Source organism: Gracilinanus agilis, chromosome 6 (assembly GCF_016433145.1).
Source record: "Gracilinanus agilis isolate LMUSP501 chromosome 6, AgileGrace, whole genome shotgun sequence".
Lineage (NCBI taxonomy): Eukaryota > Metazoa > Chordata > Mammalia > Didelphimorphia > Didelphidae > Gracilinanus > Gracilinanus agilis.
The window spans coordinates 274,092,348-274,164,436 of record NC_058135.1 but is presented as its reverse complement, the minus strand read 5'-3'; the positions used below and the strand labels follow the sequence as shown (position 1 = coordinate 274,164,436).

Sequence of the window (72,089 nt, the reverse complement as noted above, 5' to 3'; positions counted from 1 at the left end):
AGGCAAATACTCTTTCTAACCTGCCATCACTAGCCTGGGCAGTCTCATAGCCTACTGGTCTGATCTGATCACAAATTACTGCTGATGAATGGGGGAGGATTTCTAACACATATGCTGACTGCTTTACAAATACTCTGTGCTAAGTCCTTAAAAATATTATCAAAATTTATCAAAATGTCCTTTATCCTGTGACAATAGCCTCTCTATTCTTACATTTTAAGATATTTTCCATAGGAGAGTCCCATATACTCCTACCCTTATTGGATTCATGTTTCTGCTGTCTTTAAAGCACATTATAAATATTGGCATGGAAAGATGATCAGGGAGAGATTGAGCTTTTAGTGCTTCTAAGTTGCCATCTTGGTTCTGCTCCCTCTTGCCTTCTATGTTAGAATTTATTCTAAATAGTTTTAAAGTAAAAGTGGGTTAAGACTAGTAGCAAGTGGTTACAGAGTTGGGTTAGGAGTTAGGAAGATCTGAGTTTCAGTTTAGCCTCATTCAGTTAATATTTGCAAGATGCTGGGAAATTTACTTTAGCTCTGTCTACGTCAATTCCTGTAATTGTAAAATGAAAATGATATCAGCACTATTCTCACACTCACAGAGTTGTCATGAAAATAAATTTTGATAATATTTTTAAGCACTTAGCACAGAGTATTTGTAAAGCAGTCAGCATATATCTTGGCATGGTAGGTGCTACATAAATGCTTATTGATATCCCTCACTTTTCCTTTTTAATATTCACATGGTAGCCTCTGTATTTTTTTTAATTCTGAGTTAAAATAAAACCTTTAACAGCCTTCCCTGATGCTAATTGATGCCATATCTCTACCAATTATCTCCATTGTATTCTCTATATATCATGTCTGTACAGTTATTTTTATGTTGATTCCCCATCAGACTCTGAGCTTCCTGTTGGAAGAGATTTATTTTTATTTTATCTATATATCCAGTACTTTACATAATTCTTGAAAAATAACACTTGTTTAACAAATTCTTATTGTCTTCTTTTTTTTATTTAATAATTTTTATTTTTTAGAAAGTTATCCATGATTACATGATTCATGTTCTTATTTTCCCCTTCACCCCCCCCAAGTTATTCCCCCCCAAAGCCAACACACATTTCCACTGGTTTTATAACATGTGTCATTGATTAAGACCGATTTCCAAATTGTTGATAGTTGCATTGGTGTGGTTGTTTCGAGTCTACATCCCCAATCATGTCCGCCTCAACCCATGTATTCAAGCAATTGTTTTTCTTCTATGTTTCTACTCCTATAATTCTTCCTCTGAATGTGGGTAGCATTCTTTTCCATAAATCCCTCAGAATTGTTCTGGGTCATTGCACTGCTGCTAGTATAGAAGTCCATTACATTCTATTTTACCACGGTTTATTGGTCTGTGTGTACAATGTTCTTCTGGCTCTGCTCCTTTCAGTCTGCATCAATTCCTGGAGGTCTTTCCAGTTCACATGGAATTCTTACAGTTTATTATTCCTTTGAGCACAATAGTATTCCATTACCAGCATATACCACAATTTGTTCAGCCATTCTCCAATTGAAGGGCATACCCTCATTTTACAGTTTTTTGCCACCATAAAAAGTGCAGCTATAAATATTTTTGAACAAGTCTTTTTCCCTATAATCTCTTTGGGGTACAAACCCAGCAATGGTATGGCTGGATCAAAGAGCAGGCAATCTTTTATAGTGTTATCAAGAAGCTAGTAATCTTTTAAACTTCAGGTTAAAGGGAGAGGATAAGAGGTAAGGTAGGTATTAGGAGGAGGAATGAAGGGGATGGCTGAATGTAGGAAAGGAATTAATGAGGTGGTATATTGGATAGTGAGGGAATAAGTGGGGTATTCAGGAGAGGTAGCTTAAAACAGGCTAGAGGCTAGAGACAGAGGATATTGGGGAAATAGGCTGGACCCTTCAAGCAGAGAAAGTATACCTATGGTGTAAAGGAGTTTGTTTAGGTTTGGTGTGGAGGATTTTCTCTTGTTAATTTCTAAAGTTCCTCAGAGAGGAGTCAAAAGGGCTCCTCCCTGCCAGTCAAACTGATGTCTGCAAGAAGTCTCGGATAGGTACTTCCTCCCAAGATGGATGCCTGCAGTTCCCCTCAAAAAATAAAATTATTCCTTCTCCTTTTAGTCCTTGCCTTAATCTCTGATGTAATGATTCACCAGAGACTTTGAGTAGGAAACAAGGGGATTTGTTAATCTCATGTTAATCAGAGGGAAAGAGGTTCAGGGTTTTCTAACTGCTGTTAGGGAGAGGGGTGGTGATGGGGGATGGGTCCCAGAGAGGTTTAGACTGAGAGAGCCTGCTCTCCCAATCAGGAAAATTTGATTGCCTCTTAATTAAAGTCTTTATCAAATCACTAAAACTAGGGATAACTTATTTGAGGATACTCTACTTGCCTATAGAAAATAAACCCACAATGTCCAATCACCAAGCCCTCCCTTCCACCCATGGCCCAAAGGAAATTCAAGGGAAGGGGAGGAATGTAGATGGAGAGATCAGGGAGAGGTCCAGAGAAATAAGATAGGTCTAAATTTCCCCAAGACAAAATAAGTACAGGCCAAGGTTGAAGCAATTAGGCCAAAGCCAAGCTGAAAGGCCTAAGCCAAAGCAAAAGCCTCCAACCACAGCTCTTTGAGTTTATCATACACTGTCTTGCTGACATCACTTATCCCAAGCGTATTCCACTGATCCTTCCTTCTGTCTCTTAACCAGTACCATATTGTTTTGATGACTGCTGCTTTATAGTATAGTGTAATATCTGGTACTGCTAGGCTACCTTCCTTCATGTGTGTGTGTGTATATATATATATATATATATACACACACACACATATATACATACGTACATATATCTTGACAATTCATCCTATACAATTTGTCCCTTTTCCCTCTAATTATACTTTTATCTACCCTGTTGGTAATAAAAATATTTAAGTTACCAATATCTTCTTTTCTTATAGGGATATAAGTCAATTGAGCTAATTGGGTCCCCTCCCTTGTTGTACTTCCCTTTCTCCCACCTCCCTTCTTATTCCTCTCTTATTTTTTCTTTAAAGCTACACCATACTCCCAACCAAGCCCTCTCCCTCCCTAGTATTGCTTCCCTCCCCACCAGTCCATTTTTTACCCTTCTACTTTTCTATAGGGCATGGATCAATTCTCTGCCCCAATGTATCTGATTGTTCTTCCCTCTTTAAGTTAATTTCAGTGCACTTAGGAATTAAGTATTTCCTTTCTCCAACCTCTTTACCCTGCGATTGTATTGTTCTTTTCCCGTTTGTCCCATGAACTTTTTTATGAAATATAAATTTACTCCATTTTGTCTGTTTTCTCTTTTCTCTTAATATTTCCTTTTATTAACCATCTCTTATATATGTGTATATATATTTTTTATGGATTTCCCAATGTCTATAGTTATAAAACTAAAAAAAAAAAAAACTAAACTAAAAAAAAAAAACAAATACCTGGGAACAGCTTTAAGCTAAGAGAAACAAAATTCTCCACATTTCCATAAAGGAAATTCTCTATTGGCCCTAAGTCCATATTGTCATGCTTAATGATGATTTATCTTTTTATTGATATTAAAGAATATTCTAGGCTCCCATTACTACACATTCATAAGCTATTAATCATATAAATGACTCCAGGTCCCAGAAAAAAATCTACTCTTGTTGGAGGTTTTGTTTAGGCCATGATAAAGATTTCTTTTTTTAATAGGGGATATATTTCTATAGATCTCTTTCTACTCATTGACATTATGATGTTTTTATAATCATCATTATGATTATAAGACATTATGATGTCCTTATAATCATAACTGAAGGGAAAGAATATTACCAACTACCAGTGATTAAGTACAAACAATATTCTTATGATTATAATTACAATTGATTTTAAAACCTTACTCTCAATCATAAAATCACTACTGTGTATTAGTTCCAAGTCAGAAAAATAGAAAAAGTAGTCAATAATGGTTAAGTAAATTGCCCAGAGTAATATAGCTAGGAAGTGCCTGGAGCCAGATTTGAACATAGGACCTCCAAAATCTAAGCATGGCTCTCAGTCCACTAAGATACATAGCTTCCTCCAATACAGATCAATTTTAACCATGTCAAACTAGATCTCAGAAGGAGAATGAAGAAATTGCCTAAGAGAAGTCAAATATTTGCTGGATATAATCCATGTGACTCCTCTTTTAAACATGACATTCATGAAAATGATAATGTTGGTTCCCGGTATCCTATCAGTCAATACTCATTTAAAATCATATATCTTAAGTTATCAAAGGAATGATTTATCTTCCTAGACTGCCAAAGAACATCATTACTTAAAAATAAGTGCATTTCAAGAACCCAGCTTTTGAAACAATAACTTGCTATTTGACCGAAACTACTCAGAAATTATCAAACGGTATGGGAAAAATTAGGTTTATATCAAAATTTCACACCCTATACCAAGATAAATTCCAAATGGGTAAATGATTTAAATATAAAAAGTGAAATCATTAATAAATTATGTGAACATAGAATGGTAAACCTGTCAGATCTATGGGAAAGGAAGGAATTTCAGACCAAGCAAGAGACAGAGAACATTACAAAATGTAAAATGAATAATTTTCATTATATTAAATTTTAAAAGTTTTGTATAAATACAACCAATGCAACTAAATTATAAGGGAAGCAACAAACTGGGGCAAATTTTTTATAAAAAAATTCTCTCATTAAGGTCTAATTTCACAAATATGTAAAGAACTAAGTCAGATGGACAAGAAAGCAAGCCAGTAACAAATTGACAAATGGTCAAGGGATATGAATAGACAGTTTTCTGATGAAGAAATCAAAACTATTAATAATCACATGAAATATTGTTCTAAATTCCTTCTAATTAGAGAAATACAAATTGAAATAACTGAGGTACCTTATACCTTATGCCTAGCAGATTGGCAAATAAGACAGTAAAGGAAAATAATTAATGTTAGAGGGGATGTGGAAAATTTGGGACACTAATCCATTGCTGGTGGAGTTGTACATTGATCCAACTATTCTGGAAGGCAATTTGGAGTTATGCCCTGTTAAAGGGATTTTATTAATCTCTCCCTCTGTCTCCTTAAGAGGCTAAAGAGTAGGATTTTTGATTAGATCAAAACTGACAGGAGCCAGTGAGCCAGAACTGAAGATTCCATTACCAGGGAGACCAGGACTGAGGAAGGGAAGTAGCCAGCCCTCTGAGAGGAAGTTAGAGGGGAGAGTTGGTAGTGAGAAGATAAAGGAAGCAGCCACTGACTATTGAAGGTCTTTTGCCTCTGAGATCTCTAGAGAGCAGGAGGTCTGTCTCTGAGGCAAGGATCTTCTGGCAGTTGGCTACTAAGAGTTGGGCTGCTATACAAAACTGATTGAAGGAGTGAGTGAGTGGTGCCTGTCTATTATTTTAGGGAGTTAGATAGTGTAAGAATATAAAAATGTAGATATTTTTACTAATATGAAAGTTCTAAAGTAATATTGTGGTCGTGGATTTAAAATATTATAGCTTAAGTCAAAATGACTTAGTAGCTTTATTTACAGAGGTGGAAAAATTGAAAGTGGAAAAATGTAAGAAGAGGGTAGAGAAATGTCTAGCCTGTCACCCTAAATGTTACTCAGTTGTCCAGCCCAGCCCTGGCAGGGCTCAGTAACTGTCAGCCAAAGGACCAGGCTTTCAATTTGCCTACCACTGCCCAAGGGAAGTGGCAGTAACTTTTGGAGGAGTGAGCTTACTCTAGTAAGTGACTTGTGAACTCTCTTGCTTAGTATTAAGTAGGGTTGCTTTGAGTTTTTGATTGATTAATTTTAAAGTTGCTGATTGATAGACAAATAAAGTTTGATTCACTCTTCAAAATCCCCTCTGTGATTCTTTGGGGGACTAGTCTCCCCAATGAATCACTTAACATAACACCTTATACCTCTAAAGATCTTCTAGCTACAGGTGCATAAAATATTGCACTTTTCTAAGCAGAAACTACAATAGATAAGAGGGAAATGAAAGAGAGACTTTACATTCAGGATAAATGTTTTCAATCCCCTTCAGTTCAATCAATTACATCCCCAAAGTTCTTTCTGGTTCTTCTAATGCTATGTAGGTTTCTTTGTGTTACTTTCTCCAAACAGTTCAATTCCTTGATTTGAGGAGTTAGCAAGCTTCTTTTCCTGAAATTTCTCTCAGAAAATTTTTTAAAACTTGGATTTTATGAAAATTATGCAGTAGTTAGTGAATACTTTATAGATAGAGCAGAGTAGAGTAGGCCTGGAATTGCAGGCAGAAAAAAAACTCTCCTTAGAAAACAAAAATAGTTTTAGGAAATTTTAGATAGTATTAGGAATTTTAGGAGTATTTATAGGGTATACGTTTAATAATATCTCCTCTTTTCTATCTTTCTATGTATACTTCTTTCATATATTAAACAAATTTCCTGTTAAACTGCTAACCTCATTTTGTTGAACTCCTTAATTTAAACCTTATAGCCCAAAGGACACTAAAAGATTGCATATCCTTTTATTGAACAATACCACTACTAGGTGTATACCCCAAAGAGATAATAATGAATATATTTGTGGAAAAATATTCATAGCCATGTTCTTTGTAGTGGCAAAAAATTGGAAAACGAGGGGGTATGCTTTGAATGGGGAACAGCTGAACAAATTGTGGTTTATGATAGTGATGGAATACTTTTGGGCTATAGGGAATGATAAACTCCTTGATTTCCATAAGGACTAGAAAGACCTCCATGAACTGATGCAGGGAGAAATGAATGATCAGAACTGGGAGAACATTGTAAACAAAAACGTAAACATTGTGCTATCATTAAATTTAATCGACTTTTCATCTAATAGCAATGCAACGATCTAGGACCAGCCTGAGGGACTTATGAGAAAGAATGCTATCTCTATCAAGGGATAGAACTGTGTGAGTAGAAACACAGAAGGAAAACATCGATTTATCACTTGTTTTCATGGATATAATAGTATGTGGGGTTTTGGTTTTTAAAAATATTATTACAAAAATGAATAATATGGAAATAGGTATTGAGTGACAATACTTGTATAACCCAGGGGAATTGCTTGTCAACTCTTGGAGGGGGAGTAAGATAAAGAGGGAAAGAACATGAATCATGCAACCATGGAAAAATATTTAAAAATAAATAAACAATTAAAATTTTTAAAAATGCATTTCCACATGATCCATATTTGAGGGTAAAACTCACTAACTGACAAAAAAGTGAGAAAAATATAAAATGGTTTGGTAGAAATTAGTTATACACCAACACCTTATTCTATGGGCCAAAATAAGGTGAAAATAGATAATTTATTTAGAGATAAATGGTGAAATCATGTCTTGATGAGCAGAAAATTAAAAAAAAATTACCTGTCAAATGCATGGATACTGGAAGAATTTATAACCAAACAAAAGATTGGAATGCTCTTTGAAGTAAAATGGATAATTTTGATTAAATGAAAATAAAATGCTTTTTATTTTTTTGCCAATGGAGCCAAAATAAAAAGGAAAGTTGAAAACTGGTTGTAGAAATTATATTTCTCTGATAAAATTCTAATTTCTCAAAGATAGAGGAAATGAAGTCAAATTTATAAGAAAAAAAGTAATGCACAAATGATAAATTGTCAAAGGATATCAAAAGCTAGTTTTCAGAAGAAGAAATCAAGGAAATTAATAGTCACATAAATAAATGCTATAAATCACTATTAGAGAAATGCAAATTTAGGTAATTCTGAAGGCATACTTTATACATCTAAGATTGATGAAAATGACAGAAATGGACAATGATAGAAATTAGAGGAGATTTAAAAAATAGAAACACTAATGTACTGTTAGTAGATTTGAGAAGAGATCTAACCATCATAGAAAAACATTTGTAACTATACCCAAAGGATTATAAAACTTCATATTGTTTCATCCAAGAATGGCACTAATAGGTTTTTATCTCAAAGAGATGAAAGAAAGGGGAAAATGATAAGTTCAAAAATATTTATGGTAGTTATTTTTGTGATGTCAAAGACCTGGGAATTTAGTGCATGAGCAATGCCCATGAATATCCATAACTTAATAAGATGTAGTATATTATGATGGAATGATTTATAGTATAAGAAAAAACAGGCAGAAAGGTTTCATAAAAAGACGGGGAATGCTTACATGAATTGGTATGAATTGAAGTGGGCTGAACCTGTATAACACTCAACACAGTAAGAACAACATTGTAATAATAATTATGAAATACTTGTTTACTTGATTCAAAACAATAATATCAGACCATTCCACTGGATGGTGATAAAAATGCCATCTTCCTCAAGAGTGAGATCAGCTGAACTTTGGGAAATGAGTGGCATATACATATAAAATATAAAATGATCCCTACGTTTAAGAAGCTGAGATAATCAAATGAGGTTTATAATAAAATATGAAATTAGAAAAAATACATAATATATAAAATCTTCTATAAATACTTAAGTTCTATATAATTTTAATTATTATTATCTTAAAACTGTATATATGCATTTAAATATATATATATGCATATATATATATATATATATGCAATGATGAGAGAGAGAGGGAGGGAGGGAGGAAGAGTATGAGAGAGAGAGAGAGAGAGAGAGAGAGAGAGAGAGAGAGAGAGAGAGTAGGACATACACAGTTGACAATGGTTGGGACCAGAACTGAGTTGAAGGAATATTTCAAGTTTAACATCCTTTAAGGAGTCACATGATATGCCCAATAATCCTAAAGTATTCCCTGCTTTACAAATTCATCTCTGTAACACAAATATTATCCTGGCAAAGGTCTACAATGATGAATTATGGAATATCCTCTAATAAAAAAGTTAAAAGGAAAGTAATAAAAATATAATGGAAAGGTACATGGTAGGCAGAACATGTTTGAAAAGTGAACTTCAACTGAGGAGTAATTAATTGGCAAAATTAAGTAAGTGTAAAACAGGAAAAAGATATGTGGAATATCCTTGTAGGAAAAAATAAAAGACAAAATTGTTATGCTACCCAAATATCTTGTACATAAGCTCAAGATTTTTAAAAGTACCAGAGAAATACCTCTATTTTATTGAATGGTTAATCCTCAAACCATTCACAAAAAGAATCACAATACACTCAAGGAATGAAAGCATGGTGTTTTGAAGATAAAACACAACTGCATAAGAATAACAAATTCAATGGGAAAATAAAATAATGATTTTGATAGAGCCATGGGCATACTGGATAGAAGTCACAGCTGGGGTCAAGAAGACATGAGTCTACCTGACCTTAGATGCTTATTAAATGTTTCATTTGCAATATTTTTTTGCCTAATTTTCCCCATCAGAAAAATTGGGATAAAAATAGCACTGATCCCAAAGGGTTGTTATGAGGATCAAATGAGATAATAGTTGTGAAATGCTTAGTATATAGCATTAAAAAAAGTGCTATACAAATGTTAGCTGTTATTATATTCATAGTCATTATCGTTATCATCTTATCAAGATCTTAGCTCTATGCACATATTATTGGCACAGAACAGATCAACAACAAAGGATAATAATTCCTGGTCTTTGGATATGTAGATTTTATAATCAATGAAGATCTTGTGAGAGTGCTGAAGAAACAGTGAAGCAAAACACAGCAGCTTTTAAATAAATGGCATTTATTAAATACCCACATAGAGTAGCACAAAGTTGTAAACTTCGTGCTCTTTTCCAGGGTCATGAAAGTCCAGTGGTAAAGTAAAAGTCAGAATGACTGGTGAAGGTCTTGGATAGAGTGGATGACCTTGGCATCTTTGAAATATCACCATGGTATAAGTAATCCACAGTGCAAGCTTAAGCACCTTATGGCCATTGGAGCAAATTGTTCTCATCCACCCCTTCATCTGGGGGAAGTCTTCACATACATAGGGGAGACATGGCATGTTCAGGAAGAACTCACGCCTCATTTGAGGGTCTGATTGACCCTTTTCAGGTCTGCTCTTCTACCTTTTATGTTTGATTTCCACCCAATTTCTTTTGTGGCTGCAAGAAAATTATACTATATCTATATCTATATCTATCTATCTATCTATCTATCTATCTATCTATCTATCTATCTATCTATATCTATNCTATATATCTATCTATATATCTATCTATATATATATCTATCTATATATATAGTAGCCATAGCCTGGTAAAATTGTCAAAAAAAATCCATTTTTATTCTTTTTGATGGCCTGAAATATACAACAGAAACTGAAGGGGGTAAGGAACAGTTGAAATAGAGATTTTAAGATTCTTGGAGGAAGTTTTAAATTGTATGAGATCAAATAAATAGTTGAGCACAATCACTGATATATAACTTTTATCCACAAAATGATTGAGTATAAATTTCTAGTAAATATTTTCACTTCAATACTCATAATATTAAAGCATCATGGGAGACAAAGCTTTCCAAATATAGAAACCTGGACAACAGGTTCAGCATTTTATGAAAATAGGACAACTTATGTAAACTTCTTTGTTGTCCTCAATTCTTTTGTTGCCATACTGAAGATGGGTTTATTGACATTATGGTGCTAGATTTAAATGTCAAAATATTTGTCTGTAACTCTTAAAAAATAATTATTTGACATAATTGTAACATAATCCATAGGATATAAAAATAAATTAAAACAAAAGTATACCCTTATGACATCTTGTTCCGTGACTATTTCTGTGACAACCCATTAGAAAAAATATTGCAATTCTGTTGCCATTATTAATAACAATAACAAAATTATAAAGGTTGGAAGAGTTTAAATAATTTATACATTAGCAGATGTTATTTAAGTCTAATTCATCTATATAATAGCACCGACATTTTATCCACTATGCTGTGGCATCTTACCTCATTTTTAAAAATGAAGATAAGAAATATGAAATCATTTTAATATTCTAATTGTTATTTTTATTATTATGTACAACAACTAGAGTATTTTATTTGATATTTTTATTATTATGTACAACAACTAGAGTATTTTATTTGATATCAGACCACATAAAGTTTTTCTGCATGTTTAGGATATTAATTATTTTCCCTAGTTACAATCTTTATGAAAAGCAAAATACCTCTAAGTTCCCAGATCTTACATCATATTATAAACCCTGAGATACAATTTTAGCATAATTAAGGTAAATATTATAATGAAGCTAGCTTTCTTTTGATGAGTACATGGAAATTTTTTTTCTCTTTCCTAGAATACCCATTGTTATGCCACCAATAAAGTACATGAAGTATCAAAAAAAAGTCAAGTAAAAGTCACAAAAGTATTTCAGTATGAATTCGGTTCATGAATTCTCTAACTGCAAGTGGATAGCATTTTGCATCAAATCATTACACTCTTAAAGGAATAGTTGCAAAAATAATGACCACAGAATCAGATATTTAATACTAATGGCAGGAAGCTTACTTTTTCTTTTCACATATTCACCAACCTCTTTCTTAGCCTCAAAAAAAATTCTAGTAATTTAACATTCTATCATTTTCTTTGTGAAACATCATCACTTGGTCAAAGCATTCATTGCCTTTCTGCTAGATATTTTGTTTCTGTTCCAAAGCTTCCTCATGGCATTTTTCATTTCTGTGTTTCTCAAGGTGTAGATTAAGGGGTTTAGCATAGGAGTGATGGCAGTATAAAAAACAGTTATAGATTTATCAATAGGGAAGGTACAGACAGGTCTAACATACATGCAAATACAAGGAACAAAGAATAAGACAACAACTATGATGTGAGAGATGCAAGTAGAAAGGGCTTTTCGTCGCCCTTCCAGGCTTTGAGTCTTCAATGACTGTAGAATAACCCCATATGAGATAAGCAATAGTAAAAAGATAATTGTGCATATTGCTCCCCCATTAGCAACCACTGAGAAGCCAATTATATAAGTATTTGTACAGGAAAGTTCCAATAAAGGGTACATGTCACATGCAAAATGATCAATTACATTGGGTCCACAGAATGGAAGTCTAAAAATAAAAAGGAGCTGAACTAAAGAATGCATGAATCCACCAATCCAGGACACCACCAAAAGCAGAATACATACACGCCATCTCATAATGATTAAGTAATGCAAGGGTTTACAGATAGCTACGTAGCGATCATAGGCCATAACCATGAGGAGGAAAACTTCAGCACCACCAAATAGATGTTCCAAGAAGAGCTGGACCATGCAGGCTTGGAAAGAAATGATTTTCTTTTCATAGAGCATGTCTAGAGTCATTTTAGGGACAATAATGCTAGAATAGACAGCATCCATGAAAGACAAGAAGGCAAGAAACAAATACATAGGAGAATTCAAGCTTTTACTTTCAGTAATTGTTATAATAATCAGAATGTTGCCCGCCATGGTTAAAACGTAGATAATTAAGAATATGACAAATAGTACTTTTTGCATTTGAGGATTCTGGGTAAGACCCAGGAGGACAAACTCAGTTACATTGTTCTTGTTTTCCATATGTTCTTGGTTTTTTTTGGGGGGAGTTGCTTTAGGGAGGGGTAAGTGGGAAAGCAAAGTGTTTATTCTTCCAGCATGAGACTTCTGATTAGGAGAGCCCTGAATTCTGTTTTGGCATCTGGCCGTTTCCCTTTTGGAGGACAATCTAATTTAACTTCATAAATATCAGTTTCGTAACCAAAATATTGATCATAGTAATGAAGTATTACCTCTTTCACAGATTTTGTAGGAGTGAAGGGAAAGATGAAATGATGGATCCTTTATTTGCAAATTTTAATCTAATCTATAAAAGCTGATTGTTTTTCTTTAATTGGAAGTCAGATTTTAACCTATAAAGATAAGAATGAAATAATATTTTTGTTGACCCTTTTTAATGCCATTTCATTTTTAATATATCTTCCCATATTTGACAGTATATGAAATATTCCTTACCTATAGTTTTTCTTCTGATTAATAAAAGGAAGAAAATTCATTCTTTTAGGTATTTCCTGTGATAAATTTGATTATAATCATTATAATATATTCAAATTTTGATCTTATTTTTTACCAATTTTTTTTTCATTTATACATTTGTCATTATTGAGGGAAATCATTTTCCTGGTGCTATTCGCTTTAGTTAAATTAATTAAAACATCTTCTAAAGATTTTCTAAATTCCACATATTTATATTTTCTAATATCACAAGCATGTGGTCATATTTAAGAATTCCCCCAAAGTAGACAGCTACATTGTTTCTACTTTTTGCTACTGGCAAAAAAAAACTTTAAAAAAAAACTTTAAAATTTTAGTGTATAAAAAGACCTACCATTTGATTCTTTTTGAGCAATGAATTTCCTCATTTCCAATCATATGAAAATGTTAGTTTGTTTTGGAAAAAAAAATGACTTTTAAAATTGAGGAAGCGGTACTCTTCTAAAATTTCCCAAACACTACCACTTTAACATTCTAATTTTTTTCTCATGAAAGATAAGATATTTATAGTTGAAAGGGAACTAACATAAAAATATAAGATCATGATTCAAGGTTCTCTGATTATTATTATCGATAATTTTTGAAAATAAAAATTTCAAATCTCTTCTCTATTTTAAAGCATAAATAAGTGCATGCCTTTTTATTAAAGGGACATAATATAGAAGTAATACATTTTAAGCACTATACAAACATTGTAAAATAATTATAACTGGTATGTTCTTATTATTGTTATTTCATTTTCATCAATTCCATATGGAGGGAAGGAGTGAAAGAGATTATGCATTTTTCCACTTTATATTTTGTCTGACTCTATTATTATTTCTCACTAGCCAAAACCACTACATTAAAGCATTATTCTGAAAACAATATCATGTTTCATGTTCTGAATATTTTCTGAAACCTAATCTCAATATTTTCCTACAAAAACTTTGCAAAAATGTCACTTCACAATGGATCCTTTTGTAAAGTATTCAATACATTTTACATCTTAAAGTCATCATCTGCATCATTGAATTTCTTCATTCACAGCTTTAATATCTTAAAGAGATTAAACTTCATCATATGAGAAGACTATCACCAGACCTTTTGGCTGGTGCTTCATTTCTGTACATTGAAAATTTAACTCTTTCTCACTTCTTACTGAATTAAAAGATAAATTATCCTTCAAGATAGTATCAACTTTATAATCTTTAGACAAAGACTAGTTTGGAATATATTTAGAATTGTGAATGCCTTTCATTAATAAATTATCTTTCCATACAACCAATTTTTCCAAGTCTTAGACTTTTTATGCTTTCCTTGGTGCTAAAAAAACAGCCGCTTAGGGCAATGAAAATACCATCCACCACTATGCACACCATTGTGACTACAGTGACAGAAAAATTCATAGTCATTTGTTTCATTTAAAAAGTCTGCATAGGTCTAGTTATTTCAAAATTTCCACCCCAAGTCCCTCATGTCAATATTTCTTCAAACAATTTCACTTACTTAGATTATAGAGTAGATTCCATGTAATTTCATGAACTTAGTGACAATCCATGCATTATTGTAGACAGATGAGTATTTTATCCATACTGAATAAAAACATCATCCATTTTTGAGTCATTCTAATACTGTGCTCTAAAAGTTCTTTCTCTTCTAATTAAGTCCTTTGAGGAATTTGCCCAGAAAAGAGGACAGTCCATTGAGTCCTTTAAGTCAATGTCTCTGGAGATGTCTCAGAGTCAATAACACTAATAGTAGAGTCAGTAAAAAAATAAATATCCAAAGGAGAAAACAGTAGAGATATTTTTATTATTTTTTATTTTTTTAATTTTAATTTTGAATATTTTCCCCTAGTTACATGTTTCATGTTCTTTCCCCCTCTTCCAAACCTCCTAACCCCCTCCCCTTAGCCAACACACAATTCCACTGGGTTTTATATGTATCATTGATCAAGACCTAATTCCATATTATTGATAGTTGGACTAGAGTTATCGCTTAGTGTCTATATCCCCAATAATATCCCCATCAGCCCATATGTTCAAGTAGTTGTTTTTCTTCTGTGTTTCTCCTCCCACAGTTCTTCCTCTGAATATGGTTAGTTTTTTTCCTCATAAGTCCCTCAGCATTGCTCTGGATCCTTGCATTGCTGCTAGTAGAGAAGTCCATTATATTTGATTGCACCACAGTGTATTAGGCTCTGTGTACAATGTTCTCTTGGATCTGCTCCTCTCACTAGTAGAGATATTGTTAAAGAGGGTTTATTATTCCCTGAAAAAGTTGGGACTATTAAGATGTTTTCAGTGATTTCTCTGAAGTCACACTAAATAACACGTTCAGATTCAGTATTTTGATCTCATGAATCACAACTTTCCTAAAGAATTTAAATACAAGAGAAAAAGTATATCATAAATATATGATCATGTTAAAATAACTATAATCTAAGGGGGAATAGAGGAAGATAAAAATAGAATTTTTAATAATATTTATTAACTTAAATTTTTTTATTTAATAATGTTTACTACTAGAAATAATTTTATCTTATGTTTAATATTTCACATATATTTTACAAGTCAAAAAATTTAATACATAAGGAAGAAACTATAGTTTAATGGATAATAAAATATGATTTTATTTCAATTAGATAGCATATAAAAAAGATATATGAGCCTATTTAGAAAAAAGGGGGCCCTGAACCTGGAATGACAGTTGAAGGAAGTGGAACAGAGTATGTGGATCTACAAATAAAATAACTTAAACATTCTTCTCCAAAGGCAGATTACATTGCATTGAGAAAAATAGCATGCATACATATATGTTGATATATTTTTTAATGTTGAAGAGTGTGGCTTTGTGTCATTTGCTTGATTCTGCCCAGTAGGGAATTAGAGGCAGAGAAGCAAGAACTATGTAGAAGTGAATTTGGTAAAACAATTATTTTGTGCTAACTGCTTTAAATTTGAACACACTTCCCCAGGGACTTAGGTACTATCAGATAGGAAATATATTCCTTTGCTGCTATAGCTCTTCAATAAATATCATACGACAAGAAATTATCCAAGAAACCTGTCCTGATATTCTTGAACAACAAGGCAAAATGTACATTGAAAGAATCCACAAATGACTCCCTACATTAAATCCCCAAATGACAACTCCCAGTAATATTATAGCCAAGTTCAAGAGCTCATAGGCCAAAGATAAAATACTGTAAGACTTCAAAAAAACAATTCAGATATCATGGAGCCCCAGTCAGGAATACACAGGATCAAGTAGCCTCCACACTAAATCATTACAAGGCTTGGAATATGATATTCAAGAAGGCAAGATAATTGGGCCTACAAACAATAATGACTTACCCATCAAAACTGACTAAATTCTTGTAAGGGAAAGTATGGGCCTTTAATAAAATAGAAGATTTCTAAGCATTCCTAAAGAAAAGACTTGAAATGAATGGAAAATTTGATGACCAAATAAAATGGTAAATAAGAAAGAAAAAAGTAAGAGTTTCAATAACTTCAAATTGATTATATTCCTGGATATATTGACTAGATAGCCATCAAAACTCACTATATACTTTCCAAGCATTCCTAAATAAAAGACCAGAATTGAGTGGAAAGTTCAATGTCCCAATACAAATTAAAGGGAATAATGAAAAGGTAAACAAAAAAGAGGAAACAAAAATTAAGGGTTTCAATAAGATCATACTGATTATATTCCCATATGGAAAAATGATATCTGTAACTCTTAAAAATTGTTTTCATTATCAGAGTAGAGAAAATAAATATACATAGGAAGTGGTTGTGGTACCAAGTTGTTTAGGATGACATGTAAAAAAATAGAGGAGAAAAAAGAGCATTGTACTAAGAGAAACACAAAGGAAGAGGTAAAATAGGATAAATTTTACCACATAAAGAAGTTCATGGTTGTTTAGAGAATACTATTATAAAAAGGAGAGAAAGAGAGTGGTGACAGGTAATGCTTAAACCTTACTCTCAGTGGAATCAGTTCTGAGAGAAAAGAACAGCCAGATTTATTGGGATATAGAATTCTCTCTTACTCTATAGAGAAGTAGAAAGGGAATAAGGAAAGGGGGGTGTCAGGAGGAGACTATTAAAAGGGAGGGAAAGTTGGGGGATGACAATTAAAAGACCCTAATGTGAAATATGAGGGGGATAAGAAGGAGATGTGGTAATGAAATAAGGAGACTGAGGTAACAGGTGAAACACAAGGGTACCAAACACAATCAGGACCACACCTACAAACCCGCAAGTGACAGGACTCACAAGATACATTGGAAAACTACACAAGGGATGTAGGAAATGGGCAATGACACTCAAGCTGCTAACTGACAGTTGACAGTTACTGGTACCCCACTCAAGGCAGGGAAACTCAGGGTGTGAAAGTTATCTTCTGTGGGATCTTTCTTGGGGTAGAGGAGAAAAAAGGAAGTATATCAAACAATTTAATAGTGAGTTTAAGGGGTAGGTGATGAGGGGAAGGTCACTCTAAATCTAATTGTCTGGATAAATTCAAGGCACTGGAAGGTGGTACAAACACAACACTGACTCTAACACAGGCTGTCAGGTCAAGCCTGGCAGGTGAGAAGGGGAATGTATGTTTCACTACTGTGTCCTCTACAGTTCCAGAAATGATCTCAGCCTTCCAGGAGCTCAGGTACCACAGCAAATAAATTCTCAAATAGATATCAAGGTCTAGCTCCAATTCCATTTCTACCATGAAACTAACTCTGATCATCCCATTGGAGTGTTTTCTTCCTCCTACAAACTTTTATAAAATTTTGTGCATTTAACAAATTCATTTTTGTAATGTAGTAAATAATGACATGTTCTCTATTAGATTAAAATGTCCTTAATGTCACACAAAGCTCATCTTATTTATGTTTATATGGAGTCACAATGGTCTGGATTAATCTTGATTTTACCATTCATTAGCTATGAAACATTTGGTGAAGTTCTCTCTTCCCTTTGAGTCTTAATTTCTTCATCTGTAAAACAAGTTTGTATTGGATGGAAGGCAATATCATATAGTAGATATGAATTACTCTTATGCCCCAAAGATTTGATTTTCAGTCTTACCTCAGATACATACTGTTTGTGTGCTTTTGGGAAAATGACCTCCTCTCAGGAATCTAATCAGCTTGCTAAAATTTTAGGTTGCATAGAAGTTGCCGGTGTTATAAGTAAATAATAGAGGCTAATGGAGGTTTATATTAGAGGTCAGGGGTGGTACCAAATGAGTCTTTTAGGCAGTAAGACTATAGCTTCAGTAGAGGACAGTTGGGTCAGCCAAGGTTGTGTGCACCTGAGCTGAAATGTTTCAAGCCAGTCTGCCTGTTGTCTCTAAGCTCCTTGAGGTAAGGACTGAGATGGCCCTCCCTTCCTGATGGAAACTGAAAGCCAACAGGAAGTGAACTTAGTTCACTTCCTGAGCAAGATGGATGCCTGGTTTAGCCCTCAGGAAACAAGGGAAAGCTATCTTTCCCTCTTCAGCCTTGGCCCTAGTTGATGGTATACATGAATCAATGAAGTTCTTTGAATAAAGGCCAAGAGGTTTATTGAAGACAAGGGTAAGCTGAGGGAAGAGGGCTAAGGTCTGGGAGCTGTTGCTAAGGGTGAAGCCAGTGCTGGGGGAGGGTCTCAGAAGGTAGAGTTAGGCTGAGGGAACCAGCCCATCATATAGGGATAAATTTCACTGCCCTGATGTAGAAAGGTCTAGCAGGTTAACAGATGAGGGTGATGGCTTGGTTGGGGTGCCCCTGCCTGCCTAAGTAAACTAATTTCCCACCTTCTCCTCCCACCAAAATCCCTCCTCTCAAGGCCCAAGGGGGAGATGCAGGGGAATAGGGATGTCTGGGTCAGGAAATGAAATCAGCCCCACAGTTGGTTCTCCAGGAATATTTATAGTCCTAGCTCCAAAGGTTTTTGGCTGTGAGACCAGGGCCAGGTTGGGTCAACATTCTGTTTCCTTAACTGTTGTAATTGCTTCTGGTGGTTTTACAAATGCAAGAGATTCTTGCAATAATACTGCATTACACCAGCTAACCTTGGTAGAAAAATTCTTCATTGTTGACTGCTTATACAAGTGAAATCTCAGGTCCAGTGCCTGACTACTTGTACTATATGACTTTTAATGTCCTTGCCAGCCTCAGCTGACACCCACTACAATAAAACACAGAGTAGATGCCATATTTTGTGTATTTCTATATAGTTAGTTTGTTATTGTGGATGGATGCACAGATGGATGAAGGCAGATAGTCTAAACATGTTAGAAAGACAGTCTTTTCCAAGAAAGAAGGAGAAAAAAATCTTATTTGGTTAGCTTCATCAGATATAATAAAAGGATAGCAGAAATGGTCATGGACTTCAGATTGTGTCAAAAAATATTTCTTATCTCCTGAGGAAGTAGTATTCTAAAAAGAAATAAATTTATGATGCTTTAGGTTATCTTTTAAATTGTATTAATGAAGATACTGAGTTAGATCAACCCGCTTCTGGAGACACTATTGGTGGGGAGAAATGCAGGTTTTCAGCAGTAACATGGTTATAGAAATAAATCTCTATTTCAAGTAAAGAAGAATTTAAAAAAATGAGAGAGAGAGAGAGAGAAAGGGGGAGAGAGAGAGAGAGAGGGAGAGAGAGAGAGAAAGAGAGAGAGAGAATTTGCAAGAAATACTCAAGATCCACTTTTTCTGTATATAAAGTCTCTCCAATAGAATAATTTGAAGAAAACAAACAGCAATTGTACAATTGTAAAGAGAAATTAGCATGGTGCTGGAAAGAAATGGCAATTAACAATGATGTCAATGTGAGTTATACTAATTGAGATTGTCAGACAAAATAGCAACATTAGTAATCATTTAACGTGCTTATTATTCATTATACTGTGCTTTGTAAACATTTCTCTTGAAATTAAAAAGTAATTAGTAGCATTTTAGTCATTTAATTCACTCTAATTAGGATATTCAAAAATCTACAACCCTGCTGTTGAAAGTCTTTACTATGCTGCATTGAGAGAACACGTTTCTTTAAAAAAAAATCAAGTTCAAGAAGTAGCTCCTTTTCTTGATCTCTAGCCCTCAAAATAAAAACAAAAGAGGAAAAATGGTCTTTATTAGAAGCAATAGGTAGTCATTAGAGAAAGGTTGGATTGGATATTTCAATCCTTTAATCAAGGAAAGTGCATTTCAGATATTTTCTTATAATAGATTGAGAATCAGAGTCTTTAATCAGATTTCATTGATAAAAAGAATCACAGAATCAAAATCAAGAGCTTCCTTTCGACTTTTCCTTCCCTTCTCTGTGTTTCCTTCTATTCCATGTTTTTCTTATATTTTCTTTAAATTCCCTTCCATCATAAAATACACTTTTTCATTTGTTTTGTTTTAGGATGAAGAAAATTAAGTTTATCATTGGGATTTTATGACTGGTGATATTTTCTCTCATGTGCTTGATGAGAATATGACACCAAACTGAGTGCTTCATTTCATGTGTAAGCCAAGTTTCATTCTCAAGAAATATTGTTTTTCTCTCCTGATGATGGTGCCAGAGAACTACCTCACCTCAGTTTGTGTTTCTATGCAAGTTTTCTGTCTTTATTTGAAATTTTAGGAAGATGGTATCTACGTGTTTTCATGTGCAAGATGGAGATAATGGTATCAAAATAAGGTATAGCAGAAAAGCTAATGTAAGATAAGTCAAATGACATTGACCCTAAATTTACAGGTGCCTTTTGGAAAGTAACTTTATTTATTTATTTTTAAACCCTTAACTTCTGTGTATCGACTTATAGGTGGAAGAGTGGTAAGGGTAGGCAATGGGGGTCAAGTGACTTGCCCAGGGTCACACAGCTCGAAAGTGTCTAAGGCCGGATTTGAACCTAGGACCTCCTGTCTCTAGGCCTGGCACTCAAGTAACTTTATTTTTTGACTCAGTTTCTTTTCCTTTTTTAAACTTTTATTTCACTAATTAATTTAGAATATTTTTCCATGTTTACATGATTCATGTTCTTTCCTTTCCCTCTTCTCTCCCCCTTCAATAGCCAATGAGCAATTCCACTTGGTTTCATACATATAATTAACCCATTTCCCTATTATTAATATTTGTAATAGAGTGATCGCTTAGAGTCTACATCTTCAATCATATCCCCATTGAACCCTGTGATCACATTTCTGCTCCCACAGTTCTTTCTCTGGATGTGGATAGCGTTCTTTCTCTTAAGTTCTTCTGGATTGTCCTAGATCATTGTATTACTACTAATAGAGAAGTCAATTACATTTGACTGTACCACAGTGTATCTATCTCTGTGTTTATGACTCTCCTGGTTAAGCTCATTTCACTCAGCATCAATTCCTGGAGGTCTTTCCACTTCATATGGAATTGCTCCAGTTCATTATTTATTTCAGCACAATAGTATTTCATTACCAACAGACACCACAATTTGTTCAGCCATTCCTAAATCAAGGGACAACCTCTCTTTTTCCAATATTTCCCCACCACAAAGAGTGTGGTTATGAATATTTTTGTGCAAGTCTTTTTCCTTATTTTCTCTTTGGGGTACAAACCCAGTAGTGATATGGTTGGATCAAAGGGCAGACAGTCATTTAAAACCCTTTGTGTGCAGTTCCAAATAGCCTTCCAGAATGGTTGGATCAATTCACAACTCCACCAGCAATGCATTAGTATCCCGATTTTGCCACATCCCTTCCAACATTTATTTCTTTCCTTTGCTATCCTATTGGCCAGCCTGCTAGGTGTGAAGTGGTACCTCAGAGTTGTTTTGATTTTCATTTCTCTAATTATGAGAGATTTAGAACACTTTTTTCATGTGCTTATTGATAGTTTTGATTTCTTTATCTTTGACTCTCAGGTTCTCGATTCATAAAATAGAGGTTTGCTGAGGTCCAGTGGAATATATATAACTTGACAGGATGTTATAGGTTATAAAGTTCAACCCTTTTGTTTTTATGTGGCTGGGTGGTATAGTGCTAGATTTAGAGTCAATAAGCTCTGAGTTCAAAATCTGCCCCAAATACCTATTAGCTATGTGACTCTGAGCAATTCATTTGTACTCTCAGCTTATGTTTTTTATTTGTAAAATGAGGGTTACTATAACACCTACTTAATAGGATTGTTGTAAGGGTCAAATGAGGTAAGTATATAAATTGTTTTTTAAAACTTAAGGTACTGCATAAATGCTATGATTTTGTTGTTGTTATTATCAGAAGAGAAAACTGATTCTCAGGTAGTATGTATGTGAGGCAGATTTTTAATCCATTTTCTGACTCCAGGTTTAGAATTCTGTTCTTACAGGAGTCCAAATCTATAGAGATCCTTCCTGCTCTATAACCAGAGACTTATCTGAGTGGCCTAGGGTGGTCGTCAGATGTAAAGAACGAAACAGATTGGAAGCACGGCTTGTTAGCTCATAATGCTCCGAGGTATAATGGAGTCATCAATTTATTATAAAGGAAATTAAAGATCCCCTTCCCCCAAAAGCCCAAGAAAGTTTCCCACAGTTACAGAGAGCAGAATTTTTATTATAGTCAAAACAAAAGCCTTAGAAGCCTCCAGGTGTAGATAAAAAACTATGCTAAACTATCAACTATATGTGTTATCTTTAAGTGGAGCCTGGGACATCTCGTTAGGCAGGAAAGCCCCTGAAATTCTCAGTCTTGATGGTATTAAACAATTTTTGAGCCTCATTAGTTTACTTTAATTCTGGGCAAAATGCCCTGCCAAGGGTTTGACCTTGGCCATACCAGGCATCTGCATTCTCGGTCAAAGGGGAACAGTGTTAGCCTCCCGCCTGCTGGATTGCTGAGAGCCCAAAGCTTTTTCAATAAGACTATAATGCATTTTAAAGAAAGGTGAGAATTATGAAAGGAATGAAAAGAGGAGTCTCAGATTTTTATCTTAGATAGCCCACTCCAGTTCTGAAACCTGATAGGGAGAAAAGGCAATACACATCTCTGCTGGTCTGTGTTGATCTTTTGAGGGGGTCCAGATAAAAATATCTACTTGAGATTCTAATTTCTCTTAGTAGCTCCTGACATACCCCCCTTCTCTTCAAAATAACATGATTTATGACACAGGAAAACTTTGAATAATGAAAGAAGTTATAAGTTGGTTATAATCATCAGTTATAGTTGGATCTGATATGAATTACAGATCAAATTGTTTATGGCTCTCTACATAAATCAAGCCTCAGACACTTACTAGCTGAGTGATCCTGGACAAATCACTTCAAATCTGTTTGTCTGAGTTTCCTCATCTATAAAATGGGGATAATAATAGCACCTATATTGTAGGCTTGCACTGAGGGCATAGTGTAAGTTCTGCTTGGATAATTGTCCACTGGTTAAGTTGTCTCTGATCTTTCCTAATTTCTCCTTAACTCCTCTTTGATTATACCTTGCCTTCTCTGTTGTCTCATTATGTATTATATTTCTCTTCTTTAATGTGTAGGGATTTCAAAAATCTTTCATTGACCTTCCTCTCTTCCATTTATATGATCTATGCCTTGACTATCTATTCCACTCCAATGGATGTAAGTATCATTACAAAGATGACTTAGATATCTGAATATTTTTATTCTGGAGGTAGTTTCAGAACTGGGATCTTTATTTCTTCTTTATTGCAGAATAAACATTGTGGTTATTAATAAGTTAAAGAATATATTCATAGGACCATGGATGTAAATCTCAAATGAATCTCAGAAATCATACACTGCAACTCCCTCAAGCCCCACCAAATTCATTAACTTATTTTTACAGAAAAATATGAAGTTAAAAATTAATTTAGCTGTCTCCAAAATAAGAACATTTTCCACTATACCACAATTCATCCAAACAAATCTCTAATGCTTCACACTGAGGAATAAGCAAGAAAGGCAAACCCACACTGAAATGTTTTCCCAAATAATGATACACTTTTCAATTCATATTCTTCCAAAATAGATGAATTACCTAGGATCTGCTTCCATCTCCAGATTTCTACATTTATAGAGTCGCTCAGAAGCCCACAATGTCATTTTTTTCCTAATCTAGTCTGTTTATTTGTTTTCTAATTGCTCCAAAAGTCTAAAAGAATATTATTTTCATGGTTCTTCTCAGTTCACTATCATAAAAGTCTCCCTATATTTCTTTAAAACTTTTCTTCATTCATGAATTTATATTCAATAAGCATTTTAAGGACCTACTACATGTCAGACACTGTGCTTAATTCTGGGGATAAAAGAGTCAAACAGTAAGCGTTACTCTCAAGGAGACAGAAATGAAAACACATATTCAAAACAAGCTACATAAAGGATAAATAAGAACCAATTAAAAGGAAAGCACTAGAATTAAGAGAAATTAAAAAAGATTTTCTATAAAGGGTAAGACTTTATATTGGACTTAAAGGAGAGGTCAGCAGCTGTTGCAAAGGAAGAAAAAATTTCTACGTAAGGGTGACAGAGATAAAAAATAATTGTGACTAAGATAGGGAGTGTTTATTTGTGGAACATCCAGGGCATCAATTTCACTGTAACAAAGAACACATGTTGGAGAGTAAAGTGTAAGAAGATTTTAAATGTAGGAGGAGACTAGTTTATAAAGTTCTTAATGCCAAATGGATAAATTTATTTTTAGTCATGGAAACACTAGAAAGCCCCTGGAGTTAATGTGAATTGATAGGAGAGGAACTAGTTGAGTCATACCTACATTTTAGGAAAATCAATTTAATGGTTTAATAGAAAATGGATTGGCATGGATGGAGACTTGAGACAAACCTACCAGTGAGATTTTGTAGTAATCAAGGAATGAAATAATGAAATCCTTCACTAGAGTGGAGAACCTGTTAGAGGAGTGAAGGTGGAATGGTTGACAGTAGCTGCAAAAGTGAAATGAATTGTTTTTTAAAATTTAGAATATTTTTTCATGGTTACTTGTTTCATTATTCCTTGACACCCCTTTGTTCCCCCCTCCCAGAGATGACAAGCAATTCCACAGGGTTATACATGCATCATTGTTCAAAACCTATATCCATATTATTTATATTTGCAGTAATTTCTTAACATCAAAACCCTAATCATATCCCTATCGAACTACGTGATCAAACACATGTCTTTTCTTCTGCGTTTCTGTTTCCACAGTTCTTTCTCTGGATGTGGCTAGGGTCCTTTCTCATGAATTCCTCTGGATTGTCCTGGGCCATTGCATTGCTGCTAGTAGAAAAATCTATTACATTTAATTGTGCCACAATGTATCAGTCTCTGTGTACAATGTTCTCTTGGTTCTGCTCCTTTAACTCTGCATCAATTCCAGTTCACATGGAATTCCTCCAGTTGATTATTAGTTTCAGCATAATAATATTCCATCACCATCAGATACCACAATTTGTTCAGCCATTCCACAAACGATGGATACTCCCTCATTTTCCAATTGCATTTGACTTTTTTTATAGAAAATTAAAAATGTTTTGTACAAACAAAATCAATGCAACCAAAATTAGAGGGAAAGCAACAAACTGGAAAAACATTTTTTATAACAAAACTCTCTGACAAAGGTTTAATTTCCCAAATATATAAGTAACTAAGTCAAATTTACAAAAAATCAAGTCATTCCCAACAAATGGTCAAGGGATATGAATAGGCAGTTTTCACATGATGAAATCAAAACTATCAGTAAGCATATGAAAAGTGTTCTAAATGCCTCCTGATTAGAGAAATGCAAATTAAAAGAACTCTGAGGTACCACCTTACCCTTAGCAGACTAGCCAATATTGCAGCAAAGGAAAGTGATAAATGTTGGAGGGGATGTGGCAAAATTGGGACACTAATACACTGCTGTCGGAGGTGTGAATTAATCCAACCATTCTGGAGGATAATATGGAACTATGTGCAAAGGGATTTAAAAGAATGCCTACCCTTCAACCCAGCCATGCCACTTCTGGGTTTGTACACCAAAAAGCTAATAAGGAAAATGATTTGTACAAAAATATGTATAGCCGTGCTCTTTGTGGAGGCAGAAAATTGAAATAAATTCTTTAGAACATATTGGATATTGGGGAATATATGAGGAGACAGCAATGACTTAGGTTGATAATCTCAAAACCTGGGAGGATGGTATTACTCTTTACAGTAACAGGAAAAGTAGGAGGGTGGTGGATTTATAGGGAAGATTGATGAGATTTTTTTTGATGTATTAAGTTTAATATATCAACTGGCCATCTAGTTTGAAATATTTGAAAGATAGTTAAAGATGTGAGATTGGAGATCAGAACAGAGATTGGGGAAGGAAAGGCAGATTTGAGAGTACCCTGGGGAATGCCTATAGTTAGAGCTGGTCATCTGGAGGAGGATTCAATAAAAAAAATCAGAGAAGAAGCTATGAGAAAAGTAGAAGGAAAACAAGGGGACTAGTGTCCTGAAAACTTAGTGAAAAGAGAGTATCAGGAAGATAAGAATGATCAATAGTTTCAGAGATTACAAAAAGGTCAAGGAGAATAAGGATTGAGAAAAGTATTTAGCAAGTAAGAAATCATTGGTAATTTTGAAGAAAGTAGTTTTGGTAAAAGGATAAGGTTAAAAACCAGGTTTAAGAAGACAGGGAGAGCAGAGAAATTAGATAACCATTGTAGCTGACTTTTTGAGGAGTTAAGCTAAAAAAGGAATGAGAGTGATACAATAGTTATCCAAGATAGTATTGTGATAGTTTGTTGTTTGTTTTTTTTCAGGATAGAAAGATGTAGTCATATTGGTAGGCAGTTGGAGATGAACAAGAAAAAAGAAATATTAAAACAAAAGAAAGAATAAAAATCATAGAGTAGACAATCTGTTGAAGGAAATGGTATGGAATGAAATCACTTATACAAGTAAAGGTAAAATCTAGGCAAAAAGTACAGCTCTTTCTGCCTGCTAATAGATTTGATCATAACATCCAAATTGATAAATGCCAGATGAATTGACAAAGTATATCAAAAGTCATCTGGAGATTCACAGTAGTATACTCTCATTAAGCTTGTGTAAGGGGTACATTGGTAATATTGGTATGTCATTAGCATGATATTCCTTGTTATAGAGGACATTATGTTTGTTAAGCCAGATCCTAAAATCCAGGAGGCTTCATCCTAATGGGAATATTTTATTATTCCCCTTCTGGCACAATTAATTGATGCCTGCAACAATACAGAGAGAAAAATGAACTGTCCATTTCTGCATTGTTTCACAAAGACCTTTCCAAAAAAAAAAAAAAAGAAAAAAAAATATATATATATATCTTCTAGGATAAAGTGTTTCTGGCACATTTGATAATTAATTCCTCTGAGAACTTAGTTCTGGGTATAAAAATAGGTCCCTAACTTTATAATCTGCTATTTAATTTCATTTTTCAATGACTAGGTAAAGGAAAATGAAATATAAATATAGATGGCCATTTAAAGCCATTTCTGTCTGTTGTTATAAAGGTATGTATAGATTTGAGGAGACCTTAAAATCTAAATATTTTGAGATGATTTAAATATTATTAGAAGTCAATAATACTGAATAAGGTTCAGTTTTTGTAGATAAAAGGTAAAGGAGATCCAGGATACAAGTAGCCCAAGAAAACCTCCATAAATCACTGACTGACTCTATGATTCAACCATTTTGCCACTATCTTCCAATCTAATGAAAATGTCATCCAGAAAGTGAGGAATCTCTTAAATACATGAGAAAGTTTCCCTATCCATACGTCGGACTAGGGTAAGTTTTACCACCCACATCCATAAGCATCAATGGAGCTGAAACTTGCTCTAATTCATATATTTCATAGTAATCCATTGGATTCAGTTCATGGTTATCAAATGGTTTTAATCTACAGTATAAAAATTTATTAAAGAAGCCTAAAAACAAGGAAAGAATATAGCTTGATGAAATAAAAACAAATGTCCTTGAATTGAAGTGAGTAAAATAATGACATTTTTTTTATCCAGTTTTAGATCCTTCACCTCTCTGAGCCTCAGTTTATTTCCTTGTTATATGAAAATAATAACATTTGCAATGTCAAGTTCTCAATAATTCTCTCATTGTATAAGTGTTATTTATTTGAATTTAGCAGGCAAAGGAATTGAGGAACAAAGATGGCATAAAATGATCAAAGGTAGAGGCAGATGGAGATTCAAGACAAGTCTTCCTATTTTTAGATTGGACCACACTGCCTTTAAAGAACAACTGTTCAATTGGAAAAATCAAAAATTTTAAATCCTTGAAGGATATGGCTATGTGGCACTATGTTCTAATACAATCTAAACTTTGGTATTGGAGATTAAGGTAACTGTAAACTTCTGCTAGATTTTCCCTCTCAGACAATGCAGGAGATTCTTTAGATAATATTTTAAATGCAAATACTTAGTTAATGCCTTTTTTGTACTTGACATTATATCTGCAGTTATAAATTATACTATTAGGGTTATGATAAATAATCTCATGGAAAATTAGCAGAGATGCTATTTTTTTAAAAAATAAGAGGAAACTCAGAGAAGCAAAAACAGGATGTGGAATCACAGAGAAAAATGGCATGATGGATAAAAATCATGCCAGGTAGATTAGGTTAGAGTTTTCTCATTTAAATAGTACTTGACACATATTGTTAACTTCAAATTTTCTTTCTATTTCATATATCTAATTTTGATGAAATGAGGAAAAAATAGCAACAACTACAAAACCTTTAGTGATTTTTCAATGAAGGACAAGAATCCATGAGGACTGTGGATGAGGACAATGAGAAGGGGTGGGTTATTGCAACTGATAAGATTCCCTAACATTTATATCTATTACTTAAGGGAACAGGTTAGAATTTATTTTAAACACCTAAGTGAAACATGTTAAAGTGAGATGACAATCTGTGTGAATAAAAAAGGAAAAATATTTGAAATATTCTGGAGATAAAATAGATATGACCTTGCAGCTAATTGGATGTAGGAGATTTGAGAAGGGGAAAATTCAAGGGCAACTCTTAGATCACAAACCTCATTGACTAGAAACAGGATGTTCATATTAAAAATATTGGTTTCCAGGAAATAAGAGAGAAAGTATATACAGAGATAATTTCCTTTCAATTTTTAGAGTCTATTATACCTATATACATGTAGCATATCAAGTAAGAAATTTCAGGATGATAGTGAAGAAGAAATATTTGTTTATATACATATATGTGAGTTATCTAAGAAGATATGGTACTTGCATCCTTGAAAAAGTGAGACTGTAACGAAAGAAGAGAAGAGGATCCATGTCAAATGTCTGAAGGATAGCCATGCCAAAGAAGCAAGATGAGATTAAAGATCCAAAAAAGGAGATACAGAAAGAAAGGCTTGAGAAGTAATATTAGAATCAAGAAATGACACTAACGTATAGGTCAATATAGGGAGAGAATATCTAGAAGGAAGGAATGGTCAGCAGGATCCAAAGACAAAGAGTTACACATTTAAAGAAGTTCAGATGAGTGAAGGAGAGTGAAAACAAGGATTGAGAAGTGGCTATCTGATTCATGAGTTAAACATTCGCTTTTATAGATACTTAATTGATCCTTCCTGAATGATTTATTTCAGTCAAGCAGTAGAGTCAAATTTAATATGGCAAATTGTAGAGGAGAATTGTAAAAATGTGTGGTGGCAATAATTATGCATGTGTTTTTTCCTAAATGTTATAAGTGAAAAAGAATAAAAATGGAGAAAATTAACTGAAGAGAATCAGAGAATTATATATGCTTTTATTTCTAAAAATTGAGATAAACTTAATCATATTTTAGACAATGAGAGAGGGGGGAGTAAGGGAGGGAGAGAAGAATGATTTCAGTCATCAAACCTACTCAATACAGTAAATTCAAGAAGGATTGAGTAAGGAAAAAATGAAATAATTATTTAAGCAGCAATTATATAGCAGTGATTGTGATAAATGCTTTACAAATAACATTTTAATGGGAAAGAACACTGCACTGGTGGTTTTTGGGATATGATGAGAATTAAACTTCTTTGTGAAAGCCTGGGTAAAAGGAGAGAAAGGTAAGAAAAATAGAGGAATTTTTGAATTGTGTCCTGAAAGGCAGAATGAGGGAAATTAGTATGGATAAACTATTTTTTATGTTTAGTACACTGGAATGAATAGTCTGTTTGGAGTCAGAGAAAACTGGCAGATAGTTCAAATCCTATCTCTACTGCTTAATACCTTAGCAACCAAGGGAAATAATTTAAAATCTTTATCTTTCTTGCTATTTAAATGAAATGAAATGAATGGCTCCCAAGATCCCTTTTAGCAATAAACTTATGATCCTTTCAGTACTTCACAACTTCCAAGATTTTCTCCAAATTTGCAACCTTGAGCTCTGGAACAAATGAATCCCTATTGCAAATTACAACTCTAATGTGTTCTCTAAATAGTTTCACTTAAAGTTCAAACATCCTAACTTCTTTCAATGAATTCTCAAAAACATAAACCCAATCTCCTTTAACCATCTTATTTCTCCTTCTCTGCAAAATTTACTATTTATTAGTATCCTTGTTGAAGGTCAGGTTGAACCAAATGCAATATTTTGAATGGAAATTGTTCCTGGAAGAATCAAAACTGTCCTCTTTATTCCTGTGAGATATGATTATAATTTGATACCATAAATAACATTAGCTTGTCACAGCTCACAGCTAACATGTTGAACTTGCAGATCAACTCTTCAGAAAAAAATATTAGTTAGACAAATATTTATCAATTTTTCTATGTGAAAATGACATTTTAAAGCCAAGAGAACTTTAAATGTATTCCTATTTTATTACAACTTATTTAATTTGGCATAATGTTTTAGTCTGCCAAGAATACGTTGAAATTCAATGATCACAAATGTATTATCTTTCAGTATTCCAGGCTGGTGTCATTTGCAAATAGATTATGTATATCAAATATGTCTTTATACAAGTCAATGATAAAAATATTATACAGTCCAGGACCAACCAGAGATCTCTATGGTTCTTAATGAATACCTCATTCTAAGATGATATTTATTCATTAGTGTTTGCTCTTTGTTTCCCAATATTCAATGAATTCTAAGTCCATCTTAATATACTATCATCCAGGTGATATTCTGTTTTATCTAACAAAATAGAAGGATAGATTTGACTGTTAAAAAAAGTTCAAGGTTTGAAAAACATTGTTTTCACAAGTGTCCACTGAGGGAGCTAATATAGTAATATCATAAATGTATGGCTCGAAGAAACTATTCAAGGAAGGAACTCAAATCCTCCCTATTTGTCAGATGAGAGAATTGAGGAAAAGAGAAATTAAGTGACATAATCAGGGTTATCCAACTAAGTGAAATAATACATAGAATGATAAACTTGAAATCTGAAATTAATTAGTTTAATTTCTGCCTCAGAAACTTAATAGGTATGTTACTCTGGTAAAAATGACAACCTCCTCTTGCCTCAACTTCCCCATCTCTAAAATGATTAGAATAATAGTATCAATTTCACATGGTTTTTGTGAGAGTACTATGAGACAATATATGTAAATCACTTTTCAAACAATAATAAAACCAATATATGGCACTTCAAAAGTACTCTATAAATCCTAACTACTAGGATTATAAGTAGTATGCAACTAAGGAGTTTTAAAACTAGGTTTTCTTAGGGGCAGCTGGGGTAGCTCAGTGGATTGAGAGTCAGGTCTAGAAATGGAAGGTCCTAGGTTCAAATCTGGCCTCAGACACTTCCCAGGTGCGTCACCCTGGGCAAGTCACTTGACCACCATTGCCCACCCTTACCACTCTTCCACCTAGAAGCCAATATGCAGAAGTTAAGGGTTTAAAAAAAACAAAGAAACACAAGGTTTTCTTGACTTCAGAGCCTTTGCCCTTTCCACTACACCATTTGCCTTTTTCTCTTAGTCACTATATATATAATATCATATAAAATTAAAAGGTATAAATTGCCTACTTGAAGTTAGGGGTATTTGGAAAATGAATGTAGTTTTTTTTAAAAACCCTTGTACTTCTGTGTATTGTCTCATAGGTGGAAGAGTGGTAAGGGTGGGCAAAGGGGGTTAAGTGACCTGCCCAGGGTCACACAGCTGGGAAGTGGCTGAGGCCGCGTTTGAACCTAGGACCTCCTGTCTCTAGACCTGACTCTCACTCCACTGAGCTACCCAGCTGCCCCCACGAATGTAGTTTTCTTTGATTCCACAGTCTGTTTCCACATGATCTTTCTAGAGCATAGTCCAATTAAAACAAGATCCCCTTACTGAAAACTTTTTTCTTTCTTTACAGATCAAATAGCTTTTGTCTAAATCCAATATTTCCATGGAATAAATGGATAAAGGAAATAATGTGACTGAATTTATTCTACTGGGTCTTACAGAGAATCCAAAGATGCAAAAAATTGTTTTTGTTGTGTTTTTTATCATGTATGCTATCACAATGGTAGGTAACACACTCATTGTCATCACCATTATCATTGACCCATGTCTGGATTCCCCTATGTACTTTTTCCTTGCCTACTTGTCCTTTATAGATGCCTGCTATTCCTCTGTTAATGCACCAAAACTCATTATAGACTCACTCTATGAAAAGAAAATAATTTTCTTCAGGGGTTGCATGACACAAGTCTTTAGTGAACATTTCTTTGGAGGTGCTGAGGTCATCCTGCTCACTGTAATGGCCTATGACCGCTATGTGGCAATTTGCAAGCCTCTGCACTACATGACCATCATGAATTGGAGGGTGCGTGGCATCTTGATGTTTGTGGTCTGGATAGGAGGTTTACTCCATGCAACTATACAGATGCTCTTCCTGAGCCAATTACCTTTTTGTGGTCCCAATGTCATAGATCACTTTATGTGTGACTTAAATCCTTTGCTTAATCTTGCCTGCATTGACACTCATACCCTTGGTCTATTTGTTGCAGCCAACAGTGGTTTCATTTGCTTGTTAAACTTCCTCTTATTAATGGGCTCCTATGTGGTCATCTTGCGCTCTCTGAAAACTCACAGCTTGGAGGGGAGACGCAAAGCCCTCTCTACCTGTGGTTCCCACATCACTGTAGTTGTTTTATTCTTTGTTCCTTGTATGTTTGTTTACATGAGGCCTGCAACAACCTTTCCTATTGATAAAGCAGTTGCAGTGTTTTACACAATGATAACACCCATGTTAAACCCTTTAATCTACACACTGAGAAATGCCCAAATGAAAAATGCTATCAGGAAGTTATGCAGTAAAAAGGAGACTTTGGTTAACTAGTAAAGGGTTCTTAATGAAGCCAGGAGACTCAATGTCAGGGATGAGAAGGAAAGGAAAAATTTGAAAAGAAAGATTCTGTTGATGAGCAAAAGGAAAACTGAAGGTTATATTTTCTAAAATTGCTACCTAATTTCCATTATTTCCACATTGGAAGCCTTTTCAATATGATTTCTTGAAAAGTTTAAAAAGAGTTCTCTCTTGAGGAATTTATTAAGATCATTTAAAAAAAATTTTAGTACAACCAATTAGTGAATAAAAAGGAGAGAAGAGTCTAATAGTATCTATGAATAAACTTCATTTTATCTTAATTTCTGAATATCTACTTGCCTAAACAAATACAAATGTGATAAGCATCAGTTTCCTTTAAAATTGAAATGTTAATATTGCAAAGTCTTTCATTAACAAAGACCAATTACATTTCACTAATATTTTGTGTGTAATTACTCATGGCATTTAGTAAACGTTTACTTATTGATTGATTGATATGATGTACAAAGTGAAAAATAAAATCAATTTTTCCCCTTGGAAAACTTAAAAAAAAATTTGATGGGGAAAAATCGTGAATATCCAGGAGTAATATGAATGAGACACAAAATCGACATCAAATAATTTTATAGGGAACCCCAGACATTGGGGTTATGTAGGAAAAAACTTATCTCATGTAATAGATGGCACTTGATCTAAGTGTTAAAGGACTCTAGGAATTGTACAAGGTGGAGCAAAGAATTGGTTAAAGGACCTTCAATGGAGATGGGTTGTTTTATAGGAGGGACAACAAGAAAATATATTTTTGGAATGCATAAAATGGGAAAGAGAGTAATGTTGAAAATCAAAGGGCCCAGAACATATCTGTGGGCTTCATTCACAAACACTTCCTCCTACAATGTAAACATTATTCTTTGAATTTGTTCATTATCTTCTAAACCAATCCAACTGTGCAATTCTCTTAGCTTGATTTGTTCACTTAGTCCATACTCTGTTCATAGTGATGGAATGGAAAAGTCTTTTTCAAATATACTGATAAAATCTAAGTAAACCAAAAAGCTTGATTTGTTCACTTAGTCCACACTCTGTTCATAGTGATGGAATGGAAAAGTCTTTTTCAAATATACTGATAAAATCTAAGTAAACCAAATATTCATCATTATCTTCTTTTGTTAAGTAACATTAGTGTCCATATCCATCTAAGTATTTTATTAAAATATTTAATATTTTTCTTGATTTCATGTCAATAAAAATTTTAATATTTGTTTTCTTACAATTGTTTTACAATCCATGTTCTTTCCTTCTCTCCCATTCCTCTTCTTTCCCCAAGAAGGTAGGAATTTTTAAATAGATTGTACATGTGTTATAATATAATACCTATTTCTATATTCGTCATGTTGTAAAAGAAGATATAAAAAGCTCTTACTTTAGAGAAAAATTTATGGAGTATATAAAGTGAGAAAAAGGTATACATTGATATACAATCAGACTCCAACTGCTTCTTTTATGGCAGTGGATATTATTTTTCATCATGAGTCCCTTTGAGTTGTCCTTGATCCTTGCCTTGTTCATAAAATTCATGTTATTCACAGTTGATTATTATAGATTATTGTTGTTACTATGTTTAATATGCATCTGGTTCACTTCATTTTGCATAACTCATATAAGTCTTTCCAGATTTTATTGTGATCATCTTTGTTATTTCTTATGTTATAATAGTATTCCATTACATTCACATACCTCTTCTTGTTCAGTCATTCACCAATTGATGGATATCCCTTCAGGTTCGAGTTCTTTGCACAAAACAAAACAAAGAGACAAGAAGGAATATGATATAAAAATAATGAAAACATTTCTATATTCATAATTTTTGGAAGATATATATGTACATATACATATTATGCTTCAATCTGTATTCATGTTTCTTTGGTTCTTCCTCTGGAAATGGATAGCATTTTTTTTTCCATGAGTCCTTTGGAATTGACTTGGGTCATTTTTTTGCTGATAATAGATAAATTGTTTACAGATAACCATCATATAATATTGCCATTACTATGTACAATATCTTCCTGGATCTCTTCACTTTGTTTTGCATCAGGTCATATAAGTCTTTCCAGGTTTTCCACAAATAACTGTTCTTAATTTCTTTTAGTAAAAAATATTCCATTAAAATCACATACTGCAAATTGTTCATCCATCTCCCAATCAATGTACATCCCCACAATTTCCAATCTATTGCCACCACAAAATGCTACAATGAATATTTTTGTAAAAATATGTATTTTCCCCATTTTTGTTCTCTTTGGGATATAGATCTAGTAAAACTATTGCTGAATCAAGGAATTAAAAGTTTATAGTTCTTTGGACAGAATTCCAAATAACTCTGTAGAATGGTTAGTTTACAACTCCACCAAAAGTGGCTTAATGTCTCAATTTTCCCACTTTCCTTTTCTGTCACATTAAGTCAATTTTATAGGTGTGAAGTGGAACCTCAGAGTTGTTTTAATTTTATTTTTCTCCAATTGCATGTAAAAAGTTTCCAACTTTTTAAAAAGAATATTGAATCTTTTATTCTCTCCTTCCCTTCCTCTCAACCCCTCTCAACCTCCCAATTACACTCCCTTTGAGATGGTAAGAAATTTCACATAGATTTTCCATGGGCAATCATATAAAACATTTTTGCATATTAATCCTTTTTTGTGGAAATAAACTTGAATAAAATAATTAAGAAAGGAAAAGAGAAGTTTATTTCAGTCTGGGTTGAGACTTAATCCTATTCACCCCACCCCTCTCAGATTATATGGCATTTTAAAAACTCATAAATCCTTGGAGATTCTCTTGGATCATTGTATTGCTGAGAATAGTTATTCACAGCTGTTCATCATTCAGCATTCCTATCACTATGTATATCATTCTCTTAGTTCTGCTTATTTTACTCTGCTTTAGTTCATGAAAGTCTTTCCAAGTTTTTCTGAGTTCCTCCTTATTATCATTTCTTATAGCACAATAGTATTCCATTACAATAACATAGTATAACTTACTCAGCCATTTCTCAATTAATGGTAATCCTCTCACTTTCCAATGCTTTGCCTCTGAAAAAAAGAGCTTGATCAAGCCATTATGAAGAGCAAGTTGAGAACTATTCCTAAATGGCTATAAAACTGTGCATGCCCTTTAATCCAGAAATACAATGACTAGTTCTATATTTCTAAGAGATCAAAGGAAAAGGATGTATATGTACAAAAATATTTAGGACAACTCTTTAAGGGTTTCAAAGAATTTGAAATAAAGAGAATGCTCATCAATTGAAGAATGATAAACATGTAGCATATGATTATGATGCCGTAACATTGTGTTATTAGAAATGATAAAAGACAACTATGTGAACTGATCCAAAATGAAGTTTGAAGACCCAGTTCATTGGGTAAAATGATAGTAATATTTAAAGATGATTAACTATGAAAGAGTTGGATCAGTACAATGATTCAAGATGATTCCAAAGAACTAATAAAGTAAGCAATCCTATCCATATCTAGACAGAGAACTGATGAGTTCTGAGTGAAAAATGAAGTATATTTTTCTCTAGTTTTGGGGAATATAGCTAATATGGAAATGTGTTATATATGATTTCATATGTATATTTTACATAATGCTTCTCTTCTTAGCATAAATAGGAGGGATGTGAGACAGGAAGAGAATTTGGAACTCAAAATTTAAAAATAACAAATGTTAAAACATAATACATTTAAAAGGTAGCTGAATAGCTCAGTGGCTTGAGAGCCAGGCCTAGAGATGGGAGGTCTTAGGTTCAAATCTGGTCTCAGACACTTCCTAGCTGTGTGACCCTGGGCAACTAACTTAACCCCCATCACCTAGCCCTTACCACTCTTCTGCCTTGAGACCAATATACAGCATTGATTCTAAGATAGAAAGAAAGGGTTTAAAAATATATTACATTTCAAAAGGACATCCTTATCTTTATTTCTGTATATTGTGATTTGAGTTTCTAAAATTCATGTAGCTTTTTAAAGAAATCTTAGTTTTCAATTTTTAAATATGATATCCTCTATTTTGGCTTCATCCTCCTGGTCCTCTATTCACTTTTGATACTGTTACCCATTCCTTCTTTAGAAAGACTTTCCTTCCTTTGCTTTTATGACTTTATTCTTCCTTCCTTTTCCTCTTCACTATCTTACTTCTCCTTTTTAGTCTCTTTAACTGAAATTTAAGTCACAGTAATTTGGCTGCAAAGTACCCACTGAATAATTCAGAACTATAGTACTAAAAGCTAAAATTCTTATAGTGCTTTATGATTTGCAAAGCACTTTACAAATATGTCATTTGATGCACACAATAAACCTCTGAGATGAGGAATATCCTTTATAACCATTTAGTAGATGAGGAAATTGAGGCAGAGCAGGGTTAAGTAGTTTACCCCAACATACAGCTAGTAATTGTCTGAGGCAGGATTTAAACTCAGTTTTCCCTCATGATTGTAGACCTCATGCTCTGAATACCATGCCATCTGGATGCTTCAAATAATTACTTTGCTATAATTATTACATTCTTTCCCTTATCTTAAACTTGGAGTAACAATAATAACTAGGAAAAAAAAATCTGTAAATATATTTTGTTATGAGCAACTAGAGCAAGACAATTTCCCCTTTAGCATGGTACTAATTTTGCTGATTGTTTGGATCATATCAATGAATCATTTAATAAATCTCATGTACTTGTCTTTTTTTATAATGTAAGGGAGAAAAAAATTAGGGGTTTGCAACTTTGCAAGCATACCAAAAGGTTGGCAAAGGGGTCTGGGCACACGCACAGAACTGAAGGGGCAATTACAGAATCTGGGGAACATATAAGCCCAAGGACTGGAGACCATTGAGAATTTCATTTTCCTGTTTGAACAAGAGAGTGGAGAGTCCATTTCCTGTGGAAGTTTGTAGAAGATTCACCTTACCTGATACCCAGAGATCCTGCAGCCTAACCAGCTAGAAGAACTGAGATCCTGTCTATCCCTGTTCCAGTTAACATCTCCCAAACATCTTTGTGAGTTCTTGATTCCTGAGTCTGAGAATTCATTACTAAGAGCGAGTGAGAACCAGAGCGTGAAAGAACCCTTTTCTTTGGACCAGAGGCCTGCAACCATCTTGGTCTCTGAAGAAGATCACCTAGATTTTAACATTTCTATTCTAACTTTTACCATGAATGTCTTTAATTTGAGGACCAGCCAGCCCAGAATAGATAGTTAGTCTAGGGTTTTTACAGAGACCAGAGTAATAAAGTGTAACTTGAAGATCTTGAAGAAGTTTCCATGAGGAATCTGTAAAGGACTGTTGGAAGGAATATCTAGTTTTTAGAGTTAGAGACTTCCTTTACTGGTCCTCTATCATCTCCTGTTGATTTACTATAAATAAACCTATTTTACTGTTTAAAAGAAAGTAAGATAGCACTGTGGCCTAACAGTGACTCTCAGGCCTACTCAGGCTGGGAGAGTAAGTTTCTCTGCATAGTAACAATACCAACTATATTCAGCCCAGTGAGTCATCTTACTAAACTATTTCAGTTATCTATTTCAATATGTATAAGTATTACTGGATAACTATTAACATTAGAATATGCAATCATATTCTACCTAGGGATTAATTTATATTTTCTCATGTGATGATTGCTTTAAAATAACAGTGATTAATAATTATAATGAAGTATTACAAAGTTCTTTAAGATTTGCAAAGCAATTTATATATGTTAATTCATTTGGTCTTCAAAGGAACTCTGTGAGGTAACACTATTGCTCTATTCAATTTAGAGTGGAAAAAATTGAGGCTGAGAGGATAAGTAATCTTAACACAAGTCCATACATATTGTTGCTTGTCTATATTATGCTTTTGAAGAGGGCTAATGTCATTGCAAGGGAATGTCTTGGCATGCATGAATTGGATTTAAGTGATGCTGAGTTGCATAATCAATAGCCTCACTCTCTGCTTCAGTCTAGTGGCAAGAAAAAAGTTAAGATGATGCAGTGGGATGCAATGGATGACTTTCAAGGTCTGGCCAAGCTCTAACTTCTCTACAGTGCCTGCTTTGACCACCTTCATGGACTCTGGAACACATTTTTCTAGTCTGCTGATTCTGCTGTCACAAGTCTTTGAATACTTAGGGTAGAAATTCCTTTAACTCATTGATGGGTTTATGCACAATTGGTTACCCTTAACCTGGGTTAGCCCCTCTGCCCTGGTAAACCATCTCAGCCATGCTGTTATGAAATGTCCAAAGTACAATTGAACTCCTTACATTCTTAATCCAAATTTTAAGATTCCTACCTAGTGCTCCTCTCAAAAATTCATAATTGATTTTGAACTCCTAAGGCTGATGGTCTCAATGTCCACATTAATTGTTGCAAAAAAGTTATGCTTTCCATTGTAAAACTCTAGTCCTAGATATGAGGGAAAAATCATGTTCCACCAAAGATCCAGACTGAAATGTAAATTTAAAAGTTAGCTTAGCTTTTACTTTTGACCTTTGGTCCTAATCATCTGACCATGTCTTGGTATATATTTTAGAAGAATTAAAAAAATAGTAAGAATACCAGATTCTACATGAGGAATTCAGAGTCCTTTTTTGTATATAAATGCTATCTAAGCATTATCTTTGAATTTCTGTGTGTTTTATGAACAATTTTCCAATTTAATAATGGAAATACTGGTAAGATGGCAGCAGAACACAATACATGACCAAAAATGATCCAGAACAATTAGACAATTATTCAATTGATCCTTTAATCAATAAACATTTATTAAAGTTCTACCATATGTGAGGAGCTGTCCTTAAAAGAAAGCTAAACATACCATCTTTGTCAATAGGTAGTATAGTTTCTAATACAGGAGACAACATACAAATTTTTCATTACATTGATGATATACACAAAGGAATTGGAAGGAAAAATAATAAGAAACAATTGTGATCTTGGAAGGGAGTTCCTTTCTCAACTTCAGACATTACAGGAATGTTAAGTGGAGAAACAGTATGACAGTTTTTAATGGTGTTTCCAAAAACAATAATAAATTAATTTTTGCTCCCAGAATAAATCATGATGTGGATGAAAGGGTATACATATTATAAAAGAGTATGATTCAAGTCAGTAAAGTGAAGGGTTGGTTAAAATATCAGCTGGGATTGGTCATATTGGGACTTGCTTGAGATTGTGATCATTCATATCACCAATCAGGACAACTCAGTGACAGGTCAGAAAACCAAAGTATAGTAGATTATCTCCCCCAACACTAATCTAAAGGAGTGGGATATAGTCTTTAAAGACCTGATGCAAAAAGTACTATCTCAGGTGTAAAATAGAAGTTGTCCAAAGGTAAATGGTAAGATGCCAAAGTGGATGTTATGTTAAAGCCCTATTAAGAGATTTGATAAGAGTCTAACATTAACATTCTATTTTTGCTTATAGTTACATACCACTGTTTTCAAGAGATTTTCATTAAAGTATCTTAAACTATAATCTAGAATTAAAACCCCATTGCCTCAAGTCGCAAGTTGGGAGAGTAGAAACATCAATATACACCAAATTGAGGTAAAATAGGGGCCTCAGGACACATTGCATTTGATGCTGGAGTAGCAGAAAGCAAGAGACATTTTTCAAGAGTTCAGAGTTCAGGGGGCAGCTCAGTGGCTCAGTGGATTGAGAGCCAGGCCCAGAGACAGGAGGTCGTAGATTCAAATCTGGCCTCAGACACTTCCTAGCTGTGTGACTCTGGGCAAAGCACTTAACCTCTATTGTCTAGCTCTAACTGCTCTTCTGCTTTGGAATGAATACACATTATTGATTCCAAGATAGAAGGCAAGGGTTTTCATTTTTTAAAAAAAGTGTTTAGAGTTCAATGAGGGAGGAATTAATCAGACATCACTGTGAGAATGATCAGAAGAAAGAGAACCCACAAACTCACAGGATTATATTGTGTGCCTTTCTATATGAACATTTTAGACCATGAGAGTAATTGCTTATTCCAATTCTTGGATTTTACTTATTGAAAATTTCTGGGTCCACTCATTTCTATTCTCTTCATATACTATGATTAGTTTTTTCAAGATATAGTTATTTGTGTTAGTTATGTGCTAAGCCATCTCTAATCAGATAAGTGAACTCTAACTATGATTAGTGCACTCTATATTTCACTTCCTTTGGAAAAGGATTTGATCACTCCAGTCTGCATGAGGCCTGTTCTAAAGTTGGATCTATGAACATGATTTATTTTCTTCCATACAGTACTACTTATTTATTATGTGAATTTACTTTTTGACTCCAGAGCCGCCTCATAGCATTTTTTATCTCTGTATTCCTGAAGGTGTATATTAAAGGATTTAACAATGGGGATATCATAGTATAGAAAACAGCTACAGCCTTATCTATAGGTAGAGTGACAGTAGGCCTCAGGTAAACAAATATACAAGGCAAAAAGGATAAGACAACTACAGTAATGTGGGAGATACAGGTAGAGAGTGCTTTCCGTCTCCCTGCTAGACTGTAATTCTTCAGTGAGTGTAGAATGACAACATAGGAGGCCATCAAAAAAAGGAAATTTAAGAGACAGATAAAACCACTATTAAGTGCAACAAATAGACCAAGGTTATGGGTGTCCATGCAGACAAGATTGAGCAAAGGGTACAAGTCACACATGAAGTGATCTATAATGTTGGGTCCACAGAAAGGCAGCCAGATTGTAAAAAGAATCTGAATTGTGGCATGGAGAAAGCCCCCTGTCCAAGCTACCACCATGAGAACGACACATAACTTCCTGCTCATAACAGTCATGTAATGGAGGGGTTTACAGATAGCAACATATCTATCATAGGCCATCACCATGAGCAGGATGATCTCAGTACCCCCAAAGATATGTTCCGCATAGACCTGGACCATGCACCCACTGAAAGAGATTACTTTCTTCTTATGGAGGCAATCCACAATCAGTTTAGGAGCTGAGGAAGACGAATAAATTGTATCTAGGAAAGACAAGTGTGCCAGGAAAAAATACATCGGGGAACCTAAAGTATGGCTGGTGGTAATAGTGACCACAATGAGTAGGTTGCCTACTAATGTTACTATGTACAAGGCAAGAAACACTAAAAATATTACTTTCTGCAACTTTGGATTTTGTGTAAGTCCTAATAAGATGAATTCAGTCACATTTCTTCCATTATCCATCTATGTAGTTTAGGCAGCAAACACAGAAGTTTAAGTTGTCTTATCTGCAATGAAAAGAAGAGAATAATAGGATGTCATATGGGCAAGTCCCTTGATCTTGAACAAACGAAGAATAAAACAACCATAATAGTCACCTTTTCAAATAGGAAAGCTTTCCACTGATCAAAGCTTCATTATCTCTAGCTTAATAAATCTCAAGATTAGTAAGCATCATTAGCTATTTCGTTACACAAAACAGCTGTTGTAAAGAACGATCCTAAGATAAATGACAAGTATGTTATACACAATTTAAACATCTCTAAAAGTAGATATGCCTCAAAACACTTTTTAAAGAAAATGTTCATGCAAACAAGCACATATTTGCATGTTTATGTATATGTATATGTAGAATATACATGAAAAATACCTTTGAAAATTTAACTCATCTTGCTAAATACCATTATATCATAAATAAGGAAACTAAGGCTCAGAGAATGTTATGTACCTTACTCACGAAGAGTAACCAGTTGAGTTGAAATCAGATTATACATCTACTGATTCTATTGTTCTCATTCTTCCAACATAACAAACTACTTCTTTTGCTCTCAGAGAATGGACATTTTGGTGAGAGATGCAACGGACAATACAGATTAATAATTGTGGGAGATTTGTGAGAACTGGAACTGGAAGGGTCTTCAGAAATGTTCTTAAAAGTTTGAATCAAATCTTAAACATTCCTTGCAATAGGCATCCTAACTCTATATTCAATATTTGCATTTCCTAGAAAAGGATTTTATTATATACTGAGGTAGCTTGTTCAAAGTGTATTGTCTTTTTTATATTCAATCAACATCACTCCCTCTTCTGCTGCTCATAATTTCAACCCACTGATCATAGTTATACTTTCTAGGGACAACAAAGATCAAGGCTAACATTTAATTTCTGTAAAATTTTATGAGACAATTTAAGAGAATTATCCTATTTTCCTTCCTTCAAGGCCAGTCTTCAGTGCCAAAAGTCAATTTATCAGTTGATTTGTTATAGCTCACCAATAATGTCTTTACTCCTAAACATAATAGTCTTTTCTCAGCTTTCATGATCTTTGACTACATTGCTTTTGTCGTGGTTTTGGTGCCACCTCTGCTTGGGTATTTATTCCTTGATTTATATCTCTGATTTTTCCTGATTCCATTTCATTCCCACCACACCCCTTTGTTCCTTTTTAATCTTCTTTGCTGGCTCAATATGCATTTTACTCTTGAGCTGTTTTTTTTTAATCCTGTCCAATTCTTTTGAAGTTTTCTTGACTAAGATGCTGAAATTGTTTGCCATTTCCTTCTCCAGCTTATTTTATGGATGAGGAAATTGAGGTAAAAAGCTATTTGCCCAAGGTCACATAACTCATGTCTCAGGATAGATTTGAACTCAGGAAGATATTCTCCATGAGCCCAGGTCCACTGTGCCACCTAGTTGACCCTTATTATATACTACTTTTCCTCCAAAGATGGATGGATTTCCAATATTCTGTTCTTGCCCATCTTATCCATCTCTATGTTCTATTTCTTGATAGCACCTTTTACTACTATGGTTTCAAATATCTCTGCAAAGATAATTGATCTATCTGGATATTTTGATTAATAAAGAAATGTATTTTTACTTCTGCTTTACTGGAGAGTAAGTACTGATGAAAATAAGCAATTAAATGTAAAGCTAAAATGGATTTCAGAAAACTACTCCTTTCCCTCCAAATTCACCAACTTATTTTTTTCAGATGAAGAAGATAAGATCCAAAAATAGAAATAATTTGCCCATGGCTTATCTGGCTCCAAATTATACCTGCTTGCCAATATTCTTCCTATTAATCCTGTTCAACACATAGTAATGTGAAGTAGGGCTTATTCAAATACTAGGGGAGACAAGCCTACTATGAAGTGGTTACTCTGACAATGAGATTTATTTTTTTTTTACTTGGCTTGGCTCAAGGGAAGAAAATGTTCTAAAAATATCAACTGTAGACAGTCTCCAGGGTTGTTTAGAAGCCAAAAGTTAACACCTCTAATTTTTTTTTTTTTGTAGATATTTTCTAAGTGTTCGGAGAATCTTTTTTTTTTAAACCCTTGTACTTCGGTGTATTGTCTCATAGGTGGAAGATTGGTAAGGGTGGGCAATGGGGGTCAAGTGACTTGCCCAGGGTCACACAGCTGGGAAGTGGCTGAGGCCAGGTTTGAACCTAGGACCTCCTGTCTCTAGGCCTGACTCTCACTCCACTGAGCTACCCAGCTGCCCCTGTTCTGAGAATCTTAGGACAGCTTAAAATGTTAATTTCTTAACTGCCCTAAGTCTGAAAGGATATCATGTATATGTAGAAAGAATAGAAATATAGTTATTTCATTGAAATTGCTTAGACTAACTAGATTGTCATCTAGAAAAAAGACTTTACTTATAATTTAAATATCAGAAAGCAATACCATATATAGTGAAAACTTGTTTAATTTTCATTTTTACTGACACAAACATCTTTATACCTGGTAAAATATTTCATATTCATTAGGAAGTTTTAACTTCTCGACAATTTTGTTATAGAGAAATTGTTATCCCCATTTTATAAATTAGAGGTCTCAGGTAGAGAGAAATTAAATGATGGAGATTCACAGCTAATAACCATCAAATATCATATTTGAATCTCAGTCCTTCCTGGTTTCCATTCCAGTATGCTTTGCCCTTTTTCAAGTAGCTTCCTCTGAGACTGGGATTAGTAGTTCTTACAATATCTAACATGCAGAAAAACTTACATTTGTTGTCAATCAGATTATATCTTCCAGTATATTTAAGAAGGTCAAGAAAATAATTCATTTCACTTCTTTTTTAAAAAAATGTCATTCTACTTAAATATTCTTGGATTTTCTTTCTTCATAGAAATATCTTCATGTTATGGGCAATTTCTATATAAAGCATGCGGTATACTTTGGAGGGAATACAAGAATAGTTTTATTATGTTTTTTCTTCAAATAATTTTCAATGTATACTATAGAACTAGGAAACCAAGTATTGTTCTTAAAATATTTCCTCTGCTTAGCTTAAAATCAGGGAAAAAATGGAAAATTGTTTGGGATCGCTGTTAAGTATATTCTAGGTCCCTGTGCTGTCCTTTTTTCTCTGCACATTCTACTTGATGACCTCATCATCTCCCATAGGGTCAATTAATATCTCTATAAAATGATTCCCAGATAAATATAAAGTCCTAATATCTCTCCTGAGCTTCATTCCCGCACTACTGACTTCCCATTAGGCACTTTCCACTAGACAGATCCATGGGCATCTTAAGGTAAATAAGTTAAAAATAGATTGAATAAATTTCCTCCCATAACTTACTCCTCTTACGAACTTCTTTTTTTAAATTTGGTTCAGGATAAAATCATTTCAGAAAGTCCTTTCTGGAGAAGAGAAAACAAGAAGAAAGTACTATGTTTTGTGAGGAGAAATGAATGATCGTTGAAGTGGTAAAATAGACGAGGAAGGGTAGAGAAGATCAAAACTCCAGCTCTGTGACTAAAGGCCTACTAAAGAATATTATTGAAGTTGATATTAGAGCAAAAGCATAAATGTCCCTAACTTCATAGTTATAAGGACTCTTTTTCATTGCTAATGAAATAAAATTTTCTCTATAGATACTGAATTAAGGTTTCCACCACCATTCTAATTAGTCAAGTAACTAATAGTAAGGTCTATTCATAGAGCACCACAACATGAATCCAATGTACATTCACAGCATTTGAAGAACACCCTTAATTTATAAGTTTTAGGTCAAAGGCAAAATCATGTCATAAGTGAAGAGAGAGAATCTAAGTGATTCACATAATTTATCACATCTTTCAAAATAACATTCTCATCTCATGGTGGGAAATACAATGTTTATCTGTCAATAAACCCTTGTTTACTGAGTGTCTTATACAGTCCCTTTGATACTAAGATATTAAAATAAAGATTCTTCAGTATAAAAGGAGATGATACTCTTGCTTGAATTTTAAAAGTTACATCTTAAATTTTTTTAAATTTTATATCAATGAAAATGTACTTTCTATATAATCTTCTTTTCCATAATGATAAAGAAAGAAAATAAAATTCTTGCAAACATTAATAGGTTAAAAAATTTAATTTTCCCATTAGTCATATTAAAGGGGGGGGGAAGAGCGAAGTCTCAATCATCACTGAGTCTATAATCTCTTTTTTTAGGAGGTGAATAGCACATTTCATATGAGTCCCTTGGAACCATTCAATACTTCAATATTTTTGCCAATCATTTTGCTCAGTGCTATAATCCTTTCTTCTTATTGTACCTTCCCTAGAGAATCCCTTTTAGACCTACTTAATCTTGAAGATTTTTTCAAATGAAATATTTTGAAAAATTCCAGTAAATATAAAACAAGAAGGATAATAGATTAATTTAACCCTGCTATGAAACTTCTTAGAAAACAAAATTAAAATAAATTTAAAAAAAAAAGAGAAATTCCGGTCTCAATCGGGTTACAATCTAATGGAGAAAGAAAAATAATGAAAAGAAGCTGGTGGAGTATAATTCATGAGCAGGGTGCAGGATTTACTGTCCTCTGAGTGGAGTTGAAGCCAAGAAGAACTACTGATAGAAAATGGAATTGCCTGGAAGGTTGCAAATCATCTATAAAGGAAAATTTTGGAAAGAGTTCAGTGTTTCACCTTCCATTCCTCCAATCCTAGTGGAGAGGTAACTGACAATGAATTGAGAAAATGAAAATATGGTTATCAGCTTGTAGTTGATCAGCTTATCTTGGGGTAGGGGTTGGGAAGTTTGATTCATTGATTTTTAGTCTAAAAGTTGATGTAAAATTAAGGTCAAAAGAAGAGTTAAAGTCTCTCCAAGTTGTTTAACTTTATAATAATATTATCTTATAAATCATTCTCCTGGTTCTACTTACATTACTCTATGATACATATATCTATTTTTCTGAAATTTTTATTCATTCATTCATTCATCCAATAAATATTTATTAAGGACATACTATGTACAAGTCACTATGCTAAGTGATTGGAATATTAAAAGAGATAAAAGAAAACCCTTGTTCTCAAAGTGTTTAAAATTTACTGGGGGGGGAGACAATACACAAACGAATATATAAAAGGCAAGCTACAAACAGAATAAAAATGAAATAATTAAAAGTGAGGAAAACTGGAATTAAGAGAGTTTATGGAAGACTTTCTGTAGAAGTTAAGATTATATTTGAATTTTTTAAATACAGTGGTACCTTGATATACAAGCACCTTAAATCACGAGCAATTTGAAATATGAGCAATCATGCTAAGATTTTTTTGCTTTAAGCCATGAGCAGATATTTGAATCATGAGCTTCTGCCCCTGGGAGGAGCCCAAGTTTGATGACTTAACAGTACAAGTGAGATTAAGGAATCGTTGAGGATTTGACATAAGAGCAAATTGAGCTTCAAGCTTAATCATGGAACAAATTATACTTGTGTGTCAAGGTACCTCTGGTAATATTTTATTTTTCCTTATTATATATAAACACAATTGTTTAACAAACATTTTTTAAAGTTTTGAGTTCCTAATTCTCTCTTTAGATCTGACCCATTTACTCCCTTCCTGGCATTACACCTCTCTGAATTGGTAGGAACTTTGGTATAGATTCAGCATGTGTAATCATGTAAAATATTTTTCCATATTAATTATTTAGTAGAAGAGACTTCAGGTGAAAAAAGAAAGAATGAGAGAAAGAAAGAAAGAAAAAAAGAAAGAAAGAAGGAAGAAGGAAGAAAGAGAGAGAGAAAGAGAAAGAGATAAAGGAAGACAAGAAGGGGGACAGCTGGGTAGCTCAGTGGAGTGAGAGTCAGGCCTAGAGACAGGAGGTCCTAGGTTCAAACCCGGCCTCAGCCACTTCCCAGCTGTGTGACCCTGGGCAAGTCACTTGACCCCTATTGCCCACCCTTACCACTCTTCCACCTATGAGACAATACACCGAAGTTAAGGGTCAAAAAAAAAAAAAAAAAAAAGGAAGACAAGAAGGTAGTGTAAGGGTGAAAAAGGGGTTTTATGGGTTCAGTATATTAAAGATGGTCACCAGAGGATTGAACTATTATCAATCCTCAATTAAGAATAATCTCAAATCAAAATGGACTTTTATGGAAGTTTATTTACATGAGAGAAGAGAGAGAGGAAGAAAATAAGAATCTATCTCGCTAATTAATCCAAGTAGATCTTAACCCTCACCCAAGGGTTAAAGGGCCTGAGGCATGGAGGTGAAGGGAGCAAACTTCATTCACAGAGTCTATAAATGGAAGTTTCTTAATAGAAGTTCAGGAAGATTCAGTCTTTAAACTCACCAGATGGAACAGTCTAGGTCACAAACCAGCAAAGCTCCCTCAGGTCCCCTTCACCAAACCAGCAGCAGCCTCATTCACTCAACTCCCTCTATTAAAGGGGTCATGTATGCATCACTTCCAGTGCCTTCCCCTAACCTACATGTCTAATCACAACAGACACTTTCTCATAGAAAGCATAGGAGGTGCCTCAATTCTGATTGGTTACTCACTCTAGCACACTTGGGTTAGGACCTCCCAGAATTGGAAGGTACTCTCACCTTTGGTGATTAAATCTAAAGATGGGCAGTGTAGACTTAATCAAATTATCACAGAAGGCAGGAAGGAAGGAAGGACGGAAGGAAGGAAGGGAAAAAGGAAGAAAGGAAGGAAGGAAAGAAGGAAGAAAAATGAAACATTATATGCCTCAGGGTTCATTCAGATTTCACCATTTCTTTCTCAGAGGGTAATACAGATGGCATTTTTTCATCATGAGTCTGGTATTGCCTTGGATGACTGCATTGCTGAAAATAACTAGGTCTTCTACAATTATATATCAACAAATATTGTTATCATAGAGTTCAATGTTCTTCTGGTTCTGATCACTTCACTTTGTATCAGTTCATTTAAGTCTTTCCAGATTTTTCTGAAACCATCCTGCTTGTTATTTTTATACCAGAATGTATTCAACCATTCCCTAAATGATGGACAACCTCACAAATTACAATTCTTTTATATCACAAAAATAAATGGAATAAATGTTTTATACAAATAGATCCTTTTGCCTTTTTTGTCTTTTTGGGATACAGACCAAGCAAGATATTGATGGATCAAAGGGTTTAGACAGTTTTAGATTTCTTTGAACAGGGCTGCAAATTGCTCTCCAGAATGGTTAGATCAGATCTCATTTTCACCAACAATATATCAGTGACTCAATTTTCATGTATCCCCTCCAAAATTCATCATTTTCTTTTTTTTTTCTCATATTAGCCAATCTGATAGGTATGAGTTGGTATCTCAGAGTTGTTTTAACTTGCATTTCTATAATCAAAAGTGATTTAAAGAATTTTATATAACTATATATGACTTTGATTTCTTTATTAAAAACAGCTCGTTCATATACTTTGACCACATATCAATGGTAGAAAGACGTTTTTATATAAATAACACTGAGCTCTCCATATACTTAATAATTTAGTCATTTATCAAAGACACCTGCTACAAAAATAGAAAAAAATCCCTAGCTTCCTGCTTTCTTCTAATCTTGGTTTCATTTGTTTTATTTGTACTAAAACTTTAAAATTTAATATCATCAAAATTACATATTTTAGATAGCCTTTTCCAATAGTTTAGAAAGAAAGTGCAGATGAGATAGTTAGCAAGTCTGGGAAGATAAAGTGAGAGATTTTTGGGATAAAGGAGACATGGTTGTATTTGTAGGTAGTTGAAAATGAGCAAGTAGAGAGGGAGACATTAAAAATAAGTTAAAAAATGGGAATCAAGAAAAGGACAATGTTCAAAAGACTGGATGGAATGACATAACTTGCACGAATGCATATCTTAGCTTGGGTAAGAATTAAGACTATTTCATCATGTGAAACACAAATGATGGAAGAGAAAGTCACAGAGGTCATCCAAGTAATAGGAGATGAGGAAGAGAAGAAATTCAAGGTGAAGAATTTTACTTTTTTTCCTTTTAAATAAGTTATCAGCTGAAAAAGTTGGGCAGGGGGAGAGAGAGGCATGTGAGGATTGAAGAGTGAAAATTTTGGAAGAATTTCTGTGGGGAGTGGAGAAGGTATAGAATGGAGAGGGTATAGAGGGTATATATAAGGGATAAGATACCTTGAAGCAGTGAGAATTCAGTTGAAATTATGTAGCATAAATTTGTAGTGCAAACTATCCTTTTCATTATATTTCTATAACATAGTTATATTCCTAAACCATAATTTTATTGGCTATTCCCCATATGATAGCATTCCTTCAACTTCATTGCTTACTGTAAGTGTTAAAATGAATGGTTTGGCTAAATTTATGGAAATTATGAATCTTTTATTCATGAAAGAGGTGAAAAGAGTGAAATATAAAAGGATAGAAAAGACATTAACATATCAAACTAAATATTGTTCCAGTGCTTGGTTCAGCAAGGACTTGTTAACGTTCAATCAAAATTAAACTATCTCCAGAAGACGGGAAGGGAAAATCAGTTATCCATTCAATCAAGTTCCCTCCAAGAGGCAGGTCAAGACAATGACTGGAGCTGAAGGTGACTCTTGTGGCTGATTATCTTCTTGGAGCCAACACTCTTCTTGAAGCCAACTTCCTTCTTGGAGTTCACTCTCTACTAGGCTCCCTTCACTAGAGTCAACTTCAACAGACTCCCTGCTCAGGGATCTTCATGGCTGTAATGGTGGTTTCCCCTCCCTTCCCCTTTTCATGGGGGCCAACAACAGTTTCCAAATTGTCTGAGTTGTCACCTTTGGATTCACACCTTTCTGAGTGTGTGAACTCTTACATTTCTGGCTGTTTGAGTTTGGGGGAAAAGGTGGAGCTCTCTAAGTATCTTGCAGGCTTCTCACCTAGCATCAAGTAAGCTATGAAGTCACTAAGTGGTTTGTGAGCTCCTCCACCTAGTTCAAGCTTGTGTTGAGATAAAAAAGAGCTAATCTTGTCCTCAAAATCTAGTGAGGTGCTAAGTAGGGGTACCTAAGTTATTGTCAAAATTTTATCTCCAACTAGGCAAAGAGAACAAAGGATTCTCTTTTCACAAGTGTAAACTCAAAGAGAACCAAGAATTCCCTTTCACATTACAACAAAAGGAGTGTGTGTGTGTGTATGCATATGTGTATATATATATATATATATATACATATATATATATGTGTGTGTATATACAGACAGTATATATATTATGTATATAGAAACACATGCATAGATAGTATACACATTTTGTGTATAGATAATATATAGAATATACATTGTGTGTGTATGTATATATCTGTAAATACATATGGGTCCTTTCCTCTCTTTTTGAGTATAGATCTATTATTAGTATTATTGAATCAGATAATATACACAGTTCAATAACTTGTATGTCATGGTTTGAAATTGCTTGCCTGAATAACTGGATCAATTGATAATTCCAACAACAATGTATTAATATGCTAATTTTACATAGCTATTCCAGCATTTGTCATTTATCCTTTTTTTTATCTTTGTCAATATTATTGCTATAAGGTAGAACATCAGACTTATTTTAATTTGAATTTATCTAGTTGTAAGTTATTTTGACCATTTTTCATATTATTATTGATAGTTCAGATTTGGATTTCATCTTAATGATGCCTTTTTATACTTTTTGAACACTTATTTTTTGAGCAATATATTTCCTTGGCTATAATTTTCCCCTGGCTGTATCAGTGGCTCCCAAACTTTTTTGGCCTACCGCCTCCTTTCCAGAAAAAAAATATTACTTAGAGCCCCTGGAAATTTTTTTTTTAATTTTACTAGCAATTAATGGGAAAGATAAATGCACCTGTGACCATCACTGCCTCCCTGTGTCACTGCAGCACCCACTAGGGGGGCAGTCGTGCCCACTTTGGGAATAACTGAGTTAGATGATCAAACTAAAGAGAATGGTACAAATCATCATAGAGTGAATGTAAATTTCTGATTTGAAAATATTCATCTGATTTGAACTGGAAGATCCATGTGATTTCAGTGATGCTCTGAAATAGCAAGTATTAACTGAGGATCAAGATTAAAAAAGGTAAAAAAAAACAAAATCTTGATATTTCTATTTTCCCTTGTTTCATCCAAGTCCTCATAGTAAAATATCTTACATTTATATCTATATATATCTATAATAGAAAAAGTCATAATAATTTAATTATCAGTTATAATCTCTGCCTGCTAGCTTTTTACAACTTCTCTACTGACAAAAATGAGATGGGTTGAAAAAATAAGGATGAAATTAACTGAAGTTCTACAGTAATGGATGCCCATTTAGCAAGTGAGGACTGTACATCAGGCATTTGCATTCAGTATAACATTCCCTGATTCTGCCCTTCATGTAGACCATTGAATCTTTAGTGAGACAGGTTCAAAATGTAGGAGGCTTTGTCCTACTTGGCATATTCCATTATCTTACTTGCAGGGCAGACAAATGAAGACTCCAGTATACAGAGATGAAGGAACCAGTTATGTGTACATTGTTTCAAAAACACATTCCCCAAATAATAGGTCTTCTGCATCAAAATATTTCTAACACTGTTGATAATTAATTCCTCTGAGAACACAGCTCTGGGTATGAAAATAGGTCCCTGAACCTATACAAGATCCTATTTAGACATATTTCTCAAAGGTTAGGTAAAGGGAATTGAGGTATAAAAATAGATGGTCATTTAGAGTCATTTATTCCTTTTATTTCATGAAGGCAGGCATAGAATCAAGGTGTCTTCCTTAGTATCTATGTGCTTTGTTTGTTAGAGAATATATTACTAAATAAGGTTCAGTTTTCTTAGATACAGGACAACGGAGATCCTGGAAGAAATGATGCTGAAAAACCTTCCATAAAGCACCAAGTCAGTATTTGAACCAGTCTGCCAACATCTTCCTACGCAATAAAAACATCATCATGAAAATGAGAATTCTCTTGAATACATGAAAAATTATTTGTCTGTATCTGTAAATAGGACTGAGGTAAGTTCTGACCCCACCCACCAAACTCCAGTGGGGCTAATACTTAGTCTGATTTATACATTTCATAATTCCTTACAATTTAGTTCATGGTTTTAATGGGATTTAATCTGCAGTATAACACTAGATTCTTAAAACAAGCCTAGAAGCAAGCATGGAAAATAATGATGTAATAAGAAAATACTCTACTATCACTGTCAGGATATTTCATTTTTTACCTAATTTAATTTTCCAAAGCCACATTTGACTCCTCCATGAAATGAAAATAATAGCATTTGAAAGAGTCTCAAGATGGGGAGGTAGTTAAGAAAAGGTTTTAGTAAATATATGTATTGTATTGGGGGTATTAAACATATATTGATATAATATTATATATAATATAGTTTAATATATATAATTAATATATATGGTAATACCATTTATATGGTAATAGAAATAAGATTTAATAGGGAAAGGAAATGAAGGAACGAGAAAGGCATCAGTTACCAAAGGTAACAGAGACAGATTTAGCGCTTCCAAGAGGGGTCTTCTAACTCTTACATTAGACCACAGTGCCTTTAAAGAGTAATTTTAAAGTTGTAATAATTAAAAAATTTAAAATATTTATAACATATACCTATAGATAGCACAAAAGTCATAATAAAATATAAAATGTTGGATAAAATAGAGGACAATAAAATAGCTGTGTAAACTGTAGATTTTCATCCCTTAGAATCTAATTGTTTTAACTGTGAGGACTTTCCCTACCCTGACATCAGATCTAAGAAGTCAGTGAACCAAATTAACATCCTACCATTCATACTTTTGTGCCATAGGGAAAGTAAATTAAAAAAATTTTTAAAAATCATTTTTTAATATAAATCAGTGAGAAGAAATAAATGTCTTAACTAACTAAACCTTATCAGTTTGTCATGGTGAAAACATTGTTAAAGCCATGGAACTTTAGAATTTATTTTTCTTTCCTTATATCTTTCTAAAAGTTGTCTTTATATTTAGCATGTCAAGAACTCATTGAACACTGATTGTTACTATAGTATTATCAGTATTATCTATCCCTCCTTGTTGTGTCATTTGCTAATAGATTTTGAAAATCAAAGTAAATGATAAAAATCTCAACCTATTCAGGGTTCTTTAGGGATACTCCATTGTAAGATAAAGATAAAGAATTTTTGTTTGTTCTTTGTATTTCAAAAGTCAATGCACCTCAACATATCTAAGTATATTATCAAGTAGGAAATAGCAATATATCATGACTATATAAATAGAAGGAGAAATCTGATTGAATGATTTGAATAATTATTGAAATGTCTATATTATTAAATTGATGTAAACATTGAAAAAATAGCTCTTTAAGGTGCCTAAGGAGGGAGTATATATAATCATATCATGAAGTCATAGACTTCATGATAGAAGATACCATAGAGGGTGAAGACCAATACTTCCCACCATTTTCAGACAAGGAAATTAGGGTAAAGAAAAGTTAAATGGCATGGCCAGAGTAAGACAATGAGGTGGTGCAGTGAAAATAATGAGACTTAAAATTCAAAACATATGAGTTCAAATACTTCTTCAGAAACATCTTACCTGTGTTACTCTGGGAAAATAACAACCTCATTTAGCTTCAATTTTCTCATCTCTAAAATGAGTAGAAGAGTAGCTTCTATTTCTAAGGGTTGTTGTGAGAATGAAATGGGATGGCATATGTAAAACACTTTGAAGACAATGACAGTTGTCTAATCATAAACTAATATATACTTCTTTACAAGTACTTTATAAATGCTAGCTACTACAATTTATTATAATTATTAGTAGGAGCATCCTACTAATCTGAGAAGGATTTGAACTTACTCTCCTTAGGCTCAAATCCTCTGTTCAAGGAATTATACCATGTGTCTCTTCTCTATTCCATTTTGCATATAAGGATGAAGAGATTCAAAGGGTATAAATTGCCTACTTAAAGTTGACTCAGTACTGGGAGACCATTGAGATATCAATGTAGTCTTCTTGGATATCAGACCAACCCTCTTTTGACATTTTCTTTCTAGAGGAGAGGTTGATCAATATAAAGTTCCCTTACTGAAAACTTTCTTTCTTTGCAGACAAAAAACTCTTGCTTGAATTCAACATTCATATGGAATAAATGGATAATGGAAAAAATGTAACTGAATTCATTCTACTGGGGCTAACAGAGAATCCAAAGATGCAAAAAATTGTTTTTGTTGTGTTTTTTATAATCTATGCCATTACAATGGTAGGTAACATACTTATTGTCATCACCATCAACATTAGTCCAACCCTGGGTTCCCCTATGTACTTTTTCCTTGCCTACTTGTCCTTTATAGATGCCTGTTATTCCTCTGTTAATACACCTAAACTCATTATAGACTCACTTTATGAAAAGAAAACCATTTTCTTCAATGGTTGTATGACACAAGTGTTTGGTGAACATTTCTTTGGAGGTGCTGAGGGCATCCTACTCACTGTAATGGCCTATGACCGCTATGTGGCAATTTGCAAGCCTCTGCACTACATGACCATCATGAATTGGCGGGTACGTGGCATCTTGGTTGGTGTGGTCTGGATAGGAGGTTTACTCCATGCAACTATACAGATGCTCTTCCTGAGCCAATTACCCTTTTGTGGTCCCAATGTCATAGATCATTTTATGTGTGACTTAAATCCTTTGCTCACTCTTGCCTGCACTGACACTCATACCCTTGGTTTATTTGTTGCAGCCAACAGTGGTTTCATTTGCTTCTTAAACTTCCTCCTGTTGATGGTCTCCTATGTTGTCATTCTGTCCTCTCTGAAGACTCACAGTGTGGAGGGGAGACGCAAGGCCCTTTCCACCTGTGGTTCCCACATCACTGTAGTTGTTCTATTTTTTGTTCCTTGTATTTTTGTCTATATGAGGCCTGCAACAACCTTTCCCATTGATAAAGCTGTTGCAGTCTTCTACACAATTATTACCCCCATGTTAAACCCTTTAATTTACACACTGAGAAATACCCAAATGAAAAATGCCATCAGGAAGTTATGTAGCTGGAATGATACTATTGCTAGCTAATAATGGGTTCCTAATGAAAATACCAGATTCAAAGTCAGGGGTGAAGGGGTGGAAGGGAATACATGAAAAATAATTATTCTTTTGATGAGTGAAGGAAAAATTCAAGGATTTAAAAAAAAGAAATTGGCAAATTATGTTCATTGTGTCTACATTTAGAGTTTTTCTTATATAATTTCTTGAAATACTTACAAGGGCTCCCTATTGGGTACTATGTGGTTAGTTTTTTTTTTTCCCAAACTGTTTTTTTTACTGCAGCCAATGAATGGAGAAAAGAGGAGAGATGAGAAAATTGTAGGACCTACAAAGAGATCTCATTTTCCCCTTAATTTCTGATTGTATACATATATGAATTAAGTAAGCATCAGGTCTCCCCTTCCCCCAGGAATAAACTGCTAGTTCAGTATTGCCTATCATTAAAAAGTTTAATTAAATTTCACAATAGTTTTGTTTGTCCTTACTCTGTGAACAGGCATTGTGTGCCATGCCCAGTTCACAGTTAGTACTCAGTAAATGCTTATTGACTGACACAATGCTATATGTGAGATATACATAGGCAAAAAAAGTTTCCTTGTAAAGCTTGTAATATATGTAGAGGAAAAACAAAGGAGATACAAAATCAACAATAAATAGTTTTGGAGGAAACACTATACATTGAGTGCATATGGGAAATCACATCAGTTCTCTTGTAATAGATAGCACTTGATTTAAACTTAAGTTTGCTAGGAATTCATGTAAGTGGAGAAAAGAAGAGGTTATCTTACAGGCATGGGATGCAGGAATAGCAAAGGAGATGGATTGAGATATGTGACTGTCAGCAAGGTGGCATATTTTAGAATGTAGAATGTGGGAAGGAGAGTAATGTGCAGATTCAAATAGTCACAAACATATCTCTGGGTCACATTTCCAAACTCCACTTTCTATATTGTAAACATTATTCTTTGAATATGGTTTAATGGACTCCAAATCCATCCAATCAGTTAAACTATATTTGTTCGGCTTCTCCATCCTGTTTACAAAGAAGAAATGAAAAGTCTTTTTCAAATATACTGATAAAAGCTGGGCACACCATATATTGATCATTTAGAAATTCAAGAAAATGCATATATTAATCTCTATATCCATATCTATATAAATTTTGTATTAATCTATATCTTTACAATTTATATAAATTCATATATGATTAAGATTTATCTGGCACAACTTTTCTATATAAATAAAAGACTGGCTTTTTTGTATTTGCTATTCATTTTCTGGACATCTATCAATTTTTCTGCTTTCAAAATGTGGTCTTAAGATTCCTGAAGATTGCAGAGGCCTTTTCAGAGGATTTTAAAGGTCAAAATTAGTTTCTTAATAATAACGAGGCATGTTTATTTCCTCAATGTTAAATATGACTAGATAAAATGAACATAAACCAAAAGAGTATCTATCAAATCCATCCCTTGTCATTCATGGTTATAACACCCATCTACACTGCAATCATTTACTATGAATTATATCAGTCAATTAAAGCTCAAAGACATGATGAGAGAGTTTAATTTGATTAATAAATATATGAAAAAATTAAGAGGAATTAAGGACCTGTATAAAATGCTACAACATTTATAATTTAATCTCCCTTTCTACTTGTAGACCATTTTTCAATCTCTTAATTTCCTGGAGTTGAGTCAGCATGGAAATTAAAAATCTTATAACATTTTTCCTGCCTTAAAGTAAATATGAAATAATTAATAAATGAAAAGGGATTACTTCTGAAGCTTCCATTGATTATTTCAACTGTATCTTCATAAATGGCTTGCATAACTACTTAATATAATGAAGAAATGCATCCATAGGGTTTGGGCCTCTATCTATCCCTGCAACAAGGCTCTGAAAAAGGCATTGCTCACATGTTACAGAAATGAATGTCTGCAAAATGTGACATGACTGTCATAAATGTAACATAACCAAGCCAGAGAAGATGTGATGGATTTCTCGGAGTCTTCAAATTCAATCTCTTTCCCACTCCTCAAAGGTGCAAATACTTATTTCAATTCATATAACATCCAAAAGTAGAATGTCTTTAGAGTGCTATGACATGAAAGACAATTCATATATGTTTCAGTACTAACAGTAGTTATGGGAATAGAATTCTCAGAGTTCATGGAGGGTACTCTCCCAAATAGTCCATATATTCACAGCATCAAGGTTCTGAGGAGTGAAAATCAATGCCAAACAAGGATCAATGAACTATAAGAACATGGAGGATAAAGATTAGAAGATATATTCTTAACATGGGCTCTGAAATCTGTTTGTTGAATATTTTCATTAATACATTTCAGCATAATTTGGTTTTCATCATAATTTGATATGTTTGGTGCCCTTAAAGTACTCTGAAATGAAGTGGCACAGAGTTCACTAGACTCTAAAGGAGAAGGAGGTCTATCATATATACATACACACACAGACACACACAAACATGCACCCCACACAAACAGAACCACAGCAATTAAGAAATTATGTTGTAGATATAGTAATAAGATTAAAATATAGGTTTAGAAGAGTTGAGGCATATGAAAAGGCAAAAGACTAGGATATTATTAGCAGAAAGGGGATTTAAAATGATGGAGGTGGAAGAATGAATAACATGTCTGAGTTTATGAGTTTATTGTAGGACATCATAATAAACCAGTGAACTTGGATAATATTTCCCTGGGCATGTTAACATGCATATTGGGAATACTAAGTATGAGATCAGTAAGAAAGTCAAAGCATGTGAATTAAAACCTAAACTCTTTGAGAAAGGAGGTACCTATAATGCATTGCACATGTGGCTGTAAAAAAGAACTCTACTTCTCTACCAGAATGGCAAGGGATAGAAAACTTTGAACAAGTTCACTACAGAATGTTGTCCTGGATTCAATGTCTTAACACAGCACAATAAGATAAAAGGCATGGTGGAGGCAGAGAGAGGAAGGAGTCTTAGATGAAAGACATTTAATTTTCAGAAACCATATTATTTATTTAACAACTAATTATACACTAATCATATATTCATTCATTCATATATTTTAATTCTTTCTTTCACTCGTGCATTTATCTTCATTTTCTAGTTTACTTATTGGAGGCTGGGTCTCACCCAGGATGGAACAGTGACTCATGGACCCAATCCCGCTACCGATAGGCATGGGATATTTGGCCTATCTCCATTCATGAACTGGACTACCTATTCACTGTCTGGTGGTCTCCTGATCCCCAACTTGCCATCTTGTCTCTAGACTTATTGTAGATATATGAGTACTTAGTCCAATGCAGTGCAGCAATCTGGAACTCATAGGCTTACTGGCATGTAGATATTCCTCTTTCTTATACATTCATATATGATTCCTTAGCCACTTAATCACTTTGGACATATGTCTTCCTTTTCAACCCTTTACTTTTGTTTAGTAACCATAATGAAAATACTTTTGCCCTGAAGTCTGTTATTTTACCTAAATTTTGTAATCCTTAGCAATTCTTTCTAGATTTTTCTGATGATACTATGTTCATGTTAATCACCCAAAGTGGGAACCTGTCATCAACTTTGACCTATCCTTGGAAGCTCTCTTTCATAGTCTGCATATATACCACTCATCAACATCAAAATTTTCTTTTGTTGTCATCAGAAGGTTAAAAAATAGTTGATCTAGTCATATTTAAGGGGTAAATGTTTGTTATTATTTCTTAATTCTTTTTCTTCTGACACATGTAAGATTGTTTCTCACCTAATGGTGCTGGAAGCTAGCCAGCAACTCTAGGGGTCTGAAAAGGTGTACAGTTTAGGTGAGAAAGAATGAAGCAAAAACTGGGAACCATCAGTTTAACACGTTATCTCATGACTGTTCCACCAGCCCCTGAGCTTGTGCTTTATTTTATACATTTTCTCCAAGAGCAGTTTTTTCTACAAAGTACATTTGAAATTTCAGCTGCATAGAAACTCAAGGTTATAAGAATTACAACACAGTTGGCATATAGCACACAATTTTTTTCTCATGTAGATTATACCCAGAAGAGACAGTGTTCAAGGTTAAAGGACAAGCCTTACTTTATCTGTTTTATTTTAGTAAAAGCTTCCCATATTTCAAAAAGTATGTTAAAGATTGTGGGGTATAACTCAGTGTGGGAAGGTACTAAAGTGAAAATGGAATTTGCTTGGACCTGCCATGCAGTGTCCTTGGAACGTCTGAAGCAGGGAGAAAAAGATACAAGCATCTTCTGCTATTTTCTGCTATTCTAGGCTGAGGGAAATGGTCATTAACTCATTAAATGCTGGTTTACTATAGGGTACTTAGGGACTTTCTATAGGACTTGAAGCTATACTAAAAATCTAGATTATAATAGTTTCAATAATAAAACATGTTGATCAGAGGGGATTCACAGAGAGGGGTCAGATTGAGTGAACCATCCATCCTATGGCCTGATTTTCAGGCCATAAGAATCAGCACAGGGCTTTGCCATCTGTATTGATCTTGATGGGACCCTGATAAAGACCCTATTTCTCTGAGTGACTCCTGGCATAATGGCACTTATGTATCTTCATCTTTATTCCTCAGAGAGCATCTAATTGCTCTTTGGATGATCCAGATTTATGTTTTTATGGGAACAATGTATGGATCTTTTAGTTACATGTGGTAATTGATTTTCATTTCCTTGATTCTCTGTTAAATTCTTCTCCCCTATAGCATCTTGCTACAAGTCAGATTTATTGTTAATTTATTATATTCTTCCAATATTTTTCTTCTCATTTGCTTTTAACTTTAAGTTATTTAGTGTCATCACTTTTTATATTACATATATTTCTAATTGAAAACTGGAGGTAAGGGTTCTACAAAACATTTTAAGTTCTCTTCTTTGAAGAATAAAACCTTTACTTAAATAATAGAATGCAGTTATTTGGATGGGGTAGAGAGGAAAATAAAACTGCTCACTAAATGTAGGTAAGTACGTTTACTTTACTTCTATGTATATTGAAACTACAATCATCTTTTTCATGTTTGGTTAATATTATGCACATTTTCTCAAGATGGCAAGCCATACCAACAAGGGTTGAAAAAACTGAAAATTTGTGACCTTGAGCAAAGAAGACATGAATAGTTTTAAGTGACAATTGTCTAAAGCAATTACTTTCCTAAATATGTGCTTTTAGAAAATTAAATCAATTTGGTCACATGGGAAAATGGGTAAAATTTGCAGATTTTAGCTCAATGGAAGGAAAACCTAACTACCAAATGGAGTTATCAGAAAGAGACTAAGAGACTGGGCTGCCTTGCTATATAATAGGCTTATCCTAACCTGGGAAAAACTGACTGATCATTTACTGGGGCGAGTGTTTTGAAGGAATTTTTATGGATTTGATATTGGTTAGAATTGTTGGTCTCTGGTCTCTGAGGTCTCAGCAAAATATTCAATTCACTGAAATCGAAAATCTTCAATTTCAATTCAGTGACTCTATGGTATCGAAAGTGATGAATTTCAGAGAATTATCTGAATAATCACTCCTTGTGACTTCATTTACATGCAAAGTCATTAAAAAGTGGATCTAAGATTGCTCTGAAACTCCAAATACCAGTATTATTTGCACTTGTATCAATTTATTCAACATGCTTTCTACTACAGTCTATACTATATTCTGATAAAAGACTCACAGTATTTTATATTTATAAGAATTTGTGATAAGCATAATTCTATCATCAAAAGTAAAGAACTATTTTCACAAAAGGCTTGTTGCAACCTTCAGTAAATCATTTAAAGATAGGTATATGTAAAGAGTGGGGACTGGATCTCCAGTCAGGAAGAATAATCATTAACTATGTGACTCTGACAAGTATCTGCACTTGACTGGTAAAATGAAGAATTTTAACTGATTAATTCTAAGATTATAACATATGGCTAACTTAATATTTCTTCATCCTATGAAGTTAGAGAAAAGATATTTGTTCTTTCTCTCTAGCTCTGTATGAAGTGAGATGAGGTAGGTAATTCAACTTTAGATTTATATAATAGTCTGCTATATTGATAAAATGAGAAAAAAATCAAGTAGCCTTTGTAAATAAGCTAATGCTTACCAACTACACTAAAGAGATAAATGTGGTAAAGTAGATACAATTAATTCCTTTTATTCTTTAAAATATTATATTGTCCCTCCCCCATGAGTTTGACAGAATAAATAAGTAATTAAAAAATTCATAAACAAGACATGAAATGATCAATTTTGGTAACTGCATTAAGTTTCAAAAATTTCTATCTGGGGAAAGCAGCCACCAATGTCTTCAAATCAACTTGTTAAAATGCAATGGATTTTTCTCCAAATGTATTGTATAATCAATGTCCATGCATGGAGAAAGATCCAGAAGGAAGTGACCTTTGGTCAGAAGAGAACTGTGGCCGTGTTGGGGCTTCTGAAAGGGAGTCTGCTAGATAAGTGAGTAGGGATCGAGAGAGATCTAGATGGGTTGGGGAAAAACTCAACCTAGGAATTTGGGGAAATTGAGAGATAAAAGCTGTTATATCTCAATCACCATTTTCCTAACTAAATAGTTGCTAAACTCAGTTATCTATACCTTGTTAAAATATTAAGTCCTGAAAATGTTCTTTAAATCTCATTTTTCTAGGACAATGATCACTTGTTACAGACCTATTCAATACTTTGCTTTCAGTTTATGTATATTAATATTAATAAGGATATTGTCTTGGTGATGTATTTACTTATCACCTAAATTAACTTTCCTTTTCCAGAGTTTCCTCATGGCATTTTTCACCTCTGTGTTCCTTAGTGTGTAGATTAAAGGGTTTAACATAGGGGCTACCATAGTATAAAAGACAGCCACAGCTTTATCTACAGGAAGGGTAGTCACAGGCCTCAGGTACACAAATATGCAAGGCAAAAAAAACAAGATTACCACAGTGATATGAGAGACACAGGTGGAGAGGGCTTTGCGTCTCCCCTCTAGACTATGATTCTTCAGGGAGCGTAGAATGACAACATAGGAGATCATCAATAAGAGGAAGTTGAACAGACAGATGAAGCCACTGTTAGCTGCCACAAATAGACCAAGGGTGTGGGTGTCCATGCAGACAAGATTAAGCAAAGGGTACAAATCACACATGAAGTGATCTATGATGTTGGGTCCACAGAAAGGCAACCAGATTGTAAAAAGAATCTGGATTGTTGCATGGAGAAAGCCCCCTGTCCAAGCTACCCCCACAAGGATGCCACACAACTTACTATTCATAATTGTGGTATAGTGGAGTGGTTTACAGATGGCAACATATCTATCATAGGCCATCACTGTAAGTAAGATGATCTCAGTAGCACCAAAGATGTGCTCTGCATAGACTTGGGTCATACACCAATTAAAGGAGATTGTTTTCTTTTCTTGTAGAGAGTCCATGATCAGTTTAGGTGCTGAGGAAGAGGAATAGATTGTATCTATGAAAGACAAGTGAGCCAAGAAAAAATACATGGGGGAGCTTAGAGCTTGACTGTTGGTGATGGTCACAATAATGAGAACATTGCCTGCCAATGTTATCATGTATAAGACCAGAAACAATGCAAATATTATTTTCTGCATCTTCATATTCTGTGTAAGTCCCAATAGGATGAATTCTGTCACATTCCTCCCTTTCTCCATCTATGTAACGTGAAGGAAAAACGTATCAAGAGATGCACATTATCTACAAAGAAAATTGAATAAATATACAGTGATTAAATAATCAAATATACAAGTATAAGCATGTCATTGAGAATAAATGATCATTTACTATCCTTTTTTTAAAAACTTTTTCAAGTGATTGTGACTTTACACCTTCTAAATACCTATTCCAGTCTTTCTTCCTAAAGATAATAGTCATCCTATTCTAAAACAGGGAGCCCTACAGGGAAATCGCTTTCATTTTCAAAGTGAAGGCCATTTTAAATGAAGAGAAATATTGTCCAATTTTTTTTCTGAGTGAATGGAATTTGATCTATGGGTTAGCAAATTTTCAAAAAAGAAATTACTTATAGATCTTTTCCCCCTTCTGTCATGTAAAAGACTATAGGGATGATAATGATATCTCTACTGATTTCACCTGGGGGGTTGAAGAATGTGGTCTAACAATCCAAATTGGTACCAGATGATCTTTTAGAAGTGTATAAAAATTGCATGTTTCTGCTATAGTATTTCATAAGACAATGTGTTCCCTAAGCTTAACAGTAGAATACTTTTGGAATGTAACATGGATTGCTGACATGCGCTGCAGTCACTGGTCTTTAAGGGAAAGAAGTTCTAACCTATGCAAATCCATAATTTTTCCTGATTTTAATTGAAATTTTTATCTGACTGTACACAGCAGTTGGTAGTGCAATAGATATAATACTAGACATGGAGTAAGGAAGACCTGAGGCAAATACAGATTCAAACATTTAAACTTGCTGTTTGACTTAATTTTTTAATTCAGTTTGATTTAGTTCCCTCATCTTAAAAATGAGGAAGATAATATTACCTACCCTGAAGGATTTTTGTGAGATCAAAAGAAATATTGGATAAAATGTACCTGGTAAAGTATCTGACATATAATAGGCAACATATTAATATTTATTATCTTTGCTCCCACTTCTGGACACATAGAACAATGAAATGTTAACATAAATACTGCATCATTTTTCTCACCTAAACATCTTGAACTTGTTGACAGACATCTGAAGTCTTCTAGCTCAAGGAATCATCCACTCTCAAATTGGCAAAATAGCAGGCCCTAAAATATCACATTATTTTTGTAATTTGTCAGAATTTTTCACTATTACCTTCTCATTGTGAAAGAAAATGTACCTGCACATAATTTACACTCATTGATTCTAATTACATAATCTAAGCCCAGTTAGAATGAGCTTCATTTATCCCTCATTCATACAATAGTACTTATATCCTTTCCAAAACATTTTATTTTTATAGCCTGTTTGTCCATTTCTGAAGACATATTTAGCATGTTAGAAAACCTAGGACTGAAATTTCAAGAATGATGTGTTCTGTAAAGGCATTTTCCTCCTACTCCTCCCAAGCAGTCTTGATACTGTAGCTGGTTTTCTTCTCCTGTGTTTTCTTTTCTTCTTTGTCTTTCCTTCGTTCTTCATTTACCTTGCCTCTTTCTTCCCTCCTTTACTTAGATAAATGATCTCGGCAGTTTGGCAAATAACTACCTTTACTGACAATTTCAGTGCTTCATTTTATGAACTCTTTGTTCCTGTCCAATTAAACTATTAACACTTTCTAGAAAATGCCTACTTCCATGAACTAAAACTATTAGTTTTGATAGCAGTGCCCTCCATCTTCATTTCCATTAAGAAGCCTTGTCTTTCTTCAAGACTAAACTCAAACATTGACTCTGTTGTGATGCTCACCTTCAAACCTTCATTTGTTATTTTTCTTCCTCAAATATTCTTGTGTGATATGTGCATTATAAAATATATAATATAATAAGTTATATTAATCCAATAAAATGTGAGTTTTAGAGTAGAAATAGTTTCATTTTAGACTTTTCTGTTTTACATCTTAGTACATCACCTTGTTTATATTAGGTACTTTTAAAGATTAAAATGCAATGTAATCCACTTTCACAAGAAATTGTCTCTAGTCCTTTTTTCTATTTTGAATACCTTCCTCTATACAACCTCCATATTTTCATTATGCTTTCTCAACTCTGAAAATGAGAAAAGGAAAATTTAATTATGACCTGACCAGGGTGGCATGCATGGAGGAATCACCTCTTTCTCTTAGTCTTTTGTGCTCTGGTTCATGTTAAAAACAGGAAAAGAGACCATGAAGTCATGTTCAAAAAGAAAAGTCCATTATTCTTTTTTCCTTTTTTTTTTAAATCCTTATCTTCCACCTTAGAATTAATACTGAATATTGGTTCCAAGGTAGAAGAGCAGTGAGGGCTGGGCAATGGAGCTTAAGTAACTTGCCCAGGGTCACACAGCTGGGAAGCATCCAAGGCCAAATTTGAACCCAGGACACCCCATCTCTGGGCCTGGCTCTCAATCCACTGAGCCACCCAGCTGCCCCAAAAGCCATTATTCTTGATGATATACTGACAGCACATTGTATTTATTTATATAAGAATCTTTTTTTGGGATTTACTTATCTTTATTTGTATTTCTACTTTAAAACTATAGTCCAAAAGAATAACTCTTGTTTCTATTATCTAGGAAAATGCAACACTGCATATAATTCAATTATGCTCAAGGAACTACACAAAAGAACTCAGAACTATAGCAATAATAGCTAAATTTTACATAATGCTTTCAGGTTAGCAATGCATTTTATAAATGTTAAGTCATTTGGCAAACACAGCAAACCTGGGATCTAGGGAATATTCCTTATACCCATTTTTCAGATAAGGAAACTGGGGAATAGAGGGTTAAATAACATCCCGTGGCACATAGTCTGTAAAGGTAGAATCAAGCTCCATTTGTTCCCCTTGACTTTAGACTCTATGCTCTATACACTGTGCCAGTTAGGTGTCTGAAATCAATACATCCATTTTATGGATCCATTACATATGCATCCATTCCAATATTTTTACTGTTATAACCACTTTTTAATCCTTTTTTTCTTGAAATCTTTGGACATGTTTAAAAGGTATAAATATTCTTGCCACTGTGATTTATAGTGCAGCTAAAATGGGAATAAATATGAATATATTAAGTTTTAAATGACTTTCAAGGAACAAAGTTCAGATAAAGGTTTTCTTTATTTTCTTCCTAATATCTTTTACTTACTAGCTATTAAAATCAACCTTCTATTAGCCTTAGAAAAAGAGAACTGGATTAAAAAATCCAAAATATTTAACTCTCAGGGAAGTTGCTTCATTGGAAACCTCTGTTTTGTTGGAGCTTCCTTTGTTTCTATCTCAATATAGTGATGTCTACATGATGTTTTTGAAGCTCAGAACCCATAACCCCAGACTGGTTGATTGCATTTGAATAAAACAGAGATAAATACATTTCTGTGAAATTTATTGTTGTTAGTGTTGACCTATGATTTCATTCATTTAGTATTTCTTAAAGAAAGAAATCCCTTCACCAATGCAAATTTACATATATGAAATTTAGAGTGCTAAAGATCTGACTGGGATTAGGCGATTTGTCCATTTTCATAGGTCATATGACAAAGGCAGACCTTGAACATAAGTTTTTATGAATCCAGATCTGGCCCTTTATGTCCTTCACCACGTTGCCTCAATTTTCTCATGTAATATGGTAAAATCTTTTACAAAAAAAAAGGTTAGGCAACTAACAAAATTATATCTCATAAAATATAATGGACAAGTAACAGTGTATTATGAACTAAATTTAAAATATGATAAGGTGAAAAACTTACATTTGTTGTTAATTTGGATGAAGATAGTTTGCAGTATATTCAAGAGTGCAGATAAGTCACTAAATAACTCTAGTTAATAAAAGTATATTCAATTATTGATGTTTGCAATGAAGCCTTCCACAATAAGTATCTTCTAAGATAATAGGTTTAACCCACTTTGAGTCAACAGTTCAGAATAATAAGAAAAGCAATAGTTTCGATCAAAATAATACAGGTGTTAAACTTCCCCCAACAGCAGAGGAACAAAAATTCTGTTCTCAGAAAGTCATGGATTCAATCTGGCATCAGGAAAACAGTGAATTCCAGGAGTCACAGTGATATTCTCCTGTGAACACAGAAAAGCATATAAAACCTAGAGCAGAAATGAGTCCAAATAGTGTTTCAGACCATTCCACCACTTAAACAACCCACACAGAAAAACTGCCATAATGATTTCTTCTTTGTTTCCAAAATATTTAAATAGGATCCTAACAAAGGTTACTGACCTATTCCCATGCCTCAGACTTCATTCTCAGAAGACTTAATTACCAATGGTTTTTGAAGGGCTTTGCCTTGGAAACCGAAGTGGGATTTAGGTGATTTGTTTGTGTAACAATATGTCTGTCTAGTTGGTTCTTTTCCCTGCCTTTGGGGTTTACAACCTTTGCCTTCAAGGCCATGGAATGAAAGTTTCCATAAAGACTAATCCCATTGAGTTTTTCCAAGGATAGGGAGTCCTGTGTGAAGACAGCTTCACACAGCATCATTGCAGTGGTGAGAAAATTGATGTAAAATCTATGTTGGCTATTTAAAAAGTTTTAATTATACATAAGCAACAAAATTAACCTTTGTTTGTTGTTGCTTTCTTAAAATTTAATGTTTTGGATTCTCTTTCTCTTACTCTCTTCCTTCCCCCATCCTTGACACATATAAAATCATGCAAAACCTTTCCATATTAGCCAGGTTGTAAAATGCAAACACAAACACCAATAATAATAAAGAAAGTAAAAAAGGCTAAGTCACATAGAAACCATATGGTTATCTCAGAGGATGCAAGAAAAACTTTTGACAATCCCATTAAAACATTAGAGAACATTTGAATGAATAGAACTTTTCATAAAATGATAAATAACACCTAACTAAAACCATCAACAAGCATTATCTGCAATGGGGACAAGCTAGAAGCCTTCTCAATAACATCAGGAATGAAACAAGGATAGCCATTTTCACTACTACTGTTAAATATTATTCTAGAAATAATAGCTATAGCAATAAGAGGAAAAGAAGAAATTGAAGTAATTAGAATACAATTATGAGGAAATAAAGCTAACACTCTTTGCAAATTGCATGATGGTAGACTTAAAGAATGCTAAAGATCAACCAAAGAACTAATTGAACCAATTGACAATTTTAGCAGAGTTGCAGAATATAAAATAAACCCACTGATTTATCATCAGCATTTCTTCATACTAACAAATAAGTCCAACAGCAAGAGATAGATCGATATAATTCAAAATTTATATAATACAAAATACTTGGAATTTTCCTGCCAAGATGAACTCAGGAACTATGTGAACACAACTATAAATGAATTCATAGAAATAAAATCAAATGTAAATAATTGGGGGGAAAACATTAATTGTTCATGTGTAGGTCAAACCAATATAATAAAATAACAATTTCACCTAAATTAACTTACCTATTCAGTGACATAGTAATCAAACTACTCATAAATTATTTCTTGGAGTGATGAAATAATAATAACAAAATTTATCTGGAAGGGCCAAGGGGTAAAAATATCAGGGGAATTAAGGGAAAAAATGTAGGAAGTTGGCCTAGTTTTGTGCCTGATCTCAGACTGCATTATAAAGTGCATCAGAACAATCAAGTATTCTCTGAGAAAGAGTGGATCAATGGAATATATTAGATACTTAACACACAATAGTTAATTACATAAAAATTTAATGTAAAAATACACTACAACTCAAAGATACAAACTTCTGAAAGAAAAATCCATTATTTCACAAAAACTGCTGGGGAAAACTAGAAAACAAAATAGTAGAAATTAGGCACAGACCAACAATTCACACTATATATATATATATATATACACATATATATATATAAAGATAAAGTCAATGTGGATGGATCCTTTAGAAATAAAGGGGAATAAAATGAACAAATTAGGGGATCATAAAATAGTATACCTATCAAACCTGTCAAAAGGGAAGGATTTAAGACCAAATAAAACATAGCAAATACCATAAGATACAAAATAGGTAACTTTGAATACAGTACATTTAAAAAGTTTTAGTAAAAGAATATGTGTGGAATGAGAAATTAGTGTTTAATTCTCGTTATTAATAATTATCAATATTGCCAAATTTAGTAAAAGCTGGTCCCCATTCCCATCCTTACGAAGACTTTAAAGCTTTAAGTGAGTTTGGGAATTTGTCTGAGGCAAGAGTCCCAGACTGGACTGTTCTTATACCCTGAAGTACCAATGCTTTGTATTGTATTGTAGCTATTGAAGTTTCTTCCAGGAAGTCAAGTTCAGTGGCTTGACTGATCATCACATCCTACTGTAAAGTTATTCTCCAATTTCTTGAATATGTTAATTTGCTTGAATGTGTACAACCTCTTGAAATGTTAACTCTATTATATCTTCCAGTAAGTTGGGAGTGTCTCTGTAAACCTAGAGGAACTTTTTTTAGGAAGATTTTGTCTATAAGTCAGTAAGTGAGGCTGGACTTTGGTAAGTCTGAGGAAAACATGGCTATTTCTCTCTCTCTCTCTTTCTCTGTCTCTCTCTCTCTCTTTCTCTCTCTCTAAATTTTTGGCGGCAGTCGTCTTAAGTCAATGACTTGAGATAGTTCCCCTACATTTCTCTCTCTCAATAAAGCATTATATTTTAAATTATGGATTTCCCTGGTCATATTGTTTAATGGTAGTTAAAGAGAGTGAACTTTGGAATTTTCAAGGTCCCCTCAATTTCCACCTCAAAAAAAGGGAAACAGAAATTTGGGGGAAATTTTATGACAAATATCTCTGAGGGTCATATTTCTCAAGTATATGGAAAACGGATTCAAATTTATAAGAATACAAGGCAATTCCAAGTGATAAAAGGTCATAAAATATGTATAGGCACTTCTCAGATGAAGAAAATACAATTATTTTATTCATATAAAAACTATTAATTGGAGAAATCAAATAAAAATTTCTGAGGTACAACTACATATGTATGAGTTATTCTGATGTAATGTTACCTATGAGAAACATTAATGAAATTTTCATGATTATTCAGATTTTCCCTGAGGTATGAACTTGTACTTGAACATAATAATAAAACCTATGTTTTTATTTCCATAATTTTGGCATTGTGGAAACTGTATATTTGAAAACAGTTACATATCACATGAACTCAGACAAGACATTTCTCCTATAATTCTACTGCTCATTATAATTAATTATTTATATAGATGTGAATAGTGTCTACTTGGAAAAAAAACACAGAATGACTAAAGTAGTCAGTAAAACCCAGTCTTCAATCAGGAAAGTGATAGTGCTTAATATTTGGCCACCACACAGAGTCAAGTGCCTAAAAACCACATGGAGTCAAGGGTCCTGGGACTCTGGGAATAGTATCTCTGAGAGAATAATCAGATGATTCTCCAGAGAACAATAAAACTCCCAGAATTATATACCTTTTGAGGAAATAAGGATAGGGAAGTATGATTGATTAGCTTTGCAATGGTTACAAAGAAATTAGAAGTGCAAGACAGGATTATCAGGGAGAGACTGATGCTTTACAATGATACTAAAGAAGGAGTCCATCCAAGGGCTGGGCTACCTGAGAGAAAACTTTGATACATTGGGGAAAACTTCAAATAAAAGAAGGGTACTTAATATTTGTTCATGTCTACTAGTCCTACTACCTAACCTGGGATCATTAAGTACTTTAAGGTCTATTGTTCAGTCTGAAATGGGTCAATCTGGTACTTCCCTTGGAGCAAGTTCTCAGGGGACAAGGGAAAATTTGGGGTTCCCAAAAACCCAGTTGACACATTCCCGTTGTGGGCAAGGCCAATTACTGTTGATCACACAAAAGGAAAAAGAACGTGCATGCCCAAGAAAGTTTGACCCTTTTACTAAGGATAGAAAAAATGGGGCATAAGTATGAACAAATGACATTCTTAGGGCACTCCCCAGATGCAGT

General features: G+C 33.8%; 5 protein-coding genes across 6 annotated transcripts; 2 read left to right on the top strand and 3 right to left on the bottom strand.

Annotated features, from left to right (window-relative positions):
* Window positions 1-11,571: 11,571 nt before the first annotated feature.
* Window positions 11,572-12,528, bottom strand: LOC123253002 (olfactory receptor 4A47-like). The gene has a single exon (XM_044682265.1). The coding sequence runs from the start codon at window positions 12,520-12,522 to the stop codon at window positions 11,572-11,574; it is 951 nt and encodes a 316-aa protein (XP_044538200.1). The 5' UTR covers window positions 12,523-12,528.
* Window positions 12,529-32,299: 19,771 nt separating this feature from the next.
* On the top strand, window positions 32,300-33,226 carry LOC123252964 (olfactory receptor 4C46-like). The gene has a single exon (XM_044682214.1). It carries the CDS (start codon window positions 32,300-32,302, stop codon window positions 33,224-33,226), a length of 927 nt encoding a protein of 308 aa, XP_044538149.1.
* An 8,272-nt stretch (window positions 33,227-41,498) lies between these two features.
* On the bottom strand, window positions 41,499-42,484 carry LOC123252963 (olfactory receptor 4C12-like). Of its 2 annotated transcripts, XM_044682213.1 has the most exons (2): window positions 42,453-42,484; window positions 41,499-42,414 (listed from the first exon to the last, which is right to left on the bottom strand). In XM_044682213.1, the coding sequence occupies exon 2, from the start codon at window positions 42,258-42,260 to the stop codon at window positions 41,499-41,501; it is 762 nt and encodes a 253-aa protein (XP_044538148.1). In that variant the 5' UTR covers window positions 42,261-42,414; window positions 42,453-42,484. The 2 variants fall into 2 exon arrangements, with proteins under 2 accessions (XP_044538148.1, XP_044538147.1); XM_044682212.1 differs by lacking the exon at window positions 42,453-42,484 and having other exon boundaries at window positions 41,499-42,428.
* Window positions 42,485-55,589: 13,105 nt separating this feature from the next.
* On the top strand, window positions 55,590-56,516 carry LOC123252904 (olfactory receptor 4C46-like). Its single transcript, XM_044682147.1, has one exon. It carries the CDS (start codon window positions 55,590-55,592, stop codon window positions 56,514-56,516), a length of 927 nt encoding a protein of 308 aa, XP_044538082.1.
* Window positions 56,517-63,235: 6,719 nt separating this feature from the next.
* Window positions 63,236-64,165, bottom strand: LOC123252902 (olfactory receptor 4C12-like). Its single transcript, XM_044682146.1, has one exon. The coding sequence runs from the start codon at window positions 64,163-64,165 to the stop codon at window positions 63,236-63,238; it is 930 nt and encodes a 309-aa protein (XP_044538081.1).
* Between the last annotated feature and the right edge of the window lie 7,924 nt (window positions 64,166-72,089).

Coding starts and splice junctions, on each gene's coding strand:
- LOC123253002 (XM_044682265.1), bottom strand. CDS start 12,522: ATGGAAAACAAGAACAATGTAACTGAGTTTGTCCTCCTGGGTCTTACC.
- LOC123252964 (XM_044682214.1), top strand. CDS start 32,300: ATGGATAAAGGAAATAATGTGACTGAATTTATTCTACTGGGTCTTACA.
- LOC123252963 (XM_044682212.1), bottom strand. CDS start 42,428: ATGGATAATGGAAGAAATGTGACTGAATTCATCTTATTAGGACTTACA.
- LOC123252904 (XM_044682147.1), top strand. CDS start 55,590: ATGGATAATGGAAAAAATGTAACTGAATTCATTCTACTGGGGCTAACA.
- LOC123252902 (XM_044682146.1), bottom strand. CDS start 64,165: ATGGAGAAAGGGAGGAATGTGACAGAATTCATCCTATTGGGACTTACA.